The 70,836-nt window shown below is 47.9% G+C and overlaps 2 protein-coding genes across 6 annotated transcripts; one reads left to right on the top strand and one right to left on the bottom strand.

Moving 5' to 3' along the window:
- The first annotated feature begins 22,572 nt into the window (after positions 1–22,572).
- PLAT (plasminogen activator, tissue type) lies at positions 22,573–47,085 on the top strand. Of its 5 annotated transcripts, none has more exons than XM_067022642.1 (15): positions 22,573–22,899; positions 23,414–23,516; positions 35,113–35,198; positions 35,988–36,036; positions 37,769–37,906; positions 38,262–38,372; positions 38,680–38,854; positions 39,525–39,616; positions 40,804–40,978; positions 41,383–41,468; positions 42,345–42,540; positions 42,633–42,769; positions 42,902–43,042; positions 43,904–44,070; positions 46,251–47,085. In XM_067022642.1, exons 3-15 carry the CDS (start codon positions 35,124–35,126, stop codon positions 46,407–46,409), a joined length of 1,701 nt encoding a protein of 566 aa, XP_066878743.1. In that variant the 5' UTR covers positions 22,573–22,899; positions 23,414–23,516; positions 35,113–35,123; the 3' UTR covers positions 46,410–47,085. The 5 variants fall into 5 exon arrangements, with proteins under 5 accessions (XP_066878743.1, XP_066878744.1, XP_058905253.1 ...); XM_059049270.2 differs by having other exon boundaries at positions 22,753–22,899; positions 40,807–40,978; XM_067022643.1 differs by lacking the exon at positions 37,769–37,906 and having other exon boundaries at positions 22,610–22,899.
- Positions 47,086–49,155: 2,070 nt separating this feature from the next.
- AP3M2 (adaptor related protein complex 3 subunit mu 2) lies at positions 49,156–70,524 on the bottom strand. The gene is made up of 9 exons (XM_059049311.2): positions 70,425–70,524; positions 68,631–68,968; positions 64,713–64,884; positions 61,228–61,365; positions 56,478–56,563; positions 56,089–56,222; positions 54,091–54,298; positions 53,691–53,835; positions 49,156–52,521 (listed from the first exon to the last, which is right to left on the bottom strand). Exons 2-9 carry the CDS (start codon positions 68,901–68,903, stop codon positions 52,421–52,423), a joined length of 1,257 nt encoding a protein of 418 aa, XP_058905294.1. The 5' UTR covers positions 68,904–68,968; positions 70,425–70,524; the 3' UTR covers positions 49,156–52,420.
- Positions 70,525–70,836: the final 312 nt, after the last annotated feature.

Genomic DNA, 70,836 nt, shown 5'->3' with positions numbered 1-70,836 from the left:
CAGAAAAGATGAAGAAATGGTACAATGAAAACCCTTATACCTTCCACACAGATTAAACATTTTGCCATATGTGTACCCTCTCTCTCTTTCTCTCCAGAACTCTCTCTGCTTCTGTCTCTCTAGGTAGATAGATTGATCGATAGATAGATGTATCGTTATATAATTTATGTTTATGTCTGGTTATGTCATTTGAAAGTAAAGTTGCAGACATTATGATAGGAGGACAGGTCATCCTAAATATTCCGGCATGAGTCTTCTAGAATGAGGACAATCTCCTGCGTAACCACAGTCCTATTATCACACCTGAAAAAACTCACAATCATTCCTGAAGAGCGTTTATATACACTCCATATTCAAATTTCCTAAATTGGGCCCAGAATGTTTTTATACCTTTTATTGCCTTGGAATGGCTCGTTACGTGTTCTTCAGTCTACCCACTCCTTTTTTTCCTCCGTGACCTTGACTTTTTGGTGAGTCCAGGACTGTTATCCTGTGGAATGCTCCACAGCCTGGATTTGTCTAACCCACCTCTCTATGTCACTTAACTTTTTCTCCCTCCCCTGTACTTCCTGTGGACTGGAGGTTACGTTTACAACTTTGGTGGATGCAAGCGAGACATTTTGGACAGTCCTTCATGGGGGATGTTGGGTGCTTTTTGCATCCCACTGGGAGGCACATACACTCAAGTTGTCCCACTATCTGTGAGGGTAAAGTTGATCACCTGATTAAAAGGGTAATCACCAGATTGCTCCACTATAAGGGTGTGTCTTCTCTTTGCAATTCACAATGAATCTGTGGATGGTACTTTGGTGCCATGAGCGTATGTTGTTCACTAACCTAATGGTTTCAGCATCTGTTGATGATCATTGACTGAATGAATATGTGGGACTGCAAATTGGTGATTTTAAGAAAATGATTTTTGGAGACTATGTAAGTCAAGACCCTGACAAGAATTAGATACTTTCCCATGCTTCATCCTAAACTAACACAGACAAAGCATATTTTTTTTTTGGCCAGAGGACTCCTAGTAATGACTTAAAAGCCAAATAATATGTGGTGGTTGTATCCCTCTGGGAGTCTGTTCTGTAACCGGTACTCTCTTGTAAACCTCAGCTTCCTTACCCTTGCAATCAGCAGAACCTTGGCATTGTAGAAGAGAAGGCACAGGACGGTCATAAAACTGTCAGAAAAGGTGCAGCATCTGGATTAAGAACAAAGGAGCTACATCCTCTAGTTTATAGAGTATGTGGTTTGTGCATGTGTTCATGGTTAAATCGTCCAAAAGAGGATTTAGTAATTAGTTTTAAAAAACCATCTATGAAGCACTCATACCCAACTTCAATGAAAAATCTGTAATTCATAATATGATGTATTTTATTGGAACCCGCAGAGCAGATGGGTCAGAACATGGTGAGGAGAGTGACAGGTACGCTTGGATGAATCCATTGAGGCTCAATCCGAGCGAACTGGGGGCGGTTTGGGGGACACCTGATGACACTGAACTCGCCCTAACCCTTTCCTGAGTCGAATTAAACTCTGCGCCACATTTCGTAACACACTCATGTTCACTTAAAGAAGGGAAAAAAAACACTGCGGATTTTAAGCAAGTGCTGTAAGAAAATGGTAAACAATCAAAGTCAGCCAAGATCAAAACTTACGTCTTCGGCATGAAAAATTAACCAGAACTAGACGCACAAAATCGTATGCGTTTCAAAACTGAAATGTAACTAAATGAACAACTCACGAACAGTTAACAGAATGAAGTCATCTATGTTGCAATATTATGAAAAGATTTATTAGGAAAGGAGTGAGGCCAACTCCACCCAGATAGTCAGTTAGGGAAAATGGAATTTAGGTTAAACTTTAAATACGCTTTTAGCGGTAATAACCTCAAGCTTATTTTAATAGAAAAAGAAGGTACAGGTCTTTTGGAATTGAAAATATTTTTGGTTGATCAATGAAAATACCAAAAATTCACTGTAGGCATAGGAGAAGGTATCACTTTAAGTGGCTTAATTCCCATAATCAACCAGTAGTCTTGACAAACTATTGAACGAATCTATATATTTTAGAAGAAATAATACTTATTATTAGAAGTAATAGTAGTTAGAAATATGAAAATCACATTTCTTGGCATACGTCCATTTAAAAGAATAAGAAGGGGCTTCCCTGGTGGCGCAGTGGTTGAGAATCCGCCTGCCGATGCAGGGGACGCGGGTTCGTGCCCCGGTCCGGGAGGATCCCACGTGCCGCGGAGCGGCTGGGCCCGTGAGCCACGGCTGCTGCGCCTGCGCGTCCGGAGCCTGTGCTCCGCAACGGGAGAGGCCACAACGGTGAGAGGCCCGCGTACCGCAAAAAAAAAAAAAAAAAAAAAAAGAATAAGAAGGATGGAAGGCTGGAAAGGTGAAGGGGGGACCAGACAGGGCAGGCTTTTCCTAAAGGGTCTGCATATTCTCCCATGGGTAGCAGGGAGCCAGTGAATGTTTTAGAGCAAGGTGACTATATAAGGTGGGCATTGTTGCGCGATGACTGGGAACGACTCTTTGAGAAATGATAACGGCTAGTTTGCAGGCATCCAATAAGTGCCAGGCTGTGTGCAGGCCCGGTGGATATTCTCTGTCTCAGCCCCACGGCCAGTCTGTAGAGCGAACACCGTCCCGTTTACAAATGAGGAAACTGCTCAGAGAGTGTGTATCTTGCCCAAGGCCACGCTGCTGGCAAATTGTGGAACTAAGATGCAAAACAAGTGTGTTGACTCTGAAGCTGGATGCTTTCCTCTGCCCCAGGTGGTGATTGTGGAGAAAGCCCGCGGCCTGGCCAGCAATGCAGAGGTCTGTCTTCTGTGCAAAGGAGAGCACAGGCTGCGTCCAGGGCCCGGGGCTGGGGGCGGGGGGGTTTCTGACCTCTTTCCAGGGTTAGTGCTGACACCAGGGGATCCTTCTCCACGTGCCACATTGGAAAAGTCGCCTTGCCCTCACTCTAACCCTCTGAAGGCTGGGCAAAGGAATGAAGAAATAGGACACAAGATAGACGTAAGATGGGAATTCAGGGCTGAGGTATTTGGCTCTGACTATCAAATGTGTCACTTTACGGTTTTTCAGCTCTCACTTCCTTCTTACCTATCCAACCGTGATCGCTGTTGGAAATGTACCTAGTCAACCGCCAGTGACACTAGAAGCAGGGATAGGGCAGGTGCACACAAGGGAAAGACTGGGAAGAGGAAGAAACCTGGGCAGGGGGGCAGTTGATCATGTCTTCTGGACTTAGAATATATAAAGAATATCTCTTTAGAGGTGACTTAAGGATTGAAATGGGATTAGTGACCATTTCTCGGTACAGGTGCATAATCACATTCCCGGCGTTTCTCGAACTTAACTGTGCATATGAATCACCCGGGATCTTATTAGAATAAATATACCGATTTAGCAGGTCCAGGGAGGGGCCTGGGGTTCCAGTCCAAGTTCACACCTGGGTAAACAGGAGCCAGACTTCTGTAAAGGACAAACCTCTGGAAAGTGGCCACAGAGGTCTTGGTGTGAAGCCAACGTGAAGAACCAAATAAAAGTCATTTGGATAAATGATATACTTTGATGTTAATTATTTAATTCACCAAGTGTCCGCTGAGGTACCCACCAAACACTGGGCAGATATGGAAGGCAAAATTCCTGAGAATAACTCTCAATTTCAGAGCCTGGACTCAAAAAAGAACCAAAGTGTCCAGGAGCTAAGCAACCACGTAGACGGGGCCCAGGGAGGAGCTGTGTGGGAATCTCTGGAATTCTTCTTGCTCTATGGCCTCAGGCACCACAGCCTGCTGCCAGGAGAGGCTTCCAGATGGGCCCCGGCCAGGGTGATGCCACAGAGTGGGAGACCCTCGGCCACAAAAGAATGCCCTCCTCCCAGGGCACTGGATTCCCCTGGCCCCCTGCCAGCCACCTGGGCTGCTCCAGCCTGATCAACGGGGTGACCGCACTACCCACGGTTTAACTTTCTTCCAACTCTGAGAAATGTGGGCATCCCTTCCCCACTGGCAGGGGAGGCCACAGGGGTGGGCCTAGGGAAGGGGGTCCTCAGGGCTGGGATCCACAAGGGGCAGCATGGAGAGAGCCAGGGGTCTGGCACCAAACACGTCTGCCACTCAGGAAAGGCAATGACTTCCCATCACAGAGCGGGCTTAATGACGCCGACCTCACTGTGTTTTGCGAGAATGAAACTGAGATCGTTTGTGTATACTGACCGGAAGTGAGCCGAACACAGACGCCTCGGGCCTGCTTGCTCCTCTTCCCCTCGGCGCTGAGGATGGAGCCCCCCTGAGCTGCCTGCCGCTTCTCCATCCTCGTATCTGGCCCCCATTCCCTCCAGTCTGATCACATTCCTGGGTTGTGGCAGCCTGGCGTCCCATGCAGTGCTGACCGCAGGGCCTTTGCTCTGCCACAGGCCTCCCTTTTGCAGCCGTGCTGTCCCCAGCCCAGCCCACGTGGTAGCTTCAACTCCTCGGTCAGCTCAACCCTGCGAGGACCCCTTCACGAGGCCTGCTCGGTCCTGACGTCTCCTCAGTATTGTCTCCTCTCTCTAGACTGTCAGCTACCTGAGGGCAGGGCGAGTGTCACCTGCCTCTGTATCCCCAGCGGGTCGCACCCTGCCTGGCACGTAGCAAGATTCCAGCCAATGTGTGAGAGGTGGAAGAGTGAGCGCATAAGTACTGGAATTGCGAGTCTCTGTCTGCCTTATCCCCCCGTGGAGTGGGGACCCATCGCGTGGCTTGAAAGTAGAGGCAGAGGACTTTTTGTTTTCTATTTATTTATTTATTTTTGGCTGCATTGGGTCTTCGTCGCTGCGCGCGGGCTTTCTCTAGTTGCGGCGAGTGGGGGCTACTCTTCGTTGTGGTGCGCGGGCTTCTCATTGCGGTGGCTTCTCTTGTTGCGGAGCACGGTCTCTAGGTGTGCGGACTTCAGTAGTTGTGGTATGTGGGCTCAGTAGTTGTGGCTCATGGGCTCTAGAGTGCAGGCTCAGTAGTTGTGGCGCACAGGCTTAGTTGCTCCACGGCACGTGGGATCTTGCCGGACCGGGGCACGAACCCGTATCCCCTGCATCAGCAGGCGGACTCTCAACCACCGAGCCACCAGGGAAGCCCGAGGCAAAGGATTTTTGTGCTTGAGATGAAGTCTCCTGGGCCCCAGCGAGCATATCTGAATGAAATGGTGACATATAGTAGCTTATGTGGATGGCAAAAGCTCCATCTCTGCTAGTGCTTCTGAGGATGCTTCCAGGATGCCCTGGGACTGCAAAACAGAGTCCGTGGACAGGAGTTCAGCAGGGAAGCTGGGCGGGAGCTCTGCTTCCATCCGAGGAAGAGTCCACAGTCAGGTTTTGTAAAGAGGGAAAACGGGAGATCAGATCAGCGTGTTGTGAAGTGGTAACGGCTTCACATATGAAGTTGCCCTGGGCTGTCTATACCTACTTCTGGGGAGGGTCATAACTGAGCCTTTCTCCAGATGGACAGCTTTCTCACCCATATTTAACTTCGTTTGAGTCATGTCTTTGGAGTGGCAAGGTGGATTTCGTGGTGTTCTAGAGAGAGCCCTGGACCTCAGTCCTACCACCACTGGTCCAGGGACATGAAAGCGTGGAGTGTAGGCTAAGTCAAGTGGAATCCAGGGCTGCTTCTAGTTCCATAATTCTGCAAATCCGATTTATTCTCCCTTTGGCTTGGGAGTACAAGAGTCCCTTCCCGTCCATGGCACTACGGTGCCAGGGTCCCAGCGCAGACAGGGACTGGTGTGTGATCTCCGAGGCAGCGTGCTGGCCGCTGCTCCTGTCTTCTTGCACCCTCTCTGCTTCTCTGCAGGCCATAGTGATGGACACACGACCCAGGAGGGGCCTGTCCCCAGGATCTTTCTGTGGTGACGGGCTATAAAGACTGTCACGTCTGCATCCCCTGGACGCGTGGCATGCCGGTCTGAGAGGCCCCTGGCACACAGAGAGAAGGGGAGAGACGGTGAGCAAAGACGGGTATCTGCTGCCCGACAGGCCAGTCTACCGGCTACTGTGCCAATAAATCCCCTCTGTGCTCAGGGCCGCACGCGGGGCCAGACCTCCCGAGCACACAGCAGAGTCCTGGCCTTCTCACAGCGCTTCAGGCAGCTCAGGGCCCCACGGGGCCCCCTCCCTGATGCCCTTAGCGCTGTCTCTGGGAGAGTCTTCGCTGGGCGCTGCTGCATTGCGGCTGCACAGGGGTACTCTGGAGTCAGGCTGGACTAACTCCTGGTTTGTCACTTACTAGTTGTGTGACATTCAGCTCTTGGTGCCTCTGTTTTCTCATCTGCAAAATGGGCGTGATCACAGCATCCCCCTCACAGGGCTGAACACGTGTGAAGGGCCTGACCGTGGAGGTGCCGTGCAAGACACGGCTGTTCATATTCTCCCCGGGGACTCAGGCTACCTCTGTCGCAACCGAGGAAGTTTAGACCCTTGATGGAAACCCGTTCTCCCTTCGGCGTGGCAGGGTGGAAGTGCGTGCATCAACGATTGTGTTTAACTGTTTGTCCAACCCCGGCCAGACACGACCACTTCAGATACATTTTTGTTTATTGCTTTACCTTGAATCACTCACAGGAATTCGGCAGTTGGGCAAAATTTCCCGTTTAGGACACGCAGGGTGCTTAAGGGAGACGGTGCGGGTTAGCCGTGCCAGCCCTCCGCCCCCTGTGCAGTCCACCCCCTGCACAGCTGGATGACCCCAGGGTGGCCTGAGAAAGATCCAGGAGCTGGGTAGCCAGGTGGGATGTGCAGAGGTAGCTGCACTGCCCTCTGCGCCTGCCCTGCCCCCACCCTTCTTTTGACCTGTACCCTTTATGAAGGTATTTCATTGAGAGTCATAACTGAACTTATTTTTGCATAGCAAGGTCTCACCAGTGCTCATTGGTGGATGGATTTCATTCCCATTTTACAGATGAGGAAACTGGTCCAAGAGCTTAAGTGGCACCTGGTGAATGGCCTGGGGCCTAGTCTGATCTCTGGACCGCGTCTGCTCATAGAGGCAGTCAGAGACCCTCTGGGCAGATGTGTTCCAGGTGTGAGCCTGTCCGTCCCCACCTGCCTCCTGCCCCACCCCCCCCCAGGTGGACCACATCCCGGCTGGCAGAGCACGGCCAGGGGACCCATCAGCACCACCACCAAAGCGGGACGCCCAGCCCAGTGGGAGGTCAGGCTACGGGGCCAAGTTGAATGACTCTGGCAAGGGCACACCTCTGGCATCTCTGGGGATGGAAAAAGAGTGACCCGTCCCAGGCAGGGCAGGGTGGAGGCAGGTGGGCAGGGCAGGGTGGTGGAGCAGCCTCAGCTTTTTGGTGTCCACGCCCTCCTCCTGACCGGGAGGCTGGGGCCAATTCAGACCCAGGGGATCCCCGGGAGCCAAGAGGAGAGGCCCAGGAGGAGACATGGGCGGTCACAGGACATGGGGAAGCGGTCTTCTGTTCCCCTCCGCGTGGGAGACGGACAGCAGGAAACACAGCACACAGTCTCAGGAGGGTTCGGTGGCGACCAGAGCCAGCTGAGCGGCTCTGCCTTGAGGACGTGGAAAGCTCCGGTGGCGTTGGTTCCAGGAAGCCACTGGGTGGGCACTCCTACCACAAGGGCATCCCTCTGGCCGGCGCGTCAGCTTCTGATGTGGTGTGGGTTCTGCTGGGGGCACGACAGACAAAAACATCAGCAAACTTAATCTTCGCTTGAGTTGCCGCCTATAGGCGGCTGCTGTGGACTCTGCCTGCTCACTGACAGGTGGCCGGAGCCCTCTCCTGTGTGCTGTCCTGGCTGAGCCCAGATTCTATTTCGGTTGACCTCGTTGGGCTCCCTCCGGTGCCAGGGAACAATTCTGTAGCCGCGGGCAAGCCCTCTCTGGGCCTCTATCCGCTGCTCTGCAAATTGGATCTAACACCATCTCTGTCTTGCTGCTAGATGATCACATTTGTGAACAGAAGCGATCGCGTACCTGAGAGAGCTTTGTAAGAGACAAGGCACGGGATGAAATTAGTTATTAGCGCAATCCCGTGGGGTCTGCAAGGCCGGCTCACCCTGGAAGCATCTGGCATCTCCCTGTTTGAGCCTCCTTCCTCCCTCGATCTCTTCTCCAAACACTCAGCATCCCCTGGGTACCACAGCCAGGAACGGTGAGGTGGGGACCACACTGCCAGCACCACCCTGCAGGAGTAGCTTCTCCTTCCCTTCATGGCTCAGATTACCTTTCATTTCCCAGCGAGGTTAGGGTTATAAGGAAGGTGTCTTCCCTGCCAGCTTCATGCTGCCCCATAGCCGGCCCCGTTCCCTGCCTCATGGTCTTCAAGTCTCCTCTGCTCTTCAGCGCCACCTATCCCCACCCCTGACTCTTCTGTCCTCTACCAGCCTGGACCCAACACCCCATTAACACGGTGCCCACGAACGTGCTAGAAACTCTTACGCTCTTATTCTAACCCCAAGCTTGGACCTGACCATCTCAACACTCCCTCGGAGCGGCTCACTTACTCCCTTGGTTTCAAATATTATTTCTTCAGCTACAACCTCTCCTCTCCTGTGAACCCTTTGGGGGGATGTGTTTTATTTAAGTTGGCGTCAGAATGCTTTGTAACCTGATTATTCCTCTTTTTAAAAGTTTTTAATGTTTAAAAATTCTTTACTTTTTATTTTTTCGTTGACGTGTAGGTGATCTACAATGTTGTGTTAATTTCTGCTGTACAGCAAAGTGAGTCAGTTATACATAGATACATTCCTTTTCGTATTCTTTTCCATTGTGGTTTATCACAGGATATTGAATATAGTTCCCTGTGCTCTACAGTAAGACCTTGTTGTGTATCCATTCTCTACATAATAGTTTGCATCTGCTAATCCCAAATTCCCAATCCATCCCTCCCCAACCCCCCTCCCCCTTGGCATCCGCAAGTCTGTTCTCTATGTCTTTGAGTCTGTTTCTGTTTTGTAGATAAGTTCATTTGTGTCATATTTTAGATTCCACATATAAGTGACATCAGTGTCTGACTTACTTCACTTAGAATGATAATCTCTAGGTCCATCCGTGTTGCTGCAAATGGCATTATTTCATTCTTTTTTTTTTTTTTTTTTTTTTTTTTTTTTTTTTTTTTTTGCTGTACGCGGGCCTCTCACCGTTGTGGCCTCTCCCGTTGCGGAGCACAGGCTCCGGACGCGCAGGCGCAGCGGCCACGGCTCACGGGCCCAGCCGCTCCGCGGCACGTGGGATCTTCCCAGACCAGGGCACGAACCCGTGTCCCCTGCATCGGCAGGCGGACTCTCAACCACTGCGCCACCAGGAAAGCCCATTATTTCGTTCTTTTGCTGGCTGAGTAACATTCCATCGTATATGTGGGCCACATCTTCTTTATCCATTTCTCTGTCTGTGGACATGTATAACCTGATTATTTCTTCACTTTCCAAAGTAGTTTCCCTATTAGCCCAAACACACCAGCTAGTACCTTGAGAATGGGTGGGTCTCTGCCCTTGACCGGTTGCAGTTGTGATGTGATGACAGGTAGGTGGATTGGTGCTGATAAAGGTCTTTCTTTCCAATTGGAGGATAGGTCAGATTATTCCAATCAATAAGTACATGTTCAGTGTTCTGTGCTCTGGCAGCTTCCCTCAATTTCTAATAAAAGCTGTGGACTGAGTCATGCCTGAACCACACAGTGAGATAAGACAAGCGACATTTGGGGTGTGATTAAAGCCATCAATCTAAAATCAAACAGGAAACCCTGTACCTCACTGATAAAGGGGAGCTGGGGAAAAAATCTGATGTCAGGTTTGTTGGGATTGGTGCAAACGCCTCACAGGGAAAATAAATGTACAGTCAGTCAGGATGACTTAAAAGAGCATCTCCTAGAAAACACATCACTTCCCTGGGGTGGAGGAGACAGGCACTGGAGGCCACACCAGAGCTGGATTCACCAGGCAAAAATGCTCTACTCAGGAAGAGGCCGTGGGCAGGGAATCCTGTAATGCTGTAGCTGGAGTGGTCAGCGGAAACAGCGTGTTCCTGTCACCCTGGACACATGCAGTTTCCCCCATAATGATCAGAACTGACGTGGACTGACTCGCCCACGTAACTGTGTCGTGTGAGTTCGTGGGAGGTGAGGAGGGCATTGGCCCCCTCCGCGGGCCTGTCCCAGACATCACAAGGACCCGACACTATGGGGTCAGCTCGTGGGCAGATCCATATCCTCTTAGTTTGGTTTTAGTGCTGTTGTTATTTCCAAACAAAAAGGAAATGACCAGAAAGGCTGAAGGGAAACAAATCAAATGTAGGCTTCCAATGAGGCCTCAGGTTTGGGTGGCACTGGATGTAGTAGGGACAAGTCACCGCCAGCATCACCTACACAACGACTCCAACGGTCCCTTCTGAGTGTCCCCAGGTTTAAAGTTAAGCTCCTTTAGGTAACCTTAATGGACCACCGACCCCCTTACAATCCTAAGATGCTGATAGAATCCTTACAGATACGGATTAGATGGGATAGATGTACACATAAGTAGACGGCGGTGGATGGTTTCACAGACCAGTTAATCTCTGCCAAAAAACCATAAAAACTGGATTCTTCGTGTTATTTGAGGAAAATATTCAAATGTGAGAGATTACTACAGGTCAACTGAAATCAACTGATAAAACATAGGCTTTATATCCATCTCTTTCAGATGTAATCTTGCCGTATTTAAAATCCATTTAAAAAGTAATCTTACAGCTAAAAGGTCTTATTTACAATTTGTCAAATGGGTGTACATGCATATAATGTTATTATATAATTTTATAGCAGAAATGGCCATCTTTTGCAGTTTCAAGTAAATATTTCTAAAATTAATAAACATTTTTAGAAAAGTTTTATTTACAGAAATATTAAGCAGAAACTAGTTTTCCCATATACTCTTCTCTTCCTCCATTATTATCTCACATTTAGTGCGGTAATATTGTTTTTAAAAGAAAAACGTCATTAACACTGAGTTTTTTCATACGTGTGATACTCCTGCTGCTTCAAAGACAGTTTGCGAAAATTTGAGGTAGAAAAAAGAGAGAGAGGTTTTCCCCTACGAAGGGTTTTCCATTTGAGGAAAGATATAAGAGGGACAAAGCTGAAGAAAAACGTTTATGAAATGGCTTATGAAATCACCCATGTCATGTCATCCGCCTGAGAGCTTTTTCCTTCCCATGTTGTCTCATTTGAGTCAAATCACAACTCTGTGAATTTACCGCTCTCGTCTGAAACAGGAAGAAGCTAAAGCTCAGGCAAACTGGCCACAGTGGTGCAACTGATTTCAGAGGAAAAGGGGTGACTTTTCTGATTTACACCCACAGATTCTCACCACAGAGGCACAGCTCACAGGGAGGACAGCTCACAGGGCCACAGTGGACACATGCTTATTTAAGGACTCCTGAAAGGTAGAAACTAGGGGTTATGTTTCAAACTCAATTTTTTAGGGATGGAAAGGTCTTTTTTTAAAAATTGAAGTAGGGGGGCTTCCCTGGTGGCGCAGTGGTTGGGAGTCCGCCTGCCGATGCAGGGGACGCGGGTTCGTGCCCCGGTCCGGGAGGATCCCACGTGCCGCGGAGCGGCTGGGCCCGTGAGCCATGGCCGCTGGGCCTGCGCGTCCGGAGCCTGTGCTCCGCAACGGGAGGGGCCACAACAGTGAGAGGCCCGCTTACCGCAAAAAAAAAAAAAAAAAAAATTAAAAAAAAAAATTAAAATTGAAGTAGGGTTGATGTACAGTGGTGGGTTAGTTTCTGCTGTACATCAAAGTGACTCAGTTATACATATACATATATTCTTTTGTGTATTCTTTTCCAGTATGGCTTATCACAGGATACTGAATATAGTTCCCTGTGCTCTACAGTAGGACCTTGTTATTTAACCATTCTCTATATAATAAATAGTCTGCATCTGCCAATCCCAAACTCCCAATCTATCCCCCCCACCCTCCTCCCCCTTGGCAACCACAAGTCTTTCCTCTGTGTCTGTGACTCTGTTTCTGTTTCATAGGTAAGTTCATTTGTGTCATATTTTAGATTTCACATATAAGTGATATCATGGTATTTTCTTTCTCTTTCTGATGGGACAGAAAGTTCTGTTTTAGAGAATCAAGAGGTTAACCTGAGCAAGTCGATTGCCTCCAGGAAGGAACTGATTAAACAAGCGATGTATTCTAGGAGTGTTTGAACACATTCATGGGTAACTCCATAACTTTCCATAACAGATTAAGGAAAATTCCTAACCCTCCGGCACACAAGCCTGCCTCCTCTCGACCAGGCCTGCCCTTCCATTGCCCGAGTCAGAGAGAAACTGCTGGTCACACTCAGACTAGCCTGGATCCAGTGCAAAGTCAGTAAATATCTTTTTATTAAAGCAATTTCAAAGTATTGAAAAAAATGCATCAAAAATTACAGCACTCCAGGGACTTCCCTGGTGGCGCAGTGGTTAAGAATCCGCCTGCCAAAGCAGGGGACCCGGGTTCGATCCCTCGTCTGGGAAGATCCCACATGCTGCGGAGCAACTAAGCCCATGCACCACAACTACTGAGCCTGTATTCTAGAGCCCACAAGCCACAACTACAGAGCCCGTGTGCCACAACTACTGAAGCCCGCACTCCTAGAGCCTGTGCTCCACAACAAGAGAAGCCACCACAATGAGAAGCCCGTGCACCACAACAATGAGTAGCCCCTGCTCGCCGCAAGAGAAAGCCTGCGCACAGTAATGAAGACCCAACGCAACCAAAAATAAATAAATTAATAATAATAATAATAATAACAGTACTCCATAATGAGAACCTGCTGTATAGCACAGGGAACTCCACTTCACTGTACAGTAGAAACGAACACAACATTGTAAAACAAATACACCTCAATAAAAAAATTTTTTTAATTAAAAAAATAATAATGCATCAATTTTGGTTCATTCATTTTGGCAAATGTACCATACTAATTTAATACACTCATAGGGACGGTGCAGGGAATATGATACATTCTCATTTTTTCTGTAAATTTAACACTGTTCTAAAAATAAAGTTTATTTTTTATTTTTATTTTTTTTTGCGGTACACGGGACTCTCACTGTTGTGGCCTCTCCCGTTGTGGAGCACAGGCTCTGGACGTGCAGGCTCAGCGGCCACGGCTCACGGGTCCAGCCGCTCCGCGGCATGTGGGATCCTCCCGGACCGGGGCTCGAACCCGCGTCCCCTGCATCGGCAGGAGGACTCTCAACCACTGCGCCACCAGGGAAGCCCTAAAGTTTATTTTTTTAAATGTAAAAAGAAAGAAATAACAGCACTCCACTTTTGATTTTCTCTCCAATCTTTATTACACTCATATGTGGTGCTTACATAGTTTATATCACAGTTCATATACAAACTTGTTTTCTACTTTTTCGGGTAAGGTAATGTATGTTCAATTTTGATATTCTATATAATTACACTATAATCATCATAATAGCTACACAGTGTTGCATTATACTGACATATTATATAGGACTCTTCCCCTATTTTCGGACATATATCATTTTCAGTGTTTAGATAGTCAGGATAATGTCTTGCACATATTGTTTTCTTGTATGGGAATTTAAATTTTTTATTTCATTGGACTAAATATTCAGAAGTAGAATTACTACTCCAAGAGAATAACTCAGTTTTTACCTATTTATTTTGAAGTAATTTCAAACTTACAGGAAAGTTGCAAGAGTAGGTCAAAGAACTTGCAACCTGGTGAATGATTCTTAACAAAAGCAACCATTTTTAAGGGTACTTTCCAGGCATTGGGCCTGTCCTATTCAGCAGGTCACCATGACAGCTGACCAGTGTGAGAGTCTGGTCTGGATGAAGGCATAGAAAGGACACATCCAATGATACCATGTCAAACCCATTGTGATTTTTATCCCATCCCTGAAAAACCGGATGACTACCCAAATTAAACCTTCTTAGGAATAGCCTCATCCACCAAAGGGCAGACGGCAGAAGCAAGAAGAACTACAATCCTGCAGCCTGTGAAACGAAAACCACATTCACAGAAAGATAGACAAAATGAAAAGGCAGAGGACTATGTACAAGATGAAGGAACAAGATAAACCACAGAAAAACAACTAAATGAAGTGGAGAAAGGCAAGCTTCCTGAAAAAGAATTAAAAATAATGATAGTGAAGATGATCCAGGACCTCGGAAAAAGAATGGAGGCAAAGATCGAGACGATGCAAGAAAAGTTTAACAAAGACCTAGAAGAATTAAAGAACAAACACCTAGAAGAATTACAGAACAAACAAACAGAGATAAACAATACAATAACTGAAATGAAAAATACACAAGAAGGAATCAATAGCAGAATAACTGAGGCAGAAGAACGGATAAGTGACCTGGAACACAGAATGGTGGAATTCACTGCCACGGAACAGAATAAAGAAAAAAGAATGAAAAGAAATGAAGGCAGCCTAAGAGACCTCTGGGACAACATTAAACACACCAACATGTGCATTATAGGGGTACCAGAGGAGAAGAGAGAGAGAGAGGACCTGAGAAAATATTTGAAGAGATTATAGTCAAAAACTTCCCTAACATGGGAAAGGAAATAGCCACCCAAGTTCAGGAAGCACAGAGAGTCCGAGGCAGGATAAACCCAAGAAGAAACATGCTTAGACACATAGTAACCAAAATGACAAAAAATTAAAGACAAATTATTAAAAGCAACAAGGGAAAAATGACAAATAGCATACAAGGGAACTCCCATAAGGTTAATAGCTGATTTCTCAGCAGAAACTCTACAAGCCAGAAGGGAGTGGCACGATATACTTAAAGTGGTGAAAGGGAAGAACCTACAGCCAAGATTACTCTACCCTGGAGGATCTCATTCAGATTCAATGGAGAAAACAGACAAGCAAAACTAAGAGAATTCAGTACCACCAAACCAGCTCTACAACAAATGCTAAATGAATTTCTCTAAATGGGAAACACAAGAGAAGAAAAGGACCTACAAAAATAAACCCCAAACAATTAAGAAAATGGTAATAGGAACATACATATCGATAATTAACTTAAATGTGAATGGATTAAATGCTCCTACCGAAAGACACAGACTTGCTGAATGGATACAAAAACAAGACCCATCTATATGCTGTCTACAAGACACCCACTTCAGACCTAGGGACACATACAGACTGAGAGAGAGGGGATGGAAAAAGATATTCCATGCAGATGATGGAAATCAAAAGAAAGCTGGAGTAGCAATACTCATATCAGATAAAATAGACTTTAAAATAAAGAATATTACAAGAGACAAGGAAGGACACTACACAATGATCAAGGGATCAGTCCAAGAAGAAGATAGAAAAATCATAAATATATATGCACCCAATATAGGTGCACTTCAATACATAAGTCAAGTGCTAACAGCTATAAAAGAGGAAATCAACAGTAACACAATAATAGTGGGGTATTTTAACACCTCACTTACACCAATGGACAGATCATCCAGACAGAAAATTAATAAGGAAACACAAGTTTTAAATGACACAATAGACCAGATAGATTTAACTGATATTTATAGGACATTCCATCCAAAAACAACAGATTACACTTTCTTCTCAAGTGCACACGGAACATTCTCCAGGATAGATCATACCTTGAGTCACAAATCAAGCCTTGGTAACTTTAAGAAAATTGAAATTATATCGAGCATCTCTTCTGACCAAAACACTATGTGATTAGAAATCAATTACAGGGAAAAAAATGTAAAAAACACGAACACATGGAGGCTAAACAATATGCTACTAAATAACCAAGAGAGGGCTTCCCTGGTGGCACAGTGGTTAAGAATCCGCTTGCCAAGGCAGGGGACACGAGTTCGAGCCCTGGGCCAGGAAGATCCCACATGCCGTGGAGCAATGAAGCCCGTGCATCACAGCTACTGAGCCTGCACTCAAGAGCCAGTGAGCCACAACTACTGAAGCTCGCATGCCTAGAGCCCGTTCTCTGCAACAAGAAGCCACTGCATGAGTAGGCCCTGCTCGCCATGACCAGAGGAAAGCCCACACACAGCAACAAAGACCCCAAACAGCCATAAATAAGATAAATAAAAATTAAAAAAAATAACCAAGAGACCACTGAAGAAATCAAAGAGGAAATCAAAAAATACCTAGAAAGAAATGACAATGAAGACATGACAACCCAAAACCTATGGGATGCAGCAAAAGCAGTTCTAAGAGGGAAGTTTATAGCAATACAATCCTATCTCAAGAAACAAGAAAAATCTCAAATAAACAGCCTAACTTTACACCTAAATGAACAAGAGGAAGATGAACAATCAAAACCCAAAGTTAGTAGAGGGAAAGAAATCATAAAGAGCAGAGCAGAAATAAATGAGATAGAAACAAAGAAAACAATAGCAAAGATCAATAAAACTAAAAGCTGGTTCTTTGAGAAGATAAACAAAATTGATAAATCCTTAGCCAGACTCAACAAGAAAAAGAAGGAGAGGACTCAAATCAATAAAATTAGAAGTGAAAAAGAAGTTACAACAGACACCACAGAAATACAAAGCATCATAAGAGACTACTACAAGCAACTCTATGCCAATAAAATGGACAAGCTGGAAGAAATGGACAAATTCTTAGAAAGGTATAACCTTCCAAGACTGAACCAGGAAGAAATAGAAAATATGAACAGACCAATCACAAGTAATGAAATTGAAACTATGATTAAAAATCTTCTAACAAACAAAAGTCCAAGACCACATGGATTCACAGGGGAATTCTATCAAACATTTAGAGAAGAGCTAACACCCATCCTTCTCAAGCTCTTCCAAAAAATTGCAGAGGAAGGAACCCTCCCAAATTCATTTTACGAGGCCACCATCACCTTGATACCAAAGCCAGACAAAGATACTACAAAAAAAGAAAATTGCACACCATGCAAAAATCCTCAACAAAATACTTGCAAACAGAATCCAACAACACATTAAAAGGATCATATGCCATGATCAAGTGGTACTTACCCCAGAGATGCAAGGATTCTTCAATATATGCAAATCAATCAATATGATACACCATATTAACAAATTGAAGAATAAAAACCATATTTTTTATTCTTCTGATCATCTCAATAGATGCAGAAAAAGCTTTTCACAAAATTCAACACCCATTTATGATAAAAACTATCCAGAAAGTAGGCATAGAGGGAACCTACCTCAACATAATAAAGGCCATATATGACAAACCCATAGCAAACACCATTCTCAATGGTGAAAAACTGAAAGCATTTTCTCTAAGATCAGGAACAAGACAAGAATGTGCACTCTCACCACTATTATTCAACATAGTTTTGGAAGTCTTAGCCACCACGATCAGAAAAGAAAAAGAAATAAAAGGAAGAATACAAATTGGAAAAGAAGAAGTAAAACTGTCACTGGTTGCAGATGACATGATACTATACATAGAGAATCCTAAAGATGCTACCAGAAAACTACTAGAGTTAATCAATGAATTTGATAAAGTTGCAGGATACAAAATTAATGCACAGAAATCTCTTGCATTCCTATACACTAATGATGAAAAATCTGAAAGCGAAATTAAGGAAACACTCCCATTTACCATTGCAACAAAAAGAATAAAATACCTAGGAATAAACCTACTTAGGGAGACAAAAGACCTGTATGCAGAAAACTATAAGACACTGATAAAAGAAATCAAAGATGACACAAACAGATGGAGAGATATACCATGTTCTTGGATTGGATGAATCAATATTGTGGAAATGACTATACTACCCAAAGCAATCTACAGATTCTATGCAATCCCTATCAAATGACCAAAGCCATTTTTTACAGAACCAGAACAAAAAAAATCTTCATATTTGTATGGAGACAAAAAAGACCCCAAATAGCCAAAGCAATCTTGAGGGAAAAAAATGGAGCTGGAGGAATCAGACTCCCTAACTTCAGACTATACTACAAAGCTATAGTAATCAAGACAATATGGTACTGGCACAAAGACAGAAATCTAGATCAATGGAACAGGATAGAAAGCCCAGAGGTAAACCCACGCACCTATGGTCAACTAATCTATGACAAAGGAGGCAAGGATATACAGTAGACAAAAGACAGTCTCCTTTAATAAGTGGTGCTGGGAAAACTGGACAGCTACATGTAAAAGAGTGAAATTAGAACACTTCCTAACACCATACACAAAAATAAACTCAAAATGGATTAAAGACCTAAATTTAAGACCGGACGCTATAAAACTCTCAGTGGAAAACATAGGAAGAACACTCTTTGACATAAATCACAGCAAGATCTTTTTTGACCCATCTCCTAGAGTAATGGAAATAAAAAGAAAAATAAACAAATGGAACCTAATGAAACTTAAAAGCTTTTACACAGCAAAGGAAACTATAAACAAGAGGAAAAGACAACTCTCAGAATGGGAGAAAATATTTACAAGCGAATCAACGGACAAAGCCTTAATCTCCAAAATATATAAACAGCTCATGCAGCTCAATATTAAAAGAACAAACAACCCAATAAAAAAACAGGCGGAAGACCTAAATAGACATTTCTCCAAAGAAGGCATACAGATGGCCAAGAGGCACGTGATAAGCTGCTCAACATCACTAATTATTAGAGAAATGAAAATCAAAACTACAATGAGGGGGCTTCCCTGGTGGTGCAGTGGTTGAGAGTCCGCCTGCCAATGCAGGGGACGCGGGTTCATGCCCTGGTCTGGGAAGATCCCACATGCCACGGAGCAGCTGGGCCCATGAGCCATGGCTGCTGAGCCTGCGCGTCCGGAGCCTGTGCTCCCCAGAGGGAGAGGCCACAACAGTGAGAGGCCCATGTACCACAAAACAAACAAACAAACAAACAAACAAACAAACAAAAAAACTACAATGAGGTATCACCTCACACTGGTTAGAATGGGCATCATCAGAAAATCTATAAACAACAAATGCTGGAGAGGGTGTGGAGAAGAGGGAACCCTCTTGCCCTATTGGTGGGAATGTAAATTGATAAGCTACTATGGAGAACTGTATGGAGGTTCCTTAAAAAAACTAAAAATAGAATTACCATATGACACTGCAATCCCACTATTGGGCATATACCCAGAGAAAACCATAATTCAAAAAGACACTTGCACCCCAATGTCCATTGCAGCACTATTTACAATAGCCAGGCCACTAAAGCAACCTAAATGCCCATTGACAGAGGAATGGATAAAGAAGATGTGGTACATATATACAATGGAATATTACTCAACCATAAAAAGGAATGAAACTGGGTCATTTGTAGAGACATGGATGGACCTAGAGACTGTCACACAGAGTGAAGTAAGTGAGAAAGAGAAAAACAAATATCATATATTAACTCATATATGAGGAATCTAGAAAAAATGGTACAGATGAACCAGTTTGCAAGGCAGAAATAGAGACACAGATGGAGAGAACAAACGTATGGACACCATGGGGGAAGGGGGCGGGTGGTGGGATGAATTGGGAGATTGGGACTGACATGTATACTCTCATATGTATAAAATAGATTAATAAGAACCTGCTATATTAAAAAAACAACCTTCTTAGATTGTACCCAACATTTCTGTCTTCTGGTGCCAGACCATCTCGTCATAAGCCTCTTGTCTGTCTCTCTTTTCTTTGAGTTTCCAGACATCACATCATTTCTTACGCAGCTGATTGGGGTCTCAGCCAGGTCCTTGTTCTTCTGCACAACCCTGGATCCACTTGGGTGATAAGGGGTCGGGGGCTGGTGACTCGTGATGCTGCAGAGGAGGGGCCGCAGCAGAAACAGCATCTGCTGGGAAAGCCCTGGAGGAATTCTGTAGGAATATTTCCTTCCAGTTGCCCTGTGCCCAGTTCGTTTCCATGTTATCTGGGCCTGGGTTTTATCTTTCTTCCTTGAAAGCAAAGGTCTTTGATACAATTTTCTCAGGATGTGATTTCACCAAGATTTATTTTCATTTCTTCTTTTTTTTTTTTTTTCCACAGGAATCCTGTGACTAAAATCAATGCTCCTATTGTCATCACAGCAGCCTCCGTACTCCCACTTTCCCCAGAATCTAGGAAAGAGAAGCACACGCTCATGCTTAGTAGGAACACAAAGGCCCGTTCGTAGGACCAGGATATCAACTGGTCTGAGTCATTTGCTTGTGTTTCAACAAAGCTCCGGGGGGAACCTGCTGGTGACCAGAAAACTCTCTCCTTTCAATCCTCAGCTCTTGGTCCACTTCAAGACCCCAGGCCACCCCGGGCCCAGCAGACAGCTCCTCCCTACTGGAGGCCACTTTGGAGGTTAACTGATCCAATTTGCATTTAATTGGGGCCTTAAAACCTAAGGGATTGGGCTTCCCTGGTGGCGCAGTGGTTGAGAGCCCGCCTGCCGATGCAGGGGACGCAGGTTCGTGCCCCGGTCCGGGAAGATCCCACGTGCCACGGAGCGGCTGGGCCCGTGAGCCGTGGCCGCTGCGCCTGCGCGTCCGGAGCCTGTGCTCCGCAACGGGAGAGGCCACGACAGTGAGAGGCCCGCGTCCCGCAAAACAAAAAAACCTAAGGGATCGTGTTTCTCTTTTTAATTTAATTTTTATTTTATATTACAGTATACAGTAGTTGATTTACAATGTTGTGTTAGTTTCAGGTGTGCAGCAAAGTGATTCAGTGATACAGATATCCATTCTTTTTCAGATTCTTTTCCCATATTACTTATTACAGAATATTGAGTAGAGTTCCCTGTGCAATACAGTAGGTCCTTGTTGATTATCTATTTTATATACAGTAGTGTGTAATGTTAATCCCAAATGGCTAATTTATCCCTCTGCCACCTTTCCCTTTGGTAACCAGAAGTTTGTTTTTGAAGTCTGTGAGTCTGTTTCTGTTTTGTAAATAAGTTCATTTGTATCATTTGTTTAGATTCCACATATAAGTGATATCATACGATATTCATCTTTCTCAGTCTGACTTTTTAAAAAATATTTATTTATTTATTTATTTATTTAGGCTGTGCCGGGTCTTAGTTGTGGCATGTGGGATTTTTTTTTTTTAGTTGTGGCTTGTGGACTTCTGAGTTACAGCATGTGGACTCTTAGTTACAGCATGTGGACTCTTAGTTGCGGCACGTGGACTCTTAGTTGCGGCATGCCTGTGGGATCTAGTTCTCTGACCAGGGATCAAACCTGAGCCCCCCAGTGGTTGAGAATCTGCCTGCCAATGCAGGGGACATGGGCTCGAGCCCCGGTCTGAGAAGATTCCACATGCCGCGGGGCAACTGGACCTGTGAGCCACAACTACTGAGCCTGGGCGTCCGGAGCCTGTGCTCCACAACAAGAGAAGCCACAACAGTGAGAGGCCTGCGCACCGCAATGAAGAGTGGCCCCCACTCACCGCAACTAGAGAAAGCCCCTCACACAGAAACGAAGACCCAACACAGCCAAGAATAATAAATAAATAAAAATTTTAAAAAACCAAAGAAATGTTAAAAAAAAAAAAACCCTGGCCCCCTGCATTGAGAGGATGAAGTCTTACCCACTGGACCACCAGGGAAGTCCCCTGACTTACTTCACTTAGTAGCATAATCTCTAGGTCCATCCATGTTGCTGCAAATGGCATTATTTCATTCTTTTTTATGCCTGCGTACTATTCCGTTGTATATATGTACTAAGGGATCATGTTTCTAAAGGTGAAATTGCAGGCACCCTGGCAGGGGTGGGGGCAGGGGTAGAATGGGGGGAGGACTCTCTGTACCCCCTCTTTAATCACATCCTGCCCCTCATCCCCTCCCCAGTAGGGTCTCTGCCCTGGCTTTCTGAGCCCTTACCCGGACTGCTGTCTCTATGTGATCTAAGCATTTAAATGGGATCATTCATCCTCTACAGGAGCCCAAATTAAAGTCTTATTACCACCTCCCTTCCACCCTGCTGAATAGAAATGCCAAAAAAAATACCCTCCAAGCATCATCGTGGTAAAACATGTTACAGGAAAGTAGACCGTCCCGAGGCACAGCCCCTTCCCATTGCTGCAGCTTATCCGATGCTTGTCTCCAGATAAGGCTTATCTGCACCTTGCCTGGCTCCCATGCGCCAGTGTACCTGACTCGGTCCCCCACTACCCCTTTCCTGTAACAGCCATTGGCGGACCTATGGCTTGATAAAAATATGGAAGAACAGTTCAGCATTGTCCATGACTGACTTATTGTCCAACGTCTAAAGCAGCTCTCATCACCTGACAGATGTGAGCATAGTTCGGATCGGAATTCAGGACGTCTGGCCAGCCATCCCACACTTTCCTCATCCAGCCTCCTGCACCCTCTCTGGCATCCTTTCTCTTACTTCTCTCTCACCATAATGGTGCCTGATGTTGGCTAGACTACGACGTAACACATGCCACCGACTGCACCCTGGGATGTGCCAGGGATCTCGTGTGGCAGTGTTTCTCTCTAATCCATACATGACCTCAGATGCGAAAGATCAGCGTCATTGAAAAACTTGACTGAGGTCACATCCCTCATTCCTGACAGAGCTGATTCAAGTATCGCCCTTTCCCCTACTCGGTGCGCCCTTATTTATGAGTCCTCTGCAAGGGGGTTACCAAGCCCAACGGGGGCCTTTACGTGTAAGAACAAACTCCAGGACGCTGAAACGCTTCCCCGGAGTCGGGAGGGGGTGGGCGGTGGGGGGAGGGGTGGAATTTCCGGCGCGCTCAGCCGCGTTTAGGCAGAGCCATCGGCTCAGCGCCCCAACCTGTTATCCACAGCCCAGCTGGAGACCTCGGGAGACGAAAAGACCTCAGCGACCCCGGATTCACTTTACAGAAAGATTTCCCCCAAGATGACAGGGCTGGGGAGTGGCTGAGTCCAGGCTGCGGCGCTTTCCACTGCAGGTGAGGAGGCGGAGCCCCCCCCCACCTGTTACCCGTGTCCCCGCCCCCCAGGTGCTTCAGCTCCGGTACTTCCTCTGCCCGGAGGGCGGCCGGTCCACCAGTCTAGCCGTTCCGACCTCTTGTGTCCGGAGCGGCAGAGGTACTGCTGGAGATTCCAGAAGAACCCTGTCCCCTCCGCGTGTGTTTGTTTAGAATTGTAAACGCCTATCTTCCCAGTGGGGGTCTTAGAGCTAGCAGATCCTCAGGGTCCCTTTAGCAGCTCGAGACTAGGATTCTTCAGGTCCCGTCCAACTCCCAAATTGCTGTGATTCAGACATCAGGACCGTGAATAATCAGCCTGGCCTCAAGCCAGGATGGGCAGTGCTGCTTCCATGGGGAACTTCCTCCCCCTCTTTATACAAACAGGCCCGCCCTGGTTTGGCTCCGGTGGCCTTGTCCGCCGGGCATCCTCCCGCCGCAGAGAAGCCCGCCCACCCGGGGCCACTGACCCCACCCCCTGCCTTGAAATTTAAAGGAGGCGGGAGCCGTGCAGGGAGCTGTGCAGCGGAGCCGAGGTCCTGCGGAGCCTGGGGCTGAAGAGGACGCCTCTTCAGGCGGGGAGAAGGCTCGCGGCGGGGGTAGGTTGGATTCTGTTCCTCTCTGTACCCCCGCTCCGGTTCTCTCTCTTAAAAGTCTTTCTGAGCCCATGAAGGAATGTCTACACCGAGGGGCCGACTTTGTAATTCAGGCCAAGAGGGGATTAGCTAGAATCCTCGTCCAGGGGGAGATTTCTTTTCGAATGTGCATCTCGTTGGGATGGGCTGAAGTGTTTGCAGGGGCCATGTCGCCAGGGGAAGAGAGAGGATAGAACGGTTGTGCTTCCTGGAGAGGAAATCTCGGCTTGCAAAGGGGAAAGTGAAAAGAATGATACAGAAATGCTCTGAATAGTCGGTGGGCACATCTTATGACTCAAGGGCAAGAAACGTGAAACGGGCTGATGGGGTCAGAGCCGGGAGGGTCCATGGGGGGTGGGGGGAGTCTGAGCCCATGGGGAAACTGAGGCTGGGCTGGATAGTGAGTGAGTTGCCCACAGAGGATTCACCGGGAGGGAAGTGCTGGACGAGAGAAGTGGAGGACAGTCCCAGGGAGGCCTCTGATCTCCCGCCTCGTCCCCCACCTCCACGGCAGGTTTTGTCCTCTGGCTTTTTGCCTGGGGTGCAAGGGCTGGGGCTTTTGGAGGACTTTTCGATTACAGGGGAAAATAACAGCAAGGTCTTTCATTCCCAGAGCACTCTGCAGAGACCATGTCAGGCTCTCTAGGCTCTCAGTGCTATTATTTTTATTTTCTTAACCTCCCAGGGAGGGAAGGTAGGAGGCAAAGGGAAAGGAAGGAGCTCTCAGGTAACTGATGACAAACTCAAGCCCAAAGCTGTGTGGTAGTGGTGACTGATATGGATAGCAGTGGTGATCTCCTGCAGCAGCTGGTGGATGACAGAAAAAAATTACGTGTGTGTGTGTGTGTGTGTGTGTGTGCGCAATTCCATGAAGAAATTCTGAAACACAACCGTTAAGTGGAATTCCCTCAAAAGGACTTCCTAGCAATTCTTGCCAGTGGACAAGGAGACTCCCCCCGGGATCTAGACACTGACTGGCCCAGAATCAATAGATGACGGTCACAGTGAGCTGCCAGGTAAGTGCTTCCTGTGAGGGCAAAGCCAGACGGGGCACCAGCAGAGGCGCCGTGAATATTGAAATAGGAATAGCTCCATCCTACCCATCAACTGATTCCATCTAAAACGTTCTCAGAGACACCAGCCTTGAACTGCTCTTGTCACGAGCAAGTGAGAGGCTGCTCTCTGCCCGAATGGCTCGGTCTCTGTGCAGACTCTCCAGGACCGTCTCAGTTTAGTTTGTGGATTCCCATATCAGAGTCTTCCAGGGATGGTCCCGCTCTCAGGGGCTTCTGCACCAGCCTGGAAAAGTTCCTGCTTCGAGGGGAAGATAAATGATCCCATTACTAGTGTTTGCTCATCGAGGGCGGAACTCTCGGACCTGGGGACATAACATGTTGGTGAGCAGAGCTGGTGATCAGTATATTTCAAGTGATTGTAACAAGCAACCCAGCCACACCCCTGGCGCTGTGACTTGAGGCCACCATCCCCATGGAAGGCTTTTGTAAATGGGTGGCCAGGACCACAGAGCATTTGGGGAAGTTACAGCCCAGGTGGGGTCTGTCACTGATCTACCTACAGGAGTTCCTCTGGTCCGAGGGGTTTACAGCAGTGTAAGGGGCCCTTTGGCTGGATGATCATTTGGGAAGAGCGGTGCTGGCTTTAGATCTTCCAAAGCTTCCAGAGTTTGGGCAGGTTATTTGGATGAGAGGCTGAGGCGGCAGCAGGATTCATGGCATTAATAGTGGGCTTACTTCCAGTCAAAATTCAAAATCCACGGGCTTCTCTGAATACCGAGTATCTGGTGGGGAGGGAACATTTGGGTTTCGAGCTAAAGTGTTCAGTTTCGATGACTCTCGGGCATCTGCAGTCTCAGAATAAAATTCCTATTTTCTGCGAGTGATTTTCAGCTCTGCTCTGATAAGTGATTTTTCAGCTCTGTTCTGATAAGATGGCCGGGACGGACCAGAATATTCTGTCCATTCCTTCTTTGGGCCATTCTCTTTGCACAGAGAAAAATTCTGTCAGTAGTTTCAGGTGGTAAACCTCACCCTGGTCGACCAGCTCACAAAACCAAGTGGTGAGTCTCCAGTGAAGCCAGATAAAAAGTGAGGATGATTTAGACTCACAGAATCGCTTCTCGGCCTTTTGGCTAAGATCAAGTGTAGACTCACGGCAAGTTCCAGCTAGAAGGAATCCTCAAGACCATCTGCCCTGGCTCAACCCCAAGTCCAGCTACATGGTTTCCTGCTATTGGCTTAGGTGTCTGTTTACATATAAGGACAGCACATTCTCTTAGTGATATTTTGTGCATTTTACATTCCACTTTCCTTCCTGGGAAAAAGCCTTCTGTAGAAGGGTGTAGAGGGAAAGATAAGCCCTTTGATCGCCTGAAAGTTAAGACCTATGATGAAGGGAAAAGGAACCAGGTGCCGAGTCCATAGCAGGCATTTCATAAACAGTTTTTTTTTTTTTTTTTTTTTTTTTTTTTTTTTGCGGTAAGCGGGCCTCTCACTGCTGTGGCCTCTCCCGTTGCGGAGCACAGGCTCCGGACGCGCAGGCCCAGCGGCCATGGCTCACGGGCTTAGTTGCTCCGTGGCATGTGGGATCTTCCCGGACCTGGGCACGAACCCGCGTCCCCTGCATCGGCAGGCGGACTCTCAACCACTGCGCCACCAGGGAAGCCCCATAAACAGTTTTTGAAGGCACGACTCAGGCAAGCTCTGGTTCTGATCGTGATTTCCCAGGAAATGCCAGCGGCTGTTCTTCCTGTGGAACTGATACAGTCGAGGGTCCTTAGCAGCCGCCCACACCGTCCACACCAATGGCCACGATCTGGAAGGTGAGTCTTGGCCGTGGGCTCAGCTCAGCTGCGCAGGAGGGCTACGTGACGCTCCTGATACATACACAGTGGCTTGGAGAGGTCTGGCCTGATTCCACCTGGAGCCTCTGAAAGACCACTTCAAAGTCAGGCTGAACCCAGATACTAGGAGATGTTTGTATCAAGAACCTTTTCTGTTTCTTCTATAGTCGCAAGGATTCCTTTAACTTACAATTAGACATTAGGGAATCCCAGCTGAACTCCTCCCCCAAGGCCCCTACATCTCTAGGACTCTTGGGCTTTCCAAGCTACACTTCCTCCTAGGGACATCCTCCAAGGGAGAGCCTGCGGGGTGTGACTCAGACTCCTTTGCCCAAAGAAAGGTGTTCGTGCTGGAGATGAAGAGGCTCTGGCTGCTTGCCTCCACTACCCGGGGCCCCAAACAATGGGCCCATCTTGGGGCCGTGCTTTGCCAGCGACACCTCTCCAGTGCCTGGTTCACTCCTGCCTTTGTTTGACAAACAGCTTATATAGTGTCCGTTCCAGAAAGCCCACTAAGACCAGCGCCCACCTCAACAAGAGTGACCTGGATCCCCTCCTTCACATCCCAGCAGGACCCCTTCTTTCTCTGTGTGCCCACCTTCCACCCACCCGACCCCCTCATATCACAGCACCGATGTGTGGGGTGTGCTTGTCTAGTTACTCGTCTGTCCCCTTCCTAGACTCTGTCATCACCTGTGAATTCGGGAAGAGAGGAAACCAGAATGGACCAGGGCTCGGGTCAAGGTGGATGGAATGGGGATCTGATGGCACCCAGGAGGCTCCCAAGGCCCTTGGTTAGAGACCTCTGCAGAGGCAGTTCCCCGGAGGCGGCGGGGAGGGGCTGGGCAGGCCGCTAAACCCGGTATCCTACTATGAATAATGCAAACCAGAAAGCCCACCAATAACTGGTCTCTGCTGGTTATTCACATGGGCTCATGTTCACACAAAAGAGGAGTTTGTTTGATTTTGCAGCAAGAGCCAGTGCCTGCCACCCGGGCTGCAGAGAGAAAGGGGAGATTTGGTTTGGTTTGGTTTGGTTTTCTGAGAAGCTCCGGTTTCCTTATTTTTCTTGCTTAATGTCTCTGGTTTTCAAACATTTGCACGGTCTGCATCAGACAGCCCGTATCAGTACTGAGGGCCTGACCTTCCAGCTGCCTCGGCCTCGAACTTCACCTTCCTCGCCCAGTTCAGAGCGGCCCTGGCGTGTGTGGTGTAAGGAGGCCTGGGAAAGGTGAACAAAAAAACAGATTGAAAATAGGATAAAAGACATCACCCCATAATCCAGGAAATAAGGGCTCCATTGAATACTGATGTGTACACATAGCTGAAGGGCATGAAACTTGACTTCCGTCGTAAAGAATCCAGGTACAGGTTATAGCAAGATCTCCAGATGACCTAGGAGACAGGATTCGGTATTAACACTTGAACTTGATGCTGACCCCCATAGAACTTGGCTTCCCTTCTAGTCAACGTTCCAAGCAGAAGCTGTAAATGTTGCCGCTCCCCCGTCCAGAGGGCGCTCCTGGCAGTAAGTATTGTACAGTTAACTCTGCTGTGCGCAGGCCAGTAACTGGGGGCTTTACCTGCTTCTTCGCTAACTGCCATCCCAGTGAGGCAGAGTGGAAAGGACTAGCCCATTAGAAAACCGGGAACCACATACAGCCTGTAAGCGGTGGTTAGAGTTTGAACTAAGGCCCCAGAGGCTATGCTCCCTGCACTCCAACCAGCAGCTCCTCTCCGCAGCAACTCCAAGCCCAGTAACAACATGAGAGTCCAGCCTCAGGACCCAGTAAGATTCGTGGAAAGAGCGACTGTTGGTTTTTCGGTAGACCCGGGGGTCTTGAGACCCTACTCCTCCCTTTACGAGACGTGTCACTTCAGAGCAAGTTCCCTATACTTTTTGGAAGTTCAGTTCTCTCATCTGCAAACATGAGATAACAATATCGACTTAAATGATTCAGTGGATGCCTGGCAAGTGGTCACACGTACCAGAGAAGTAAGTGGTATTCATCCACACGCACTTCTCAAAAATACGCTATCACAGTCACTTTCACGTGAGCCTCATAAAATGTGGACAAATTTCCGCATGCAGTGATACAAGGAAACCCTCGGATCATTTTTTCCTGATTCACGTGTGTTGTAATCTGGAAGGAGACTGAAGAATTATCAAATGATTGCGTATTTCATTCCTTGTAGTGATGTTTGCTTTAGGGAGTGGAAGGAACAGGAGAAACTAGCTCATTGCTGATCAAGATTCTCCCTTAGATTACCGTTCGACTGCAGGTTTGTTGAGATTCAGACTTGGTGATGACATGTCCTGGCACTGACTCGTGACGTTAGCTTTGCCAGCTGAACCTTCCGTTTTCTTTGCAAGGGTCTAAGTTTATAAGGAAAGGCTTTCTTTTGTTTTTTCTGTACAAGAGGCTAGATGGGCTTCTATTTTCCTAGACCCACAACTGCACTCCCTGAGTTCCTCCAGATAAGCAGGATTACCTGGCAGACGGTGGAGAGATTGTTCTGAGTAGGTTGATGTCGTATAAAACTTGGACACAGGTCATGTGCCTATATTTTGAAGATGCTTTGCAGGGAATTCTGCCCTGAGTAACAGAGTAGAGATGGGAGAGGATGGGAGGTGCCAGGAGAGGATTTTTATCCTATTTACCTCACTGGAATCAATCCAGTTAGATAAGAAACAGACTCCTTTTTTTTTTTTTTTTGCGGTACGCGGGCCTCTCACTGTTGTGGCCTCTCCCGTTGCGGAGCACAGGCTCCGGACGCGCAGGCGCAGCGGCCGTGGCTCACGGGCCCAGCCGCTCCGCGGCACGTGGGATCCTCCCGGACCCGGGCACGAACCCGTGTCCCCTGAATCGGCAGGCGGACTCTCAACCACTGCGCCACCAGGGAAGCCCCAGACTCCTCTGTTTTTCCTTAGTTATAAAGAGTTCTGTTCAGGAAGAGAGGAAATAAGCTTTGGCACATAGAAAATTACTTTTAAAAGATTTATTGGAGTCTAGTTGATTTACAGTGTTGTGCTAGTTTCAGGTGTACAGCATAGTGATTCAGTTTATATATATATATATACACACACATTCATTTTCAGATTCTTTTTCCATATAGGTTATTACAGAATATTGAATAGAGTTCCCTGTGCTGTGCAGTAGGTCCTGATTAATTACCTATTGATATTTTATATATAGTAGTGTGTATATGCTGATCCCAAGCTCGTAATTTTTCCCTCCCCCCTCCATGTTTCCCCTTTGGTAACCTTAAATTGGTTTTCGAAATCTGTGAGTATGTTTCTGTTTTGTAAATAAGTTCATTTATATCATTATTTAAAATTAGATTCCACATGTAAGTGATATCATATGGTATTTGTCTTTCGCTGTCTGACTGACTTCACTTAGTAGGCTCATCTCTAGGGAAAAGCTAAGAATTGCTTCTGTGATGGCAGTTTTGGGAAATGGTTTTTATTCTGAGAGCATGAGCTCTATAAAAAGCAGGACCTGTATAGGTGGGACCAGAGCTACCAGGCTAACGGCTCCGGCCCCGGGCTCTGACGCTGGTCCAGACACAGGTGTGCTTTTGTGGGAGCTCAGCCCCCTTTCCAAAGCCTGCTTCCTCCCCCCATCTCACTTTATCTCTTGCCCTGACTTAGTGACATGCCTTTGCTCTTCCAAGGCGTTCTGACCTACCATTTCTTTTCTAATTTGTTGGCATCTCTCCTGGGCATGGTGGTTGCCCGGGGCGGGGCGGGGAAGGTGTTGTTTGTCTTGAGGTCCTGAGTCATTTTGGAGTATTGGTGTCCTTGGAGGCGGACTTTCTCTTACTCAGATTTCCAGAGAGAAGCTTTGCAAAGCAATAACATCCCAAGAATCCTCTTTACCAACGATTAAGGTAGCAAACCTTGCACACTGGTGCAAAATTTGATAACAGTTTCAATCTGCCTTCATCTTTCCCTTGCAATTTCCACAGTCCTCCAGCTTGCTCAGCTTTCTGCCTTTTTCTTGCTGCCAAAAGTAGAAACTGCAAGTCCTCAAGTTCTTTAACTTCCGGGCAATCGCACTGTTTGTACCTAGAATCACAGAACTGCATTGGTCCAGACCTTTATTGCAGGTCACGTATGGGATGTGGTTGAGTGTTTACATGAAAGTACTTATCCCCACGTATAAGTGTTTCACAGTTCACACAGCGTCTGTTCTCACAATAGAAACCACAGAAGGTCAGCCCTGGAGGAAGCCTTGAGAGCCTAGCCCTCTTGGTTTTGCATCCCCTGGGAGCAGATTTGATGTCTCGAAATATAGATGCTTTTCGGAAGGGCAGCACATTAATTTTTATGCAGTCACACCATATGCGAATGAGCGTATCTGTTCTTTTCCTAAGAGCAGCAATTTCTAGGGGCAGGTGGACAGAACGGGTCATTGCAAAGGACGGTGAAAGACCCTGAGGACAAGGCTCCACTGCATTTCCCCAGAACCTTCCTCTGGCTGTCCTGCTGCCGTTCCCATGGCCTCACCCCACCCAGACTCCAGCCCATCCATCAGCATTCCCCGTGTCACCACTGCAGAAAGGAACCCTGTGCTTCTGGCTGGCGTGATCCGTTTCCCAGGCACAGTGGCACCCTTGGCTCCTGGAGACTAACCCTCCTCCCTGGTTACCACACCATTGTTCTCCCCTGGAGCAGTCATCATTCACAGCTGCTCAGAGGTCAGAGAACAGAGTCACTTTGTCTCTGCAGCCAAGCAGCATCCAGCACCGCTTCTAGGCATGTCGGGGGATGCCCTGGAGGCAGAGGCTGCAGGCTGGTCCCACACAAGGATGCCTGCCCGGCGCAGCCTGCGAATCCAGGCCCTGCTTTATTTGCCACGTGTCCTGATGTTTCTAATTTGCACAGATTCTCTGTCAACTTGCCAAGCTCTGCATCGACTGAGCTCCATCCGCTGAGAGGGGGGGCCTTCTGCAAATCTACAAAACTTGACTTTATGTGCCAGGGTGGGCCGCCAGGGCTGGGGCCTTGGGAGCGTGGGAACCACGGGCCTTAGAATCCTTCCATACTCCCTGCCATACAGCGATGCTTCCAGTGACTCGGGGATTCTAGTCCCACAAAAGTCAGTCATCCTCGTGGTCTTTTTTCCTTGTCTTTCCTCAGTTCTTCCCTCCTTCCCTCCTTCCTTCCCTCCCTCCGTCCTTCCTTCCTTCCTGTCTCCTCTTGCTTCCTTACTTTCTTAATTCTTTGATTCTGGGAAACTATTAAATACAGCAAAAGGAAAGGAGCACAGAAAAAAGTTACAAGTTTTGTATTTATAAAATGAACCTCCAAAGGACTTCTTATGTTTATTCCTCAAGTCCCCCGCTCCTACTGGCCTCACATGGGCAACCCGGCGCCTCTCCCTTTGGTGGGAGCTTGTGGTCCAGGGTTGAGGCCCGCCCTGGCATGGACCCCAGGGTCCTGGGTCCAGTCTGCTTCTCTGGGGTCACTTGTTCTTTGTCCAGCCGCTGCCCCCAGACCTCCACACCCCCTGCCATCTCTCCCAAGGCACAACCAGGACACAGATTTCCTCCTTCCCTCTCACTCCCTTGTCTTGGGAAGGCACTGCTTGTCTGCAGGCAGGGTGACTCATTTCTTTGTCATCCTCACCTCACTTGGCCTGACCAGCTGCTTCCATCCCCTTTGTGCAGTGAGGTTGGAGACATCATGTGGTTTGCGTGAGGCTCTTAGGCACTGGATCGGCTCCAGGCCCAGCAAGGCCAAACGCAGCACAGTACTAATAAGGACTGATAGAAGAGAGACAGGCTCCAACCGCCCCGGGGCAGAAGACAAAAATACCCTCCAAATGCTGCTTCTTTAGCTGCAAAAGTGCCTGAGGCCGTGCAGCTGTCGGAGCCTTTACACTCAGCCCTAAGGGCACCCCTCCCCCCACCCGGCTCCCCTTCCCCCATTTGTCCCGGGAACGCAAACGTCTTAATGCTCCACTTGGCACTTGGCGATTTTCCAGCACCTAGACTCGTGCTCCACTTAGGATGACCCTGAGTTCTTGAAATTACACAGTAACTCGATGGCTATCCACCGCGTGTGAGGGCAATGAACCCGCCGGAAGCCCTGGCTGGTTGGCAGGCGAGATGAAAGAGAATCAGATTCCCTGTTCGCAGGCTCGTTCATTGTTTCATTCAGAATTTGCTCGTGAAGTCCTGAGAGGGCAGAGCTCTCCCATCGCCAAGGCTTGGCTGAGATAATGCAGGTGGGACAACCTATAAACGCGAAAAATGATTTAACAGCAGGAAGAGAGAGGCGGAATGTGTTTAAGAAGACCTATTTTAAAAAGTTATGGGGGCTTCCCTGGTGGCGCAGTGGTTGAGAATCCGCCTGCCGATGCAGGAGACACGGGTTCGTGCCCCGGTCCGGGAAGATCCCACATGCCGCGGAGCAACTGGGCCCGTGAGCCATGGCCGCTGAGCCTGTGCGTCCGGAGCCTGTGCTCCGCAACGGGAGAGGCCACAACAGTGAGAGGCCCGCATACCGCAAAAAAAAAAAAAAAAAAAAAAAAAAAAAAAGGTTATGGGCTTCCCTGGTGGCGCAGTGGTTGAGAGTCCGCCTGCCAGTGCAGGGGACAGGGGTTCGAGTCCCGCTCCGGGAAGATCCCACGTGCCGCGGAGCGGCTGGGCCCGTGAGCCGTGGCCGCTGCGCCTGCGCGTCTGGAGCCTGTGCTCCGCAGCGGGAGAGGCCGTGACAGTGAAAGGCCCAGGCGCCGCGATGAAGACTGGCCCCCCGCTCGCCGCAACTAGAGAACGCCCTCGCACAGAAACGAAGACCCAGCACAGCCATAAATAAATAAATTTATTTTTTTTAAAAGTTATCAGTACTGGGTTAAAATTAAGAAGGGGAATTGAAGAGGAATTTGGGGAAATTTTAACGAAGGGGAAATTCGAGGAATACTGAGCAAGAAATTCTGGCATGATCGCCTGTGATCAGAAGACTCCCCCGAGGGCTCCTGTTCAGATGCCCTTGACCCCCTAGTTCTTCCTTCTGAAACTGCCTGGAACCAGTGTGTCACAGCAAGCTTCCTGCAATGAGTGAGAAAAGGGCCCCCAAGAAGCGCACCCTGCCCTGCCCTGCCCGGGAAGGGGCCCTGGGCAGGCCGGATTGGAACAAAGACCCAGATCCTGGCTTCTTTCGGTTTCCTTCGCAGTAGGGGAGGGGCGTGCTGGCTGGCAGGCAGGACGCCCTCTGAGCCCGAGGACACTCGCCGCCCAGACTGTCCGGCCCCCTCCCCTCCCGCCCCCCCCCCCCACCCCGCACAGCTCCGTGCCCTCCTCTGCCTGTTACCAGCGGCGCCAGAAGGTCACTGGGGCCCAGAGCGTCTCCCACCATCTCCCTCTATGTTTTCATCCTCGCTCTGAAGGGAGCTTGTGGTTGAGGGGATGGCACCTCCGACAGGAAAGGAGCCCGAGCCAGCGCCAGGGTCAAAGTCCCGGACGTCTCTGAATCCGCGGGACCCTTGGGATGCTCGGGGGGAGGGGGGAGGATGGGACCAGAGTTGTTGTGACTGAGGGGAAGTGAGTCAAGGGAAGAAAAGCCTTGATTTAATTCTTGCGGACGAGGGAGTGAGTGGAGCTGCCAGACCACAGAATAAGGCCCCAACCGACTAACCCACTTGGGGCTGCTGAGGGTGAGGGCACCAGGGCAAAGGCACACGGAACCAAGGATGCAGGTCCAGGAAGATCTGAGTCTGATGACCAAAACCAGATGTCTCCCCTCCTTTCCGCAAACCTGCACTTCACGGGCCCCGTCTAGAAAAAAGAGGCTGGTTTCCCGGTGCAGCCGGGGTGCTGCGGGGGAGTTGGGGGTGGGAGACTTTCCTTTGTTGGACAAGGAGGCGTGGATGTTCCAAGTCGAAGAGCTCAGGTCATCTGAGGCAGGCTGGCTCTGAGATGTGTCAGCAACAAAATTCCTACGGTTTCCTCTAAAAAAGTCAGAGGTGAGACATTAAGTCAACCCCAGGGCAGCAACTCACTTCAAGGGAAACCAAACCAGCACCCTGAGGTCCCAGGCTGCCAGGAAGTGCCAGAGGTGGTCTCAGCCTTCAGCCCAAAGAAATGTCTGGGCAAAATCATCTTCCGGCAACCCCTGTCCATCATCAGGTGTGTGGATAAACAAGATGTGGTCCACGCAGATGGTGGCATGTTATCCAGCCTTAAAAAGGAAGGAAATTCTGACCCATGCTGCAATATGGATGGACCTTGACAGCATTATGCCCAGGGAAATAAGTCACACACAAAAGGACAAACACTATATAAGCCCATTTATATGAGGTACCTGGAATAGCCAGATTCATAGAAATAGTAAGTAGGATGGTGGTTGCCAGGGGAACGGGGAGTTCGGGTTTACCGGGTACAGAGCTTCAGTCTGGGAAGATGAAAGTTTGGAGATGGATGGTTGTGACGGCTGCACAACGGTGTGAAGGAACTTAATGCCGCTGAACTTACACTTAGAAATGGTTAAAATGGTAAATTTTGTTATGTGCATTTTGCCACAATAAAAAAGGTATACGATAAGAAGACACCACCCTTCAGACACTTGCCGTGGCCTCTCCTGCTGTGGGAGCCGACGCTGGGGGGGGGGGGGAGACCTGCAGCCTCCTGAACTTTGCTCTCCTCTTGGTCCTCTCACATCACACGGTTAAGGTTTTTGCCCTCTTCTTCCAGAATTTGAGGAAATGACGAGCGCAATGAAGAGAGAGCTCTTGTGTGTCCTGCTGCTCTGTGGAGCTGTCTTCAGTTCACCCAGCCAGGTGGGTGTGCCCTCTTGTGCTGGACACACTGCCCTCGGTGGCCGATGCTCGGATCCAGGCTTCCAGCGGAGCCCTAGGCACTCGTTCTGACTTGAGTCAACACTGCCTCTCAATGCCTTCTTTGGGGCTGTTTTTAAAGGATGTGTCTGAATGTATCCATAAAGTATTTATAAAAGACAGTACAGGCGCTGTGAGCCATGGAAGCAGGCGAGCTGCCCGTGTGCTGTGTACTATCTACTTGGGATGGAAGCTACACAACACACGTGCTCTCTGCAGACGCCTGGCAGCTCAGGGCATCGTTCGGCCCACGTGAGTGACGCCCGCACAGCAGGATTTTAGAGAAGGGAGACTTGGGGCAGCTACTTGGAGGAGATGGGATTGCAGTGGAGGGCGGGGGGGTGCGTGCATACAACCCCACTAACCCACATGTGGCTATTTTAATTTAAAATTAATGAAAGTTAAATAAAACTTACAATTCACTTCAGTCACACCACGTTTGAAGTGCTCAGTCATCACACGTGACCAGTGGCTACCACATTGCAGGGCCCGGGTGTTAGACACTTCCCTCGTTCAGAAAGTCCTTTCGGACAGGACTGGTCTAGAAGAGGGGAAAGAATTAGACAGGAAGGCAGGTGATGGACATTCCACCTGGGCCCACTACCTGAGGGAGATGCTCTGGGCAGGCAGCCTCTGATTGGTGGCTTGATGGTGGTCTTCTGGTTTGACCACCCTTATTCCTAAGACACCCAGCATGTGCTAACTCTTCCTCCACCCCTGGTTTCTTTGCAGGAAATCCACAGGCGACTCAGGAGAGGAGCCAGATCGCACAGAGGTGGAGGTGAGATGTCACTGGGGTGGAGGCAAGTCAGGCTCAAGGTCAGGGTCAGCGTCAGGGTGCTTTAGGCTCCAGCGGGGGATTTTGTTTCCATGTGACCCGCTCACTCAAGATCCGTGAAGGCGAGACTCTGCTAAGATGCTTCTGTCCTGTCTCGCCACTCACACAGGCTCTGAGGGGACAGGAACAGGTCCTCAAGGGGTCAGGATGCCTGGGAGTCGCTTGCTGCTGGGAGCCTGCAAGCCCAGCGGCACAAAGGAAGACGGATTCGAATATTACACAGATGAGAACAGAGCCCAGAGAGACGGAGTGACTTGCCAGGGTCCCACAGCCGCCAGGCCGCACGGTCCTGGGTCCTCCGGGGCCTCTCCCTGGGCTGTGATCGCCAGCGCCTTGCACTCCATCCAGCATCTTTGTGAACTAGCTTCTCCGTGGCTCTGTTTCTTCGGTTGGTAACTCAGGGATGACTAACCCGGGTTGCTTCACGGAAGTGCTGTGGGAAGACCACCTCCGTGAGCACGTGTCTAGAGTTGAGACTAGAAACCCAAGGAACGTTCCCACTAGGATCCCCCGAATAAAACGTGCTCACGGCCCGACTGTCTTGACTCTGATCTAAAGAGCTGCAGGCGGGCTTCCCTGGTGGCGCAGTGGTTGAGCGTCCGCCTGCCGATGCGGGGGACGCGGGTTCGTGCCCCGGTCCGGGAGGATCCCACGTGCCGCGGAGCGGCTGGGCCCGTGAGCCGTGGCCGCTGAACCTGCGCGTCCGGAGCCTGTGCTCCGCAACGGGAGAGGCCACAGCGGTGAGAGGCCCGCGAACCGCAAAAGGCTCTGCAACACCCATTTAAGGTGGAAGTTCCCCCAGAATGAGTCACAGCTTAACTCTCACTGCTTCCGCGGCCGGATAGCACAGTGCTTCCTGCAAGCGCACCCTGGCCCCGACGGCCCTCTTAAAGGAACAGCAGTATTGTTGACACTGAGTGTACATCACTGCTTCAATTCATTAAAAGTTAACGATGTTTTAAGTTCGCATTCTGGGGTGCAAACAGAGAGAGAGAAAAAGGGAAAGTGTATTCGTGGGAGTACTTCAACTATTTTCATTATACCAAAGTACTAAGGGAAGTAGCAAATTTTCTGCACAGACTAAAATGTCAGTTTTCTTTGTTTGGGGCCAGAAATGCATCATCTCAGTGTGGTAATGCTAATGTGGATCAAAAATTCTGGTAGGCAGTTGCGTACATGTGCATATTTTTGATGAATTAAAATGAAAAATTAGAGTATTACCTAATAAATGTGTTTTGATAGATAAACTCTTTCAAAACAAGGGCCCATCAGAGGAAAAACAATAAAAGGGGTCTTTTTTTATTGTTTGTCATAAGTGTATTTCATATTTCATTGAAACTAAAACAAGGAAATAGAACTATACCATTATATTCTATTATATCTTTCAAGAAAATAACTGATTTTCATAGGAAATTGAATGTAAAGATCACATAGTCATATGGAAAGTAATATTGGCACTGCCCCCTAATAAACTGAATCTGAAATTGTTTCTGAAAACTGAAAGGGGTCTTTGGTGACAAAATAGAGGGTATTTGTTGTCTTCTGGCAGAGAGCAAGGCAGGAACAAAGGACGGATTATTCCAAAAGTGAGCAGGATTGCCGGGGGTGGGGTGGGGGTGGGCGTCAGTTTGGGGTGAGACGGGCCCTAAAGAGGCCGGCCTGTCTGTCATTACAGTGACCTGCAGAGACGAGAAAACACAGCTGACGTACCTGCAACATGAGTCCTGGCTGCGGCCCCTGCTCAGGGGCAACAGGGTGGAGCACTGCTGGTGCAACGGTGGCCGGGCCCAGTGCCACTCGGTGCCCGTCAACAGTACGTGTCCACCCCAGCCAGGCTGTGAACCTCGAATCCAGTCTCACGGCCCCAGCCCTGTCTGTCACGGTCCCGGGCCTGTCCGCCCTTCAAATGGGGCTGCAGGCACGCTCTGCCCTAGGCCGCGGTGAAGGTGCCGAGCAGAAAGCGTGAGGCCGTGAGCCTCAGTTTGCTTGTCTGTAAAATGGGAGAACAGTCGTTCAGACTTCGTGGTCGGCTGTGAGGAGTCCATGAGTTCGTTTTTGTGAAGTGCTCAGAATCACGTGTGCCCGTAAACAGCACGCTTCGACTCTGACGCATATATTCTTGGGCTGCTTGGAAAGTAATTAGGGGTTCCCTTGCTTCTACCTGACAGGTTGCAGCAAACCTCGGTGCTTCAATAGGGGGACATGTTGGCAGGCCCTCTATTCCTCAGAGTTCGTCTGCCAGTGCCCTGAAGGGTTCATCGGGAAACGCTGTGAAATAGGTGAGTGATAGATGGGTGGCCGTGAGACAGACCCACCAGGGTGAAATCCCAGCTGCAAAAGCAAACGTGCAGTGACTGGGGAGGGATTGGGGTGGGATGGGTTGGATCATCCGAGGGTGGTTAGGGCCTCGGGCACAAATCTGGAGACTGGCACGGTCCCCGTCAGCGGGGTGACCCAGTCACCCAAGCAGCTCAGCTCAGCAGCTACTGCCTCAGTGGTTTGAGGTGAGACACCGCCCCCCCGCTTTGGGAACTAAATGAAAGGAGGATTCACACGGGAGGTGTCGTGTGTCCTGTTTCCCCTCAGATGCCAGCGCCACATGCTACAAGGACCGGGGCGTCACCTACAGAGGCACGTGGAGCACAGCGGAGAGCGGGGCCGAGTGCGTCAACTGGAACAGCAGCAGCCTGGCTATGAAACCCTACAGTGGGCGCAGGCCTGATGCCATCAGGCTGGGCCTCGGCAATCACAACTACTGCAGGTGAGGGGGCCGCCTTCCCCGCCCGGGAGGATCTGCTCTGCCGAGAAGCTGCCACGGTCGGGGAAAGACCTGCGTCAGCTCTGTCAGGCTTTCCAGAGAAGTAATAGGAGAATGTGTACACATAAAGAGATTTATGTTAAGGGATTGGCTCACGTGATCGTGGGAGCTGGTAGGTCTGGAATCTGTAGGCAGTCTCCCCAAGCTGGAGACTCAGACCCGAGTCGATACTGCAGTCCTGAGACAGAACTTCTTCTCAGCTTTTGCGTGTAGTGCCTTCAACTGATTAGATGCGGCCCACCCACACGATGGAGGGGGATCTCCTTTATTTAAAGCCTGCTGACTGCAAATGTGAACCACATTGGCCCGGCCCTTCCCAGCACCACCTAGGCTGGCATTTGATCAAACAACTGGGCGCAGTAGCCCAGTTAAGCCATAAAGCTCTCCGTCACGGGGCACCCCTTGTCAACGTGGCAGCCACGTGCACCTCCGCAAACCATGCTTAATTTCCAAATAAAGACGATTACAAGGTCATACCTCCACCCGACACGATCCGACTCTCCTGTGTACAACAAACACGCGTAACTCTCTCCCCGGAAGAGGTGCAGAGCCCATGGCCCGAGAGGAGGGCCTCACTCTTCACCTCCCCTGGCCTTCCTGGCTGATTTTTCAGAAACCCAGACCAAGACTCAAAGCCCTGGTGCTACATCTTCAAGGCAGGGAAGTACATCTCTGAGTTCTGCAGCACGCCAGCCTGCGGCAAGGGTAAGTGCAGCCTCCCCATGGCCTCTGTAGCCTCGCGGGGGGGAAGGGTCTGGAGGACGGCGCTGAGGGTCCTTCTGCAAACGAGGAAACAAAGGACTGGGCTGGTAGTTAATCATTTCGGTGTCAGAGGGAAGGAAGTCAAGAGGCTTTGGTCCTCGCCCAAGCTTGGCATGTAACTAGCTGTTTGACCTTGAGCTGATCACTGCACAGCTCTGGCCCTCTGTTTCCTCATCAACGGAGAAGATGGGGCTGTATCGGTGATTTCCTTTGAGACGGCATGGAGGTTCTCTCTTTTTTGATTAATGGACCTGTTTCTCAAGATCTCTCTGTGTCTCTGTAAAGACTTTTAATGTGAGAAAATTCCCCAGATTGAAAAAACACTCAGTTACAAAAAGGTCCTGTGAATTCAGTGGTGCTTTCGCAAATGATGATGTTATTTATCACAACAGTAGGGAAAATATGTTTTAAAGGTCTAAACATACATCTACAAAAATTGTGTACATTCAGTCTACAGGTGACGCTGATATTCCTGTGAATTTAAGAACTCTCTAGAGCAACTCTAAAGCATCCTCCCCACCCCCCAGCTCTGGTATAAATTGGGAGTCACTGGTCCCGATGACCTTAAAGGTCCCTTATTACTATGCTATCTGTGCATGGTAGTATACTTTGTCAGTTTCAAGTGGGGAGAAAAGAGGGTAAAATGGGGCAAATACACAGCATTTGAAGGTTCATACTCTCCCTTCCTTCCCAAGTCCAACAAATCCTTCAGGACCCTAGCGGACAATATCTGAGAAAACTGGGTCTGTCCACGTGTCCCCCCATTGAAGCACCCAGGTTCCCAGCAGCCTGTCAGGTATACACGAGGAAGCCCCTAACTGCTTTCCAAGCAGCTCCAGGAATAATCCCCGCTAGCTGAACTCAGCACCCTTTCCTGCTGAACCTGAATATCCCTCAGAGTCTCTCTTAACACAGCCATCAAGGAAGCCACAGCCCATGATGGAGGCTGGCACCGGATGGAAGCCACTTACCACCCCGTCTGAAAGGGCTTGAAGGACAGAAAAAGGGTGGTGGGCTGCCTGCCTTGGGCGTCCCAGGCCGGCAGCTCTGCTTTAGGCCCCGCTGCAAACCGCACTTGCCTGCTTTAGCATTTAAGTGGCTTTGTTTCAGTTAGATTTCCTGTGTTCCAGAAGACGATGGGGACTGCTACCAGGAGAAAGGGCTGGCATACCGCGGCACCCGCAGCCTCACCACGTCTGGGGCCTCCTGCCTCCCGTGGAGTTCCATGATCCTGGTGGGCAAGATTTACACCGCCTGGAAGAGCAACGCGCAGGCGCTGGGCCTGGGCAAGCACAATCACTGCCGGTGCGCAGCACGGGGTCCGCGGCGTCTGCGCAGAGGGCGGGGCTGGAGCGCGATGGGAGGGGTCTGATGCTGAAAGTTACATGAAAGACCCAGTGGGTGGGAGGGAACCGTGGATGTGACCCAGTCCTCCAGTTTCTTGACCCAAGTCCCACGTTAGAGGGTCTGTCCTCATCTGTGCTGTCCTCACGTGGCCCCTTTGTTCCATCCTAAGAGTCTTTTCCCAGCACGGCTGGGAGATGAAGACGTAACGTTAATGGCAGAAGAAAAAAGGGACAGTCATTTCCCTCTGGTGGGGTCTGCGGCTGAGCCCAGCCCGGGGCTGAGGGCCCTCCTTCCCAGCTGGGCAGCCGTCCCCTCTTCCCCGGCTTGTGATGTGATCGGAAACCTTCCCTCCTGATGACCAGGAACCCAGATGGGGACGCGCAGCCTTGGTGCCACGTGCTGAAGGATCGCCAGCTGACGTGGGAGTATTGCGACGTGCCCCAGTGCGGTAAGGCCAGCGGCGGCCGCCTCCTCGTGCCTAGCCTCATTCCTGACCGTGCCCTCTGCCGCTTCCCGTGTCTTCCAGGCTGCTCTCCCGCCTCCTCCCAGAACCCAGTTAACACAGGGGGGCGGGGTTACCCGGAGGGGGGGGTGGAGACCGAGAGAAATGCAAGTTGGCACACTTTGCTAAAAAAATGAAACTTTAGAAATCGTCTGAGAACCGACTGTTATTACTCGGTTCCTGTGAACACACCGATCAGCCAGACTGTTCCTCGGGGCACATAGAGTTTAACTGGGCAGGTAGGACACAAACTACCAGCGAACCTATGACCAAGGGCACGCATGGCGCATCCTCAGCGGGCAGTACCAGTGGGCCGGCAGTATTAGGAAAACTTCGTGACGGGGCAGGCTGTCCCGTGGGCCTGGGAGGATGGGTAAGGCTGAGTCGATGGGAAAGCAACGGGGTAGACATTCCCCAGGAAGCAGCTGCAATGCCTCGTTATTTCTTAAGCCAGGGAGCGGCTGCAGGAAAAAAGTCGAGGTAACAAAGCATCGCAGAAAGACCCCCCGGCTGTGGAGTCAGATCTGGGTTCTAATCCAGGTGCCACTGTCACCTCGGCTAAAAGGTCCCAGCCTCTCTGAAGCTGAGTGCCGTGAGGGTCAAGGATAGGGTCCATACAGTGCTGTGCTTAGCCCCTCCTGGACACCCACCACGTGCCGCCTGTGGATTTATTGCCGTGGAGATGGCTCCATCCCTCTGTACAGCCTGCAGAAGTGCAGCAGGGAGTAGAAACCCGGGTTCCAAGTCAAGACACCAGGATGGGGCTCAGGAACCTCGCCCAGGCCCACAGGTCTGACCCCGGCTCTGCCCTCCCCTCCCCAGTCACCTGTGGCCTGAGACAGTACAAGCAGCCCCAGCTCCGCATCAAAGGAGGCCTGTTCACGGATATCACCTCCCACCCGTGGCAGGCCGCCATCTTCGCCAGGAACAGGAGGTCCCCCGGAGAGCGGTTTCTGTGTGGGGGGGTCCTGATCAGCTCCTGCTGGGTGCTGTCGGCCGCCCACTGCTTCCAGGAAAGGTAGGGATGAGAACACGGCGGACCCTCCTCCTCTCTAAGGCCTTAGACCAGGCCCGTTAGAGAAGAGCATCCTCGAGCCGTCTCTCCATCAGGTACCCTCCCAACCATCTCAAGGTGGTCCTGGGCAGGACGTACCGGCTGGTCCCTGGAAAGGAGGAGCAGACATTTGAAGTAGAAAAATACATCGTCCATAAGGAATTCGACGATGACACTTACAACAATGACATAGGTAAGATGTCTCGCTCTCCCTGCTGCCGTGGGAACTCCGGACCCGCACGTGTGCAATTCCACCTCCTCCCCCCAGACCCCCGCCCCCTCCCTCCTCCCCCCTGAAATCCTCGCCACCACCCACCCCCTCCAGCGCTGCTGCAGCTGAAATCGGACTCACTGACCTGCGCCCTGGAGAGCGACGCCGTCCGCACCGTCTGCCTCCCGGACGCCGGCCTGCAGCTGCCAGACTGGACAGAGTGCGAGCTGTCTGGCTACGGAAAGCACGAGGCCTGTGAGTGCGAGGACATCTCGGCCCCGTCCTGTCCGTCTGGGGGTGGACCGGAGCACAGGTGCTGACCAGAGGGAGGAAAACGTGGTCCCACGAGTGTCCACCCTCGGGACAGGCACCGCCGCCGTGACCGTGACCGTGAGGGCAAGTTCCTGCCTAGCGAGGCCCCAGCGTCTGCCCTCCCGGCCTCACAGGGCGGCCGTGCAGGTCAAGAGGGGTCCGGGGAGCACAAGGGGTTTAGGAGCCTGAGAGTTCAAGGAGGTTCTGATAAGAAGAGGAGTGAGCTTAGTTAAGGGTGGGGTGCCTGGACTCTGCCGTCGGGTAGCCCTGAGTTCAAATCCTCGCCCTGCACCTTGCAAGCAGTGCGATCCGGGCATGGATTTTTATCTCGTGATGCTCCAAGCCTCCGTTTACTCGGTGGCAAGCGAAGGAGAGACGATGGGGTTTAAATGAGATATTAGGTTAAGCCAGTGGTTCTCAACTGGGGTGATTTTGCCCCTCAGGAAACACTTGGCAGTGTCAGTTATTGTGACAACTCAGGATGGAGGTTTATACCAGCCTTTAGTGAGTAGAGGCCAAGGAGACTGCTGAACATCTACGGTGCACGGGACAGCCCCCCGCAGAAACATTATCTGGCCCCAGTGTCAGTCGTGCCGCTGTCGAGAAACCCTGGGTGAAACTCTAGGAAACTGCTGTTTCCGTAGGTCAAAAGAAGAAAATATTGGCCATTTCGTAGGATTCAACTTAATACGTGTAAAAGGTTGATAAACGTGAGCTCTTATTGGAAAGTTCAGCTTTCTCTTTCCAAAAGGTTTCGAAATAACTTTCCCTAAAACCACAAGACGCCTTCCTCCTCTGTTTCAGCTTCTCCATTCTACTCCGAGCGCCTGAAGGAGGCCCATGTCAGGCTGTACCCATCCAGCCGCTGCACTTCCCAGTATTTGCTTAACAGGACTGTCACCGACAACATGCTGTGCGCCGGAGACACACGAAGCGGCGGGGACGGAGCAAACCTGCATGACGCCTGCCAGGTAAACACGAGCGAGCGCCTCTCCTCCCCTGAGCCTCCCCCTCCAAGGGCAGAAGTACTCCTGCGCCGACAGGTTCTTAACCAAGAAAAAAAGTGATAGCCGGAAAGCAGTGATTCATCTCGGTGAGGTGCTGGGGATCTAGATGAGGACCTCAGAGAATAAAGCAACTGGAGCAAGATCAAAGTCACCCAAACTCAAGAAATCTAAGCTGCAGGAAATTTCCCCAGTGTCTGCACCAGAGCCACCACCCGGTACAGGATTTCCTGTAAGCCCAGGCAATTAAATGACTATCAAAGTGATGGATAAAGCAACACAAATTACGACATCTTTGACTTCTGTGGGTGCTGGGGAACCGGAGTCCATTGTGTAGAGGGGGAAGGCAGCTTCCGGGAAGTAGGACACAGGTGATTTGTGAGATAAGTTTTAGGAACTCAAGTTCAGCCCTCAGATGACGGTTCTCCCCTGGGAAATCACACTCTTTGGGGGTCTCTGCGTTAGTATTCTCTATCAGAGCTAGTACTTACTTGTATTTCATGATAACTGGGCGTAAGACACAGAGCAACCTGTGTACTTAGGACCTAAATAGAGCCAAGGAGCCGTCCGTGCTGGGCTGTTTTAGTGCCCACAGTGTGCCGGGCTCCCCACTGAGGCCGAGGAGGGGCGGATAGAGACAGCAAGGCCGGGCTCTTGCACTGAGGACTGTAGGCTTAGTTCTCATGCGGAGACCACACCAGCATCTCCCCCTCTTAGCTCCTTGACAGCCTCTGGTTCCTCCTTCTTTGAAAGGTTTTTTCAGACACCTCCACCACCTAGCTCGACAGTCATAAAAGGTTGTATGCAAGGTGAAACCGTGACCTATCAGCTAGTGTCACCCACCGGGTGCTTGGCCTCCTTAATCAGTGGAAATTGATCAGAGGCCTGACAAGAAATTCAGGCAAGGCTTTGCTGGGGCCCCTGCAGCTGCAAGGGGGAGTGAGAACAAACAACAGGTTCCCTTGCTTGCGTGCTCGCTGAGGGGCGGGGAGAGCTGGCCCCTTATAGGAGGAGAGGGTAGGGTCGGGTGGGTCCAGGGGTTGGGCAGGAGGCGTGGCTTAGGTGGTCTGCCCACCCCTCCTCAGGTGGTGGTGTGTGCAGGGGGCCTGCACAGTACCCTGCTTTTGCTCCCGGCTCTTCAGAAGTGGCAGTTGAGTTTTTTTGGTCTTTTGTACCTTTTTGTCTATAATTTGCCCCAACTGTGCGTACACGCAGCTGTTTTTAGTCCCATACAGTTTCTTTCTATTCTGTTGCTCCGGCAGAGGTGTATCCAGGTGCAAGCACTGCAGCAAAGGGGCCCAGGTCCCAGCCTGTCTCACTAGCCGCAAGTTAAAAACAAAACCAGCACTCATTTCGATTCAATATGACAACAAGAGCTAACAATTACCAGGAGCTTCCCTAAATGCCACACGTTGTTCTTAGAGCTTTGCAAGCTTTCTCTCAATTAAGCCAAGGGAGGCAGTATGATTTCTATTTTAGATTATTATTATTCAGTATCATTCAGGTAAGAATACTGAAGCCCAGTTAGCCTGGAACTGCACAGCTAATAAGTGGTGGAGTTACAGCCTGGGTGCGGACCTGAAATGTCCAAGCAATGATCTCAATTCCGTTTCACCACGTAGCTACAACCTGATTCTGGAAAGGCCCAAGGTCACGGAGATAAAATTTCCCTCCCCGAACTGAGCATTTTGAAGAATACATAGGAAGGGCTTCCCTGCTGACACAGTGGTTAAGAATCCGCCTGCCAATGCAGGGAACACGGGTTCGAGTCCTGGTCCGGGAAGATCCCACATGCCGCGGAACAACTAGGCCCGTGCGCCACAGCTACAGAGCCCGCGAGCCATAGCTACTGAGCCCACGCGCCACAACTATTGAAGCCCGCGCGCCTAGCCCGTGCTCTGCAACAAGAGAAGCCACCGCAATGAGAAGCCCGCGCACCGCGACAAAGAGTAGCCCCCGCTCGCCGCCGCAGCTAGAGAAAGCCCACGCGCGAGCAGCAACAAAGACCCAACGCAGCCCAAATCAATAAAAATAAAATAAATTTATATTTTAAAAAAAGTACATAGGAACACTACAAACATTCAGCCTAACCTCCCCCCAAAGAGTCTGCATTTCTGCAAAGAGCTGACCTGTTCTCCCTTCCGCAGGGTGACTCGGGCGGCCCCCTGGTGTGTATGAAGGACAACCACATGACCTTGGTCGGCGTCATCAGCTGGGGCCTCGGCTGTGGCCAGAAGGGCATCCCGGGCGTGTACACCAAGGTTACTAATTACCTGGACTGGGTTCGGGACAACACACGGCCATGACCAGGGGGCACCGGTTCCCTGCATCACGGAGACCCTGCTTCCTTCACCTCCGAGGATGCACTGCGGCGGGGCCTTCTTCACGCAGCACAGGTGGGGGAGGATGCATTTCCATAGGTACCTTCCCGTTTTGGAAGCTTTCAGGGCTTCAGGTCTGAAACGTACTCTGTCTGATGGGAAGAGGGGTAAACGCCAGCCCCTCCTGGGATCCCAGGCCCCCGGGGCAGAAGGCCACCTCCTCTGTCCACGTGAGCAGCTTTCGAAACGGGACCGCAAAGGTGAAAGTGTGTCTCAGTAGGCAAAGGGAACGCGAGAACGCGATCCTTCAGGAAAGAAGGGTTAGAAATAGTCTTAGTAGGACTAGAATGTCTATCTCTAGTCACCAGGAAGCCCAGCAGGCGGCTCCTAATAAGGGACGGGCTGGCTGGCCAAATCCAGCCTTCGAATCGAGTGTCGCGTTTTCCCTTTCTCCGGCTATAGCTCTCGGAAGGAATCCTGCTGTGTAGAGTGTAATTCTTTTTTCTTTATAAATGTCATCATAGGACAGGAGACATGTATCATTTTAATAACTAATAAACTAGGCTCTAGCATATTTATATCAGTTCATTTTTGTTTATACTCTGTTGGCACACCTGTATGATACTGTACTGGAATAATAAATTGATATATTTTTCACATACGTTCTCCGAATCAGAGTAGAATCGTTCTGTTCCATGCAGTATCCGACGGCTTTTATTCATGTTACTTGTGTCCACGTTCTTTGACTCGTTGGAAATGTTTCCTTTCATTCGTTCAGAATAGCTGCGGCATACAAGGCCCTGTGCGGGGTGATGTAAATGGTACAAAAGGGTAAGAAAGGAGCTCTTGGTTTGACAGGAAGATAGGGATTTAGAGAAAGAAGGAGGCTGAATGGAGATGGACCACAAAATAGCAGACAGAAAGTTTTACTGAAATTCAGCTGCAGGAAGGATTCAAGAATCTTTGAATTCTTGAGATGCAAGAGGGAGGAGATTGTATGTATATGTACAGCTGATTCACTTTGTGATAAAGTAAAAAGAAAGAAAATTTAAAAAAAAAAAAATCTTAAGGAAAAAATAGAATTTGGTAGGCTTTTCAAATACTGGGCAAGATTTGGGCTGGTGGAGAGGGGTGGGAAAGGCATTCTTTTTAAAAATTTTTTTGAAATTCGATTTTATTGAAGTACAGTTGATTTACAGTTGTTAATTTCTACTGCACAGCAAAGGGATACAGTTACACAGATATACACATTCTTTTTCACATTCTTTTCCATTGTGGTTTGTCATAGGATATTGAATATAGTTCCTGAGGCAAGGAATATCACTGCATGAAAATCGAAAGATCTGGAGGGCAAAAAAGGCATGGGAGTCCGGGGAGGAATTGAGTTATAGTTTGTCCAAAGTGAAGCTCACGAAGAAGAATGTAGGTTGGAATTTAATTACGGCCCTCTGAATGCCAAACCGAGCTCTGGACTTAATTCTGTTGGCAAAAGGGAACCACAGAGGCTTGGGCTAGGGGAGTGACGGACCGAGCGAGGCTCGGGGAAGTTAGCCCTGCGAGTGGACTCGGTAGGGAGACTCCCCGGGTGGGACCCAAGTATAAAGGAGGAATGAGGGCTAAGAAGATGCTGAGCGTGACCTTGCTGACACAGCGACATCCCAATTGTTAGGTCAGACTAGGAGCTGGTATTAGGGCCATTTTTTTCCCCAGTCCATTTTGCTTTTCTGCTCCTGAGAAAGAATTCACTCCCAGACCAGTCCACACAAGTATGTTACTTAAGTAATGCTGCTTTCCGCCTCTCTTAGACTTTCTTAACTACTCTTGAGATGCAACCCATACTCCTGGCTGCTGCCTGACAGCTTTTGTTATCACTGACACCCCACATACAAGCATAAATCTGATGCCATTCTTGCTGTTGGGTAAGTGCCAACTGTTCCTTGGAGCAAACGCGGTCATAGTTGTCTCTCTCGAGAGGCTGTCAGAACTGCTCAGCTCAGAGGTTCTTAGAAGAAAAGTAGTTTCGACTCACAAAGGCAAGAGACTCTCTAAAGCCCAAGAGCTTGGTTCGGGGGGCGGGGGGGGGGGGACACCAATTTCCCTGAAATGCTCAAGTCCCCGGACCAGTTCAATAAACGTGGGTCACGAGAATGTAAGGCACAGATCTCCTGACTTTAGCCTGCTGGCTTACCAGTCCCGCTGTGAAAGTGGCAGGCTTTGTCTTAGGGAGATGTGCATCTTAGCCATTTCGGAAAAACACTGCTGGAGGACAGCAGTAAGAAGACCCCGAGCATCTCTGGCCAGAGTTCGGCTGGTTTCACCCCCTCCCCCCTTGCAGGACAGGCTTTTCTTCGGGTAGTTGGGTTAATGAAATGAACTGAAGCAGTGAGGGCTCCTTTGATGGAAATGCAAAGTTAAAAGGCCCCAACATTCCCCTGAGTGAAGTCCTGGAAACCACAGGCTGCAGGAAGAGAGGTGCTCAGCAGAGGCCAGTGACTGAGCTCCAGGCAGAGTCCCAGCCCTGCAGGACGGATTCATGCGGATGAGGCTAAAAGACACTCAAAGCGCAACACATCATTACCCGGTGTGGCTGAGAAAAGGCAGGGTAAACTGTCTGGGACTTGTCGGGGGAAGGAAATGGGTATAAGTAGTATTTCTTTACTATCCCCAGCTGGTTAATATTGATAAAACAGATAGATGCTAATAGGCCCAAAGAACAAAAAAGATTCTCAGATAATTGTGCAAATTGTTTTAATGGGTAAAGGCCTGAGGAACTCAAATGATTGAAACTCCAACCCCCCTGGAGCCCCAATCTTAAGTCAGGTTGTCAAAAGAGTGTCATAAACTTTGGTTCCACATTTAACGCTGAAAGCCAAAGACCCACACAGTCCCCAGTACTTGGGATCTTGGGGGAAAGTTTAAGCTTTTCAAATTCAATTCCCTTTTAAAAATTCTAACAATTACAAAAATTAATGTCATTGCTGGCCCTGAGTCACCACCTACTGGCCATAGAGGAAAGTACAAATGTTATAAAATGTACCCGGTCACACCACAGCAAGGCTAGGGAAAACAGCCCGACCAAAGGAAGAGACGTGAACGACTGAAACAGATAGGATGGGGTAGTAATAAACACTCAACAACGCTTGTGGTTAGAAAACAGAAAGAAGTCTTAGTCTCCCCCAGGCCACGAGGGACCTAGAGAAGGAAATCAGGACGTAGGAGAAGGACCCTTGTCTACACTTCACAGGAGACTCTGGGAGCTCTCCACTACAATTACGATGACTGGGGGCCTCGGAGCCCTGCTTCACGCCCTAATTAATCAACCCAGGAAGATCGAGAGGAAGGGGAAAGCACTAGAATAGACACCAGCAGTTTGGATGGTTTTGTTTTTCACACGCTAGGCGGGACATCATTTGATGGCTCTGGACCTTTGTTCTCACAACCTTCAAAATGACACATGGCTTCAGGTCTGCTGGTTGGAAAGTGCAGAAGCAGTGAGATCACCATGAACTGGTTTCTTTCTTCCCGCTTCCACTGGGGCGTGTGTGCACGGCATCACCGCTGGTCCTGGTAACAAGACCCTCAGGACATTAGGGACTGTTAACACTCAACTTTATTAAACATTTAAACACAGCAGATGCTTCTGCACGTTGAAACACGTATGGAACCGAGCGGCTCGGCGGAGGCGCCCAGCCCCACCTATGCTAACACACCACCGGCTGGAGGGGGCGGCCAGGGGTCTGCAGCCCAGGGGTGCCTCCCATGCCAAGGCCTGTGGGTCCCACGGCCCCGGTGCTTTATTTCTCCCTAAGTTCTTCCCTTGAAATGAGGATAAGCTGCTCTGGAGGGACAGTTGGACTTATAAGCCTAAGAATATTCAGGGACCAATACTGGTTGTTTCCTATGACCGAGGAGCCCCTGAAATCCTCCAGAGCCCTCGGGAGAAGCAGCTCCGGTGTTCTGGAATCCACAGGCAGAGGCGTCTCCCTTCCGTGGCAGGTGCGTATGGGACCTGGGAATCCAGGACAAATTCCAGAGTGATGGAGTGTGGGACGCGAGCTGCCTGCCCACAGCACGACTGGCCCCAGAGGAAAACCATACAGCAACGGTATTCTGCAGTGAAAACAAGTCCAGGAAGTCGGAAGAGAAAACTAGAACAAAAACATTGCTGAAGTATTCGGAAACAGGGTTTTAGAGAAAAATTGTAGCGTTTGGAGAGTACAAGGTCTTCATTTTTTTCCCTGCACGAAGCAGGGTGCAGTATCACTCCTAAAGGTATAATTTTTAAAAACCCGTCTTTCCTATAAATATTTCAATGGGTAATGGGCATATTAAACTAGAGTAAAAATTCCCTGCCGGGAACACCTGAGGTCCGCCTTCAGTTGCCCGTGTTTCTTAAACCAGGCTACACAGGATCAACACGGCCCATCTTCCTACATCAGTTTTATTCAACGATTCAGGAGATTTTCTTGTCTTAAAACAAAAACCGACTGGTCGATATACATTGTTAATAAATAGACTATATAGGGGCGACTCCGAGGAAATAACTTCACTGGGCGGCTCCCAGGACTGGCCGTGCTCTCGGCGGTCAGCATCCTTTGCACTTAGGGTCACCGCTGGGAAAGCTGCAGACGGGAAGGTCGGACTGCAGCACCAGGGAAGCACTGACGGACATGAACAAGGAACCACTGGGTCACAGAGGGGGCACGAGGGGGCCATCTACACTCCGATACTACGACACACAATCTGCTGCCCTCGGGGTGATGGGATGGGCTTCTCCGAAGCGCTCCTCGGGGAACAGGGATTCTGCAGAGTGAAGTGAGTGGAGCTGTTGGGGGGTTAGGGAAAGAGGCATTTCAGGCAACACCCCCTGGAAGAGGGCGGCTCACCCTCGCTGAAGGTGCCCGGCCTCGTGCCGGAGGCGCGCAGCGGTCAGGACCGGAAAACCGGTCAGAGAGCATCGTAGTCTTTAAGGGAAAATCTGATTCTACTGGGGTTTCCGTGTCCACAGTGCACTCGAATTTAAGAAGTTTCCAGTGCATTTCCAGAAGTACAAAGTTTTACGTTTGTATGAAAGCGGAGGGGTCAAAAAGAAACTCACTCAACTCTGTTCCTCCCAGCCGCCCTGCAGGTGGAGCTGGACAGCTCCTCCCGCCTTCCTCGCTTCGGTGTGGGGTGCCCCGAGAACGGAGCCTCCCCGGCCCTTCCTTGGCTAACAGTCCTTCTCCTCCAAGCTCGCTCTCTCTTTCTAATCTTTCTTCCCAGCTTGAAATACAAAAACAGGACTTCCCCGGTGGCGCGGTGGTTAAGAATCCGCCTGCCAATGCAGGGGACACGGGTTCAAGTGCTGGTCCTGGAAGATCCCATGTGCCGCCGAGCAACTAAGCCCGTGCGCCACAACTACTGAGCTTGCGCTCTAGAGCCCGCGAGCCACAACTACAAAGCCCACGTGCCACAACTACTGAAGCCCGCGTGTGCCTACAGTTCGTGCACCACAACAAGAGAAGCCATTGCAGTGAGAAGCCCGTGCACTGTAATAAAGAATAGCCCCCACTCGCCGCAACTAGAGAAAGCCTGTGCGCAGCAACAAAGACCCAAGGCAGCCAAAAATAACTAAAAATAAAATTAATTAATTAAAAAAAAAACCCAAAGACATCTTTCCTTGGCTTAAGATAATTAAAGCCAAGCGAGTAACAAATGCTGGTCTTTTCCTGCAGTAACCATGTCACAAGTAGTTACATATGGCATCAAGTACCTCCCCCTGCATCGCACGCCTCTGCTTTGAGAACTGACTTGGTGCTGCTGGCGTGTGGGTTCTGTGCAGGCCTCCCTGGCGGCCCGGCCTCCTTTCATTAGCTCCGGGGCACTGAAGCTACGGGAAAACAGGAGCAGGTGGTCCAGAGTGGGCAGTGACCTAGGAGAGGGCTGACAGTTTTTACTTTTAGACAAGTAAGCAATGAAAAAGTGTTCGTGACTGTTCCCTTTGCAGAACTCTCCCTTCAGGTTCGAACTTGGAACTTGCCAGCTTTGGTCATGTATTTTATGCCCTTAAAGGGTTTGTACTTCTCTCCATACATATCCAGACGATTCACTTTGAGGCCTGGAAGGAAGGAAGAACAAGACATAAGCATTACTCAAAAGAGGCAGGTAGCAGAACTGTTTAGGTTCGTTTCAACTCCAAGAGATCCGTGGGCTAGAAAAAGCTGCAACAGTGAACTGGAAAATACCTGCCCTTACTTATATCACTTAAACGCAGCTGACAGATACTTTCACTCTTGGTATACAGGCTGAAAATAAAACCCTGCCCCAATGAAAAGCTAGCCTATTCGGAGACCCATTCCTAAAGTGGAAAGGGCAGAAAGTTATACGCAGGCTGAAATGAGGGTAAGGGAAAATTAAGACCGCTCCAGACTTTTCTCAAGTCATGGGGTTGAATATACGAATTAATAATAATAACAAAATTAACAAATTCATAATCAAATAAAGGTATAGCTAAATGAATAAATTAATGATGAAAAGTAATGAATTAATACGTGAGTGCTTCCTAAATATTCTCACTATACTAAGAAAGGAACATTTTATACTGTGCAGAGCTGTAAAGTCTATTAAGTATTTTAAGATGAAAGAGCTTATCATTTAAATGAATTCTAATCACTTAAACTAGACAAGGTCCGTCGGTAAAGAAAACAGGAACTTCATATAAAGCTGAAGTCACCTCCTATCCATCTGAAAGGGTCGTTCTAAGGACTAAATAAGAAAATAGATGAAAAGAGCTTAAACTAGTGCCTGGCACGTAGTAAACGTCCACTAAGGGGTAACCTGCGGGGCGTAGACTATAGTCGATGACTCGGATTGGCCTGAGGGTTCCCAATGATAACAGCACCTGTGAAATCTTCTGAAACTGGGGGAAAGGAGGGGAATTCTTCTCTCAGTCACCAGCTGAGAATGCGGACACATCCCCCTACTGAAAATCTTGGGACCCCAATCAGCAGGCCCAGGGTGACTCAGCCTCGGCCTGTGAACACTTCTGTCTCCGACACTGTTTCCTTCTCACATGTGCCTCACGCGCTTTTATTCACGTCACTTAAAGCCAACTTTGAGGTAAGGATTACGGACTTTCTCCAGAAATGCGCTAGGCAAGATCTGACTAGAGACCACGTATCCGGTAACGAAACACAAGTCTGCAGACGGGGAGCCGCCGGGAGGCTTTGTGATGTCGCTGCCTTGGCCACTCGCCCGCCCCACAACCTCGGGCTGGGTGTCACTCACCAGAAATGGCCAGCTGCTGGATCTTAAACTGCAGGTTAATCGTGGGGTTCTCATCGGGTTTGGAAGCTCCAGCCTGAAGACTCATGGTACCCTTCAAACTGGGCAGCTTTTGGGGGTTTATTTTTCCTACATCCCAAGACAGCATCTCCAAAGAAACAGGAAAGAAGTTACAGTGGAACCTTCATCTGAGGCGCTGGAGCTCAGGGTATCTGTTCACAGTATTCCTAGCGCCTCCAGGGTGTTTCCCAGCAGAGAATACTATTTGTTACCATAAATTATCTCAGTGTCCTAAACAATGTCCCTTTGATCCATCTCCCCTTTCCACAAGATATAAAGGGATCCTGCAGAGTTCCTGCTATTTATAAGAACGGCAACTCAAGCCTCCCGCTTACCCTCCTACCTTGGTAACTGGGTCGAACGTGTGCGTCCCCTGAGACGGCGTGAGGCTCATGTTCAGGACGCCTCTGGGCATTTGGCTGCCGACAGTGACCCCCTCAATGGTCTTCCCCATAGTCTGCTTGGGGCCCACCGTTATTTCAAAGCGGCCAAGAGAACTACTGTCCCGGAAGCTGATGTTATGTTTGACATAAACCGGAATCGCCACCAGGCTGGAAAAGAGGGAGACAAAAAGCCCGCGTCGTTAATGTACCGGAAAAATGGCCACACTTCCCTTTTTTGGCCCCGCTGGCAGCCTTTCCTCCCTCACCTGCCTCCTTATCTTACAGAGTAAGCACAGAAAAACCCTTTAGACTTCTTTAATTATTTTCTTTTTGTAAAGCTGAGATGCTGACTAGTAAGTAAACGAATTCTTCTAATGACTCTTTGAATGGTACCAACAAAACCAAAGAGCAGGGCCAGCAGACTATGAGGAAAAGGCGTAGCAAACAAAAACCACGTTTCTGTGTTTTACTTTGTGACACGTGACCAATAATTATCTGTACTTGGGAGGGTAATATTCATACCTCACGGAGAGTGCTTTTACCTGACTTTGACCCTTAAAAAACCCTAAGGGGGGGGCTTCCCTGGTGGCGCAGTGGTTGCGGGTCCGCCTGCCGATGCAGGGGACACGGGTTCGTGCCCCGGTCCGGGAGGATCCCACGTGCCCCGGAGCGGCTGGGCCCGTGAGCCGTGGCCGCTGCGCCTGCCGCCTGCGCGTCCGGAGCCTGTGCTCCGCAACGGGAGAGGCCACAGCAGTGAGAGACCCGCGTACCGCAAAAAAAAAAAAAGACCACCAAAACCCCCTAAGGCGTAAGAGTAGTCGTCTGACAGAAGAGGAAACACAGAAGCTACAGGATGACACTGAAGTTGTAACTTCAGTTCCTTAGCGTCTGTGGGGCACTTCCTGCGACCAGCGCTGCTCTAAAGCTTTTCTCTCTATTAGCTCATTTAATCCCCCCTGTGAGCATGAAGTAGGCACTGCCTCTGTCCTGATGTCATGAATACCGACATCCTCATGCGTAACTGAGGTTAAGTAACTTGCCATGGTCCTATATCATAAGTACTACGGGTGGGGCTTAGTGTGGGCAGCCTGATTCCAGAGCCTCTGCCCTCAGGCGCTCAGACATTTCCCTGAAGTATGTATTCTGAATCCCACAGGAAGGCTTCAGCGGCTGTGAGGTCCCACAGCTCTCTTCGGTCTGCATACCTTCTACTATACACCTTCCCCTAAAAGCCCTCAGGCTCCATAGTAAAGAGAATGTGCAAGAGCAAAAAATCACTGAATTTTATGGTTTTTCATAGCACCATTCATAGCTTTTTTTTTTTGCGGTATGCGGGCCTCTCACTGTTGTGGCCTCTCCCGTTGCGGAGCACAGGCTCCGGACGCGCAGGCGCAGCGGCCATGGCTCACGGGCTTAGTTGCTCCGCGGCATGTGGGATCTTCCCGGACCAGGGCACGAACCCGTGTCTCCTGCATCGGCAGGCGGATTCTCAACCACTGCGCCACCAGGGAAGCCCCATAGCTTTTTTGAGTGGAGGGGATCGAATACAGGTGTTCTCAGATCCCAATCTGAGAAAAGAAAAAGTTCCCGTTTAGGCATATAATAACAACAATAAAACTTACAGCCCTAAACTTAACAAGCACTTACTTTGTGTGAAGCGCTATTTAGAGTCTCTTATTTCACCCACATAACAAGGTACTTTTATTATTTTCAACTTACTTATTACTTCATTACTTATTACTTTTATTACTTCAACTTTCTTAGGTAAGAAAACAGACACGGAAAGGATAAGCAACTCACCTGAGGTTGCCCAATTAGTTACGTGGAGCCCAGGTAACTCCAGAGCCTGAGTTCTTCATCACCATGGATACTGTTTCCAAACACGCACGCACACGCACGCACGTGCACGCACACGCACGCACACGCACACTCCACCCTTTGGTGCGACGGCTGCTTACTTCTGTGCACTGACGTGGTACGAGAGCAGGCGGAAGTTGCCGTCGGGAGGGATGAAGGAGAGGATGCGCTCGGACTCCCAGCGCTTGAAGCGGACGCAGGGGTGGAAGCTGACGTCATCCAGCAGCCTGGGGTTCTGGGTGACAGGCAAGGGAAAGCAACAAGCAGGAATTAGACACCGTGCTTCTTTCGGGAAAGTCACTCAGATGCTGTTCTCACTGAAACACACACACACACACAGATTCTGTCGTTACTTTTAGGAAATTCAAGCCCAACATGAGCTTGGTGATTGTCCCTGATCACTTCTTCTGGTTCCATCCCCTTCCCACCACTCTGTCATTCCAGAAGCATCTAACGTCCCCAAAACTAAATCTCTGGCCCAGGATCTTACCATGAAGGAAAGCGTAAGGTCGGGCATTCCGGTCAGCTTGACGCAGGCATCGATAACCCCCTGGATCTCGGCAGTGATTGTGGACCCTGAGACAGAAGAAGACAGAAAGAAGGTAAAAAAACCCTCTCTGTCCCTCCCAACTAACATACCTCCTCCCTCCCTCCTTCTTTAACTTGCTCTTCTTTCTCCCACCCTATTTCCTTCCTTCCTTCCTTCTTCCTCCCCTCCCCCATTCTTTCTTCCTTCCTTCTGTCCGTCCATCCATCCTCCATCCAAGTCATCTACCCAGTCCATCTGTCCTCCTTCCAAACCTTTATCGACCGCATCACAAGCACAAGACACAAATGAAGCAGTGGGGTTGAAAGACTGGTGAGATAGTTACTAGCCTAAAGGAGTTTCCAATCCAGTGCCAGAATCAAACAGAACACCGCTATCTTAACCGGTGGCTTGGAACACTCAATTCATATGAGAAACTGCTCTCCCTAAGGGCACCAAGGAGCTTTGCCACCAAACGGAACGGATACTTTTGGTCTTCACCCTGCAGGCTCTCCCTGCTGCAGGGCCCTGTGCCCACTTCCTTCTTTCAAGTGTTCCTTTCTCCTAACCGCTCCTATTTCCTGTTTTTCTAGCTCTTCTCTCTCCAGCCTTCTACAGGTTTCTCCTTCTTTGGACATCCTTTACATGTCTACAGCTTATCACAGTCCTGAACTTCTCTTTTCTTGAACCGGACACGGTCTCCTTGGGTTACTTCACCTCCTTGCTAAGGCTTCGATTTCCACTGATGGCCAATTATTTCCTAATCCTTTTTCCAGTTCAGCCTCACTCCTGCCAACGGGATTGCTCCGCTTGGACGTGACTGAGGCACTTCAGTCCCTCTCCACGTGTCAAAAAATGAGTCCTTTCTCTTCATTCCTGGATCTGCAACTTCTCTTTTCCTTACCTTCAAGATAAAACCCTCTATCCTGTTGCCTAAGCCCGAAACACGGATGCGTCCTTGATGACTTCCGCCCCTCGGCATCCACATCCCACCAACGCTCCATCCCCTCTTTCGGTGACTTCCCCACTCCTCTCCATCCTCGCTACCATCACGGAATCTGTACCCTGGCCTGGACTCCACCACAGCCTCCCGCCTCCCTGCCCCCAGCCTCCCCCCGACTCCATGCCACGCTGCACGCAGCAGCCAGTTGCACAGCTCTAAACGACACACCTTTCCAAATTATTCCCAGCTTAGAACTCTTCAGTTGCTCCAAATGGTCCTCCTTAAAATGGCATACAAGATTCTTCACGATCTGGCCACCTAGAGAGCTTTTTGGGTTTTGTTTTTTTTACTTTTTCATTAAGATCAAACTTGGAGCAAAACGCAAAATTCTTAAATGTCCAGCCCAATGAATTTTTAAATACGTTCACACCTATGCAGATACCACCCGCGTCAAGATGTGGACCCTCACCGGCATCCCAGCACCCCCGTTGCCCATCCCAGTTCACCCGAGTCCCTAAAATTCTGACTTTCACTACCTTAGATTAAGTTACACATGTTTTCAAACGTCATATAAACGTACATGATCTTACGCATCTGACTGTGCTGCTCAATACCGTGAGATTCATTTATGCTGTCAGGTGTACCTGCAGTTCTTTTCCTTTACTGTAGAATATTCCAGGCTGTGATCATATCGAAATTTCTTTAGCCTCTGTATTACTGATGGACATTTGGGCCCTTTCCAGTTTGGGGCTAATACGAAAAGCTGCTGTGCCTACTTCGTTTTAAAGCCTCATCACTTACCTTTCTTTTTTTTTAACACCTCTCAATCCAATCACACTGAGCTACTTTATTTCCCAACAATATTTTACTCATCTTATAGTGTTTGCACTCCTTTGCTCCCAAATCCACGTAGGTCTTACTAACTCCTACTCATTCTCCTGACAAAGCGTTACTTAGCTTTACAATTTGCCCTGGGTGGGAGGGGACCTCTCTTATGCTCCATCTTTTTCCCTTTCTCTCTCCCTCGCTAGACTTTCAGGAAGCTTCCGGCAGCCACAGACCCTGTCTTAGTCACCATCACACGCCCATGATCCGGCACTCAGGTACAGCACCACCGGTTCTCCCGTAAGCACTTTCTGGATGAATGAGTTCACTCATGTGAAGAGAACTTTCTCTAAATTTCTAAGCTCCAAGGACTTGTAGTCACATTAACCTATCCCAATGGATAGAAAAGAAGGGTCTCTGAATTTTAGTGATTACAACTTTAGTTCTGCCATGAGAACTGAGAGTCAAATACTTCCAAAAGGAAATCTGATCAACAGGAGATCAGGTTGTTACTTTTCTTTTGCACTCGAGAGGATAAAACCAGTGAAAGTGTAAGCTCAGCACTGGTCTGCATCATGGTTTTCTTATTGCTTTTCTTTCAGCTTTGTTGAGGTATAATCAACAAATAAAAAGTGTATATATTTAAGGTATACGACTTGATGTTTTGATACACATATACCCTGTGAAGTGATCACCACAATGAAGTTCATTAACATATCCATCACTTCACACAGTTAGTTGGGTTTTCTTGGTGGTGAGAGCCCTTAAGCCCTGCACGCTTAGCAAATTTCAAGTAGAGGATACACATGTGAGGTGATGAGGGGAATCCTTTCACAGTGTACATGTATATCAAATCACCATCATATACATGCTAAGTATCTTAGTTTTGTCAATTACACCTCAATAACACTGAAAAAAAAAAAGTACACAACTGTAGTCACCGTGCCATATATTAAATCTCCAGAACTTTTTCATCTTGTGTAAGTGAAACTTTGTACCCTTTCACCAACATCTCCCCACTTCTCTCTCCCCCAGTCCCTGGTAACCACCATTCTACTCTCTGCTTCCATGAGGCTGACTATTGCTTGCAGATTCCACATATAAGTGAGATCACGCGATATTTGCCTTTCTGTGTCTGGCTTATTTCCCTTGGCATCATCCTCCAGGTCCATCCATGTTGTCACAAATGGCAGGATTTCCTTCATTTTATGGCTGAGTAATATTCCTGCGTGTAAGTCTACCTCACATCTTCTTTATCCATTCGCCCATCAACAGACATTTAGCTTGTTTCCATATCTTGCCTATTGTGAATACTGCTGCAGTGAACACGGGGTTGCAGATGATCTCTTTGAGACACTAATTTCACGTCCTTTGGATCTATACCCAGAAGTGGGATTGCTGGATCATAAGGGAGTTTTCATTTTGGGGGGCACCTCCATACTGTTTCCACAGTGGCTGCACCAACTTACATCCCCCCCAGCAGTGTACAGGGTTCCCTTTTCTCCACGTCATTGTCAACACTTGTCATCTTTTGTCTTTTTGATGTGAGGTGTGAGGTGGTATCTCACTGTGGTTTTGACTTGCTTTTCCCCGATGGCTGGTGACACTGAACACCTTTTCATATGCCTGCTAGTCACTTGTATGTCTTTTTTTGAAGTATGGCTCTTCAGATCCTTTGCGCCCACTTTTTTTGTCAGATTATCTGGGGTTTTTTGCTATTAAATTGTATGAGTTCCTCATGTATTTTGGATATTAACCCCTTATCAGATACATGGTTTTCAGATATTTTCTCTCATTTGTAGGTTGTCTTTTCCACTCTGTTGATTGGTTCCTTTGTTGTACAGAAGCTTTTTAGCTTGATGCAATCCCATCTATCTATTTTTCCTTTTGTTGCCTTTGCTTTTAGTGTCATATCCAAAAAATCACTGCCCAGACCAGTGTGAAGAAGCTTCTTCCCTATGTTTTCTGCTAGCAGTTTTATGGTTCCAAATCTTATTTTTAGGTCTTGTATCCATTTTGTATGTGGTGTGAGATAAGGGTAACTTTATTCTTCTACATGTGAATATCCAGTTTTCCCAACACCACTTACTGCAGAGACTAGCCTTTCCCCATTGCATGTTCTTGGCACTCTTGTTGAAGTCCAGCTGGCTGTAAACACATGGATTTATTGCTGAGCTTTCTATGCTGTATCACTGGGATACATGTCTGTTTTTATGACACTACCATACATTTTGATTTCTGTAGTTTTGTAATATATTTTGAAATATAGAATTGTGAAGCCTCCAGCTTTGTTCCTGCTCAAGACTGCTTTGGCTATTTGAGGTCTTTTGTGGTTCCATATGAATTTTAGGATTGTTTTTTCTATTTCTTTAAAGAATGCCATTGAGATATTTATGTGGATAGCATTTGGGATTTTGATGGGGATAGACTGCTTTGGGTATTACGAACATTTTAACAATATTAATTCTTCCAATCCATGAACAAAGCATGTCTTTCCATTTATCTGCTCTTCTTCAATTTCCTTGATCAGTGCTTTGTAATTTTCAGTGTATAAGTCTCTTCGGTTAAGTTTATTCCTAAGTATTTTATTCTTTTTGTTGTTATTGTAAACGGGATGGTTTTCTTAGTTCCCTTTTTGGATAGTTCATTGTTTGTGTATAGAAACGCCACTGGTTTTTGCATGTTGATTTTGTATCCTGCAACTTTATTGAATTTATTAGTTCTAACAGTGTTTGGTTGGAGTCTTTAGAAGTTTCTACATGTATAATCATGTCATCTACATCATAACACTTCAGTCCAGTCCTAATACACAATGCTTGACACAAAGTAGCCACTAAGTTAAAACGAATGATCTTGAATGGGGGGTAATTCTGGTACTAGCTAGCACTATCTAAAAGGGGGCTCTTTCTGTTTTCATAGTTCTGTGAACAGGCTGAAAGCACCTACCAGATTTATCAATGATGGCATCAATCTCTTCAATCACATCAAAATAGGCCTCATTGTTGGTGTATTTCACCCCAGTCCGTCGCCAAGGCACCACAGACAGCTGCCCGGTGGGAAGCTGGTCACCCACATTGGTGCTTCCTGAGACAGTGAATATTTGATAAATAGATGCAACCAATTATCCAACAACCAGAGAACACTTCCCCAAAAGTTTCTATACATCCGCTATCCATGCACTTAATTGAAGAATTTTTCCAAGAAAAAGATTATAGCTTTCCCAGCTTCTATCTTGGTAACCTAATCTATTTTAAAAACTTGTCACCAGCTGGTCTGCCTCCTCAAGCAGAATAAAGGTTAACAAGTTACCTGAGAAACAGATATCATATTTTGGTCTTGAAAGTAACCTGAACTTGGTCTCTCAAATTGCACAATAGCTTGCAGCTTAAATAATGCATTGGCTTTCGGTAGGGATGGTAATCTACATACTGATATAAAATTTTCATGGGTAAAAACAGTATTCTAGTTTGAAGCAGGTTTTTAGACATATTTATGCCAGGTATTAAAATGTATACATAAACATAATCTCTCTTATACCAATACTGGAACTTAGGAAAAGAATATAAATCAGATCGTTCCCTGTCTGTAAGAATTGTAAGTTGATTCCTTGATTTGTTTTTTTCCCCCACAGGTATCAATTTTTTTTTTAATTCAAAGGTTCTATACTGAAATTCTGAAATAGAACTAATTTAAAATCTATTTTCTTCTAATGTAACCTGGATCTTTTTGATATAAAGAAGGAAACATTAAACACACATATAGTCAGCAGCTTTATAAAACATTTCAACTAAGATAGCTGGTCCTCAGATATCTTTTCTAGATTTAAATGAGATTCAGGAAACTGACTTCATAGTATTTATAAGTGATTCAGTCACTAACAAAGCTTTTAAAGTTTTAAATGAGCCCAGAATATTGAAAAACATGACAATTTGTTTTCTTAAAAAGAGGCACTATATATTAAAACATATCAACAAGCTATGATAATTAAAGCAGTATGGTTATAAGGCAGGAAAGCCTAAAAACAGACCAAAAATCCAATAATGATTTAGTACAAGATAAAAATATCATTTTAAAATGAGGAGGGCTTCCCTGGTGGCGCAGTAGTTAAGAATCCGCCTGCCAATGCAGGGGACACGGGTTCCAGCCCTGGTCCAGGAAGATCCCACGTGCCACAGAGCAACTAAGCCTGTGGACCACAACTACTGAGTCTGCTCTCTAGAGCCCTCAAGCCACAACTACTGAGCCCATGCGCCACAGCTACTGAAGCACATATGCCTAGAGCCCGTGCTCCGCAACAAGAGAAGCCACCACAGTGAGAAGCCCATGCACCGCAACGAAGAGCAGCCCCTGCTCGCCACAGCTAGAGAAAGCCTGTGCGCAGCAACAAAGACCCAACACAGCCAAAAGTAAATAAATAAAATAAACATAAATAAATAAAATGGACGCATGCGTACTTTAAAAAAAACGAGGAAAAGGGATAAAGTATTCAATAAATAGTGCTGGGGAAACTGAAAGTTTTGGAGAAAAAAAACACAGAGCCTTACTTTACCAAGACAATTTCCAAATGGATTAAAGAATTAAATCTAAAAATAAAACCATAAAAGAACTAGAAGAAAATGTATTTTTTTAAAAGAAAGACTTTCCCTTCTTTGACATCAAAAAGACATTTTCCAATATTTCCTTCTAACAATTATAAAGTTTCTTTGTGTTTAACTCTTGATCCAGCTAAAATTTATTTTGTGTATACAGTGAGTAGGGGAACTTCATTTCTCTCCTGTATCAAAGCTGACTGCCCCGATACAATATATTTAACAACTGGCCCGCAGTCCATGGATTTGATATATGAGCACATTTATCTATACCAAGTTCCTATAAAAGGATCTGTTTCTGGACTTTCTATTTTATCCCAATCATCTATTTGTCTATTAATGGGCTAATACTATATTTTTTAAATTACCTAAACTTCATAATATATCTTGATTCTGATAGGAAACATTTTTTTCTCTTGCTCTTTTTAAAAAAATATTTTTCCCCCAAACTGTCTTGGCTCTTACAGTATATCTATTCTATGAGTTTCTGTCTAATGTACCAAGTGAACTTAAATATGTCTTGATATTTGACAGGGCAAATTCTTCCAACCCCTCTGTAATTACTTTTTAAAATGTATTTTTCATTCAGTTTGTCAAATTCCATGAAAACTCTTGTTTATATATTAAGCAAGACCCAAAACATAAAACCTTAATGAAGCAGAATGATTATTTTGACTACATCAAAAAACTTTAAAGGTGGCTAAACAAACACCACCTTGAACAATGTTAAATGACCAGGGGCAGGATGTGAGAAAACATCTACAACAGAGCATTCAAAATACACAGAGACTCCTGAAAACTAGAGTGTGTATTTAGAGTATAAATGATAGTTTAATATCCTTAAATGAAAGGAATACTTTTCAATTAGTAGGAAAAAAGAAAAACATTTCAACAACAACAAAATAAATGGGCAAAGGACATGAAAAAGTAAATCACAATAGAGGAAAAACAGTCAATGAACACTTGAACAGGTTTTAACTTCCTTAGTAATAAAAAACAAGTTTGGAAATAACAAAATATCACTAAACTATCCAATTGCCAAAGTTGTAAAATAATTAATAACGATAATAATAGAGTTGCCCAGGTTGCATAATTGCTACTGAAAGTATAAACTGACGTAACTTCTCCGGGGGGCTATGTGGCACAATGCATTAAAGTCCTTAAGACACGCACACCCTCTGATCCGGCACTTCCATTCCTAGTACTGAAAAGGTATCATTCTAGATGTGCACAAAGATTTAGGCATAAGAATGCCAATTCCTTGCTGTTTAAAAGAACCAAAAATCAGAGACATCATAAACAGGGACACAGTAAATGACCTGGGATCTATTCCATATGGCAGAAAATTGTAAAGTCACCAAAAATGATGTAGATGAATACTTATCATAATGGGAACGTGTTCACAAAACAATGATGAAAAGTTAAGTTTAAAAATATACAACAGTTGTTGTTTTAAAAAATTCCACCTGTCCATCCATTATCCTGATGTCTAGAAAAGACAAAAAAATATATACACCATTATGTTAAAAGTGTGGTGGGATTATGAGAAATTTTCACGTTTTTTGTGCTTTTCTGTGTTTCTGACATTCCTACAATAATCATGTGCTACTTCTGTAATCAGGCAAATTATTTTTAAAGGAGAACAATTCATTCCATCATTGAAATCAGAACATTTTCTATATAACAAAAATATATTTCATGTTATATTCAAAGACTATAAAGAACAAAATGAAAGCACCTGGACATTTGAGATCCCCAAAGACAAGCACTCCAAACAATGCACAACAGCAGGATAAGCCACACCTAGGATGGCGGCAGCCTTCCCTGGGGCCCCCCTCGTACCTGTGATGGTGTTGACAACGGTTCGAAGGATGGTGGGCGGCTTTATCAGTTCCTTGAGGATGTTCGACTCGGTAGCCAATGGAAACCCGTTGTCAAGCATCTCTTCCAGTACCTCATAAACCACAACCACATTGTCTTTTATCACGGGCTCTGAACAGACTCCAAAATAATCCTGATGAAAATACAATCGGTGTACACATTTGTCACTCAGAGACGGTGATGAGTGAAGGAATGTTCCCAGAGAGCAAGGATCGAGTCCTGCCCGCACGTGTTTACTCTGCGTTTCTGGGATCTTCTAAAATAAGCGAATGAAGCATAACCATGGTTCTCTTAGGCAGGCCCAGTTTGGTGGAAAGAACGCCGGACTGGATCGTACTACAAGTGTCATTAATAACTTCTTTCATAAACTAGAGTAAGTCATTTAATCTCTTTGGGTTAGTTTCTTCAACTAGTAAAACATGAAGAACACAAAACTGAATCTAGACTATTATATGTGTTTATGAACGTGAATTTGCAAGAACTATGCAGTGTGATGATACCTGATATGACGTACATTGGACCTGAACATCTTTTTTTTTCACCCTTACTGTTGTGCTATTCCTTAACATTCATGCAGCAGATAAGAACTGAGAGAGAAACAAAATGAAATGAGGGGGTGAGCTAGCACACCTGAAAATCTCTTTGGATCCCCTTATTCTAAGATGCTAGGATTCTAGTAACACTTTGTCCTTTTATTAACAAAGGCTAAACTTAGACACTAAATTTTCTGGGTTGTGGAAAGAGCACTGGATTCCAAATCGGAAGGCCTGGGTAATCATCTTCATTGTCACCTACTAGATTAAGTCATGCTGACTCATCTGGGTCTTGATTCCTCTCATAGTATAATCAGGATAATACCGTGGGATGCACAGGGTTGTAAAAACTCAGCCTGATGGATGAACTGAGAACATGTATGAACGCGCTTTGTAAACTACAAAGCACCATGTGAACTGTGGTGCACGGCAATGAAATGAGGCGGAGAGAAATGCTGCAGCTCTTGGCGTGCCCCCTCCTGGCAATGCCAGCACATCTGCTGCTGGGCCTCTCAGACAGCCCTCTAAGGATTCAGCCACTGAGGGAAATTCACCCCTTTCGAGAAAGCCCATTTTATTCACGGGGGGCACTGACTGTTAGAAAGTTCCTTCTTTTGCTAAACCGAAATTTGCTTCCTAGGTCTGCCTTACAGAACAGGTTTACCTAACAGCCCTATAGTGATCTAGTGACCTGAAGCCCAGGACAAGCTTTGACTTGCGTTTTTCTTCACAGGGTCGAACTCCCTGTTTGGCTCTCCCACTGTTCGTGCTACAGTAAGCTTTCTAGATTCTTTCACTGTCCTGCCATTTCTTTGAATGTGCTCTAGTTTTCCAATAGTCTCCTCAAATTATGACATCCAAAACAGAACACAGACTCCAGATATGACCTAAATTCTATCAGATGATGCCAACTATCAGAGACATTCCAATATCCAAGAGCACTTAGGAGTCAGGAATGTGTTTCTAAAACAAAAATATTTCTTCTTTAAAAAAATGAGGATTGAATGGGGGGAAAAGTTATACATTTCCTTCTCAAGAACGATTTTATTTTGAAAAATAAATAAAACACCTCACTCAAGAAAAGGGAACCCTCCTACATTGTCAGTGGGAATGTAAATTGGTGCAGCCACTGTGGAAAACAGTACGGAGGGGCCTTAAAAAACTATAAATAGAGCTACCATATGGTCCAGCAATCCCCTCCTGGGCATACATCCAGACAAAACTATAATTCAAAAAGGTAAATGCACCCTTATGTTCATAGTAGCACTATTCACAACAGCCAAGACATGCAGCAACCTAAGTGTCCACTGACGTATAAATGGATAAAGAAGATGTGGTATATATATATATATATATACACACACAATGGAATACTACTCAGCCATAAAAAAGAATTAAATAATGCCATTTGCAGCAACATGGATGGACCTAGAGATCACTGTACTAAGTGAAGTAAGTCAGACTGAGAAAGACAAATACCGTATGATATCACTTACATGTGGAATCTAAAATATGACACAAAGGAACTTATCTATGACATAGAAACAGACTCACAGACATAGAGAACGGACTTGTGCTTGCCAAGGGGGAGGGAAGGTGGGGGTGGGATGGACTGGGAGTTTGGGGTTAGTAGATGCAAACTCTTATATAGAGAATAGATAGACCACAAGGTGCTACTGTGTAACACAGGGAACTATATTCACTACCCTGTGATAAAACATAACGGACAAGAATAAGAAAAAATGGAGATATATATACGTATGACGGAATCACTTTGCTGTACAGCAGAAATTACCACAACACTGTAAAACAACTATACCTCAATCAAATAAACTTTACAAAACACCTCCCTCGATTTTCTAATCAGGCAGAATGTGATTTTCTCAATCAGCAGCTGGAAGGAGACTGGTGAGCAAGGCACAGCGCCACAGCAAAGTGCATGCACTTCCATAGCGGGAGCTCTTTCCGCTATGAGAGAAAGAACGCAGCCAGAGAACACACATCAGATAAGACATTAAAATCAGGATGCGTCCATTTACTTTTAACAAATGCTTCCAAAATGGCAAGCTCTGCAGTCCCAGCCTTCCAAAGTAGCCACTTTGGTGTTTTCCCCAATTCCTCTGCGGTTTCAACTAGATTAAACAACATTTCTCATTTCCTGCCTTGTAACAAGTTACATCACATCACTACAGTGATAAGAGCAGACTGTTAACTGGGTGAAGCGTCCCTGTGGAAATACTAACAAGGCCCAGCTCAAGCGGCTGAAGATCAAAACTGCTGGGTTCTTCTAGCTCTTCCACGTACTGGGGTTTATCATTCTCAGGTTTTCACTGTCTGCTGGAACAAGTATGCCACTGGAATCCCAGAATAGAACTACCATAAAAGAATTAATATAAATATATGTATATTCTTTGGGGATGAAACTGTTCTAAACATGTGATCTATATCTGAGGGCAAATGAAAGGACCCTTTGACTTGCTTTTTAATTTTTATCGTAACGTCCGGGTCCTTGTTCCCTTCTTCTCCAATCCCACAATTTCTGTATTCATGTGACCAATTTCCAGGCCTCACATGACACAGAAGTTAACCCAAAGGGCCCTTGATTCTCATGGATCGTTGGGTTATGCAAACAACCACAACCGTTAGAAGTTGAGCAATCCTTTCAGGGAGAGGACGTCTGAATCCAGAGTCTGGGCAGCCTAAAATCCTGTGCCATAAAGGGTGTTGACATCCTGGTATGACATACCTCCCTACGCCCCAAGATCTCCAGATCTATTCCTGAAGGGAAAACTCGAAATGAAAACTGTATCTTGGAAAATGTGTCACTTAAGTTTTTACAGGTACAGAAGATTTTCCAATGTTAAGTTTGCAAAACAGCCCGTCACTGGTACTCATATGCTGTGGATGAGCACCCCAAATTCCAGGTGAAGGACGGGTTCCCAAATTACCCCTGCCAGGGCGAGTGAATCACTTTTTGATACAACTCAAAGCAATGTCTTTAACGATGGTTAACATCAAGTCTACCATAAACAAAAAATCGAAACTCCTCAGCTTTGTGAACAAAATGTAGGACAATTCCAATCTCTAGAACCAAAATGACTGTATACCATCATGCCAAGCAGGGTGGCTTTCCCAGGCAACGGGTTCAATGGTACACAATCTGTCATTCTAGATGCAGCCCATTCAATAAATAGAACCAAGCGTCACATCAGATGGGAGAAGAAGTGAGCAATGTCAGAGTTTTCGTTTCTTTTTTAAGTTCCTCCACTGAGGCTGAAAACAATGGAAACAGAACTATAGAGACACTTTGTAAGGTACATGGATGAACTTCCTCACATTCACGCACCTGAAACGTGTCCACTACTCGGTGAAGGAACTCAATGACAAACAGAGGTGGCACCTCCGTCTGGATCACAGCCACAAAAAAGATCTTGTGACGGTAAACACTTAGGAGATAGTGGTGAGGGGTGGAGATAACTGGAGGAACATTTTCAGCCTCAGTTGCTCGCTCTTGTGCCTCGAAAAAGTAATCGCAAACAGAACGGCTGACCACACTCTTCCAGTGTTTCTCTAGGAAAATATCTCCAGAGGAGTTGATCAAGAAAAGGCTGTGAATCATGGTGGAGACTGTCAGTGAGAGAGGAAAGGCTTTTTCCGTCCGACAGCCTCTGCAAATGCTCAACTCTAAAAACAAGAGAAGCTATGATCAGTTCCGGTCAACCAAAACCCCCTCCCCACCAGTCCAGCAGCCCAAGCCTTCTTACCCACCTTTCAAGACGAGACTCAAAGTCTTCTGCTACGGCAGGAGCCTGAGGTATCCCTCCCTAGAATTCCTAAGGGTAATTCTCAGCCATCTCATTTGTCAGCTAATCATATACTGTCATCTTTACTACTGCCTGAATCATATCCATTTAAAATTCCACTTAATTTTTGAGTGTCTATTTTCACAACTGGACTGGGAGCTCCTTAAGAAAAAAAGCCCCTGCCTCATGTTTTTTGTTGCCTCCTTGTAACAAGAGGGCTTCAAAGAACACTGATGAGTTTCATGTATTTGGCAACGACACACACATATAAGAAATGGTTACGGTTGTGTAGTCTCATACAGTAGCCATCGGACAAATGGGGCCACTGAGCACTTCAAATGTGGCTGGTCCAAACTGAGATGTGCTGTGAATGTAAGACACGCACCGGATTTTGAAGGCTTTGTATGGAAAAAAAAAAAAAAAGGAATTTAAGATAGCTTACCAATAATTTAATATCAATTAATTAAGTCAATTAATAATATTAACTTTATACGGATTATACTTAATATTGATATTCTGGATACATTAGGTAAATAAAAGATATAAAAATTAATTCAACTGGTTTATTTTTTAAATGTGCTTACTAAAACATGTAAAATTACACAGTATGTGGATCGCTGCCTATTTCTACTGGATAGCGATGGTCCACGGAATAGAGCTGTCGTTGTGGTCTTCTTGATTTATCCAGTCAGACCCCATTCTCTAAGTACCTGTTATGCACAAGGCTCTACACTGGATGCCTTTTAAAAAATCCCTCTGGGGGATCCCCCAGGTCCCTCAGGCGGCGGCATCTCTACGGTGCCGGCCCCCAGAAACGAGGCGGCCGCGCGGGACCTCATCTGTGGCCACTCCGCGAACTGGTCCAGGTGGCCAAATCGCGAAGGCCTGTTGTACCAAGTGCCGCAGGGTGAGCTTAACCCCTCTGCCGGCGACGAGACTGTTGGAGGGAGAGGGGGCCGGGGAGCCACGCTGTGGCGGCCCAGAGTCGGCTGCCTACGAGGGTTATTTCTGCGCTGATCGCAGGGAGGATGGAGGCCGCTTGGGGCGAGGTAGGCGCGGGCGGATTAAGGTGTGCGCACTATCCGGGGCTGAAAAGGGTCGCACGTCTGCGCACCTGCATCGCCATGACAACAGTGTCCCCTCCTCCCCCAGCCCTCCGGCCGGAGCAGGCCACCTCCCCAGACCGGGACTCAGCCCCTCACCTCTCCCTGCCGCATCACGCAGCTCGGAGGGTCGGTCCGGCTGCACCCCGCGGCCCCGCCCCTGCCCCGCGCGCCCCCGCCCAGACCCCCGCACGCCCAGCCGCACCCGGGACCCGGGTCGTCAGCCCTCCTTACCCCACTTGCTCTTCGCAGCGCCCACCGTTCGGCCGCGCTGACAGGCGCCGCCCCCGGGAGCCCCCCCGCGCCCGCCGGCCGCCGCTCGCCCGCTGATTGGCCGGCCAGCGGGACTCTCGCCAGCACCGCCCGCGACCGAGGTCTGAAGGCCGCTCATTGGGCATCGGCGTTCCATTGCTCCCCTCTGATTGATCGCGGTCCGCCGCTCACCCTGTTCTGGAGCCCCCAATTGGCCCTTGTTCAGGCACCGCTAATCTCTGATTGGTGCAGCTCTGGAGCTCTGAGCCCTGATTGGCTGTCATGAACAGTCGGCGGACCGCCCGGCCCCTAGCCACCCAGTCACAAAGGGCCCTGGCGTCTTCACTGACACCTGCGTAACCAGGGAGTGCGCCTCGAAACGGATGCAGAAAGT

This window comes from Kogia breviceps, chromosome 20, assembly GCF_026419965.1.
Source record: "Kogia breviceps isolate mKogBre1 chromosome 20, mKogBre1 haplotype 1, whole genome shotgun sequence".
Classification (NCBI taxonomy): domain Eukaryota; kingdom Metazoa; phylum Chordata; class Mammalia; order Artiodactyla; family Physeteridae; genus Kogia; species Kogia breviceps.
Note: the sequence above shows the minus strand (reverse complement) of the source record. Positions and strands in the feature narration are given on the sequence as shown.

Excerpts from the sequence above, each read along its gene's own strand:
- PLAT (XM_067022642.1), top strand. The coding sequence starts at position 35,124 with ATGACGAGCGCAATGAAGAGAGAGCTCTTGTGTGTCCTGCTGCTCTGT. Across the intron at positions 38,373-38,679 it reads CGGGAAACGCTGTGAAATAG|ATGCCAGCGCCACATGCTAC; the intron begins GTGAGTGATAGA and ends GTTTCCCCTCAG. Across the intron at positions 44,071-46,250 it reads ACCTGCATGACGCCTGCCAG|GGTGACTCGGGCGGCCCCCT; the intron begins GTAAACACGAGC and ends TCCCTTCCGCAG.
- AP3M2 (XM_059049311.2), bottom strand. The coding sequence starts at position 68,903 with ATGATTCACAGCCTTTTCTTGATCAACTCCTCTGGAGATATTTTCCTA. Across the intron at positions 64,885-68,630 it reads GAGTAGTGGACACGTTTCAG|GATTATTTTGGAGTCTGTTC; the intron begins GTGCGTGAATGT and ends TATTTTCATCAG. Across the intron at positions 53,836-54,090 it reads CGTTCGACCCAGTTACCAAG|ATGCTGTCTTGGGATGTAGG; the intron begins GTAGGAGGGTAA and ends GTTTCTTTGGAG.